This window comes from Triticum dicoccoides, chromosome 2A (genome assembly GCF_002162155.2).
Source record: "Triticum dicoccoides isolate Atlit2015 ecotype Zavitan chromosome 2A, WEW_v2.0, whole genome shotgun sequence".
In the NCBI taxonomy this organism is placed as follows: Eukaryota; Viridiplantae; Streptophyta; class Magnoliopsida; order Poales; family Poaceae; genus Triticum; species Triticum dicoccoides.
In genome coordinates, this window is record NC_041382.1 from 679,190,914 (window position 1) to 679,263,002 (window position 72,089).

The 72,089-nt window shown below is 44.9% G+C and overlaps 2 protein-coding genes across 2 annotated transcripts; one reads left to right on the forward strand and one right to left on the reverse strand.

Moving 5' to 3' along the window:
- Window positions 1–33,329: 33,329 nt before the first annotated feature.
- On the reverse strand, window positions 33,330–38,325 carry LOC119356188. The gene is made up of 5 exons (XM_037623116.1): window positions 37,883–38,325; window positions 34,444–34,740; window positions 34,126–34,344; window positions 33,888–34,016; window positions 33,330–33,758 (listed from the first exon to the last, which is right to left on the reverse strand). The coding sequence occupies exons 1-5, from the start codon at window positions 38,129–38,131 to the stop codon at window positions 33,522–33,524; spliced, it is 1,131 nt and encodes a 376-aa protein (XP_037479013.1). The 5' UTR covers window positions 38,132–38,325; the 3' UTR covers window positions 33,330–33,521.
- Window positions 38,326–44,040: 5,715 nt separating this feature from the next.
- On the forward strand, window positions 44,041–46,295 carry LOC119356189. The gene is made up of 4 exons (XM_037623117.1): window positions 44,041–44,419; window positions 44,757–44,874; window positions 44,986–45,138; window positions 45,879–46,295. Exons 1-4 carry the CDS (start codon window positions 44,412–44,414, stop codon window positions 46,086–46,088), a joined length of 489 nt encoding a protein of 162 aa, XP_037479014.1. The 5' UTR covers window positions 44,041–44,411; the 3' UTR covers window positions 46,089–46,295.
- Window positions 46,296–72,089: the final 25,794 nt, after the last annotated feature.

Sequence of the window (72,089 nt, forward strand, 5' to 3'; positions counted from 1 at the left end):
TTCACGGAAGATGTTTTCCAAATATATAAAAATACTGAGAGCAAGAACCTCACCAGGGGGCCACACCCTGCCCACGAGGGTGGGGGCGCGCCCTACCCCCTGGGTGCGCCCCCTACCTCGTGGCCCCCCTGGTAGCCCTTCGGTGGCCATCTTCTACTATATGGAGTCTTTCGATGAAAAAAAATCATAAGCCATCTTCTTAGATGAAACTCCGCCGCCATGAGGCGGAACCTTGGCAGAACCAATCTAGGGCTCTGGCGAAGCTGTTCTGCCGGGGAAACTTCCCTCCCGGAGGGGGAAATCATCACCACCATCATCACCAACGCTCCTCTCATCGGGAGAGGGCAATCTCCATCAACATCTTCATCAGCACCATCTCATCTCAAAACCCTAGTTCATCTCTTGTATCCAATTCTTGTCTCCAAGTCTGGGATTGGTGCTAGTAGGTTTCTAGTAGTGTTAATTACTCCTTGTAGTTGATGCTAGTTGGTTTATTTGGTAGAAGATCATATGTTCAGATCCTATATGCATATTAATACCCCTCTGATTATGAACATGTTTATGCTTTGTGAGTAGTTACTTTTGTTCCCGAGGACATGGGAGAAGTCTTGCTATTAGTAGTCATGTGAATTTGGTATTCGTTCGATATTTTGATGAGATGTATGTTGTCTCTCCTCTAGTGGTGTTATGTGAATGTCGACTACATGACACTTCACCATTATTTGGGCCTAGAGGAAGGCATTGGGAAGTAATAAGTAGATGATGGGTTGCTAGAGTGACAGAAGCTTAAACCCTAGTTTATGCGTTGCTTCGTAAGGGGCTGATTTGGATCCATATGTTTCATGCTATAGTTAGGTTTACCTTAATACTTTTGTTGTATTTGTGGATGCTTGCAATAGAGGTTAATCATAAGTGGGATGCTTGTCCAAGTAAGGGCAGCACCGGTCCACCCACATACCAAATTATCAAAGTACCGAACGCGAATCATATGAACGTGATGAAAACTAGCTTGACAATATTTCCATGTGTTGTTGGGAGCGCTTTACATCATATAAGAGTTTGTCCAGGCTTGTCCTTTGCTACAAAAAGGATTGGGCCACCTTGCTGCACCTTATTTACTTTTGTTACTTGTTGCTCGTTACAAATTATCTTATCACAAAACTATCTGTTACCATTTATTTCAGTACTTGCAGAGAATACCTTGCTGGAAACCGCTTATCATTTCCTTCTGCTCCTGTTGGGTTTGACACTCTTACTTATCGAAAGGACTACGATAGATCCCCTATACTTGTGGGTCATCACAAGTTCACTCCGTCATCAAGCCTTCCTTGGCAAGATGGCATCAAAGATTAGGACATCCATCTTCGGTCATAGTTAAGAAAATAGTGAATAAAGGCAATCTTCCATTGTCATCTAGTCAAAGTATTGAGTCTGTTTGTGATGCTTGTCAATGTGCAAAGAGTCACCAACTCCCCTATCCTAGGTCCAATAGTGTGTCTCATGCTCCGTTGGAACTTATTTTTAGTGATGTATGGGGTCATGCAAGAGATTCTTTTGGAAGAAAAAAATATTATGTCAGTTTCATTGATGATTTTAGCAAGTTCACTTGGATATATTTGCTTAAATTCAAATATGAAGTTCTTTCCATCTTTCAATAATTTCAGAAACTTGTTGAACGTCAGTTTGACGGAAAAACTATTGATACGGGCATGGCACTGTTGATTGTTGATGCTAATAAAACTGAACCGGTTAAGGAGTTGAGCAATGAGTTATTTAATGGAATGGTTGATTATGTTCAGTGTTGTTCTAGAGAGGCTTGAAAAGAAAAAGAGTCTGCGATCCCACGTAAAGTGCATCAAGGCAAAGATGGAAAAAATACGCGAGGTTTGTGGACCTGGGATTGCTAAAGTTTTATGCGACACATTTTATCTGTTGTGCAGCTGAGACAGAAAGATAATTCACGTAATGCATGCGACAAACAAAAAACATTGTGTCGAGGCAAAAATACAGTGCAAGAGGTGCACCAAATATGCGACGGAAGACCATGCGGCAACAACCATGAGGAACCGGAGCCTGCAGTGGTTAAACCGACGTTTCGCACACCTCCTGATTTTATAAGAATCGGCCTCGTTGATCTCAGTTTGCATGGCAAGATCATGTTGCATGCAAATTAAGATGGTGTCTTGAAGTCCACGTCCAAATAGAAGATGAGAGATAGATTTCCTTTTGAGTTTGTGCTAGCTAGCCAAGTAGGAGTACGTTAGGCTGGTCATAGTGGGGGTAACTTAGCTAGTAACTTAACACATCCCAAGGCAATTTTGCTTATATGGCAAGTATTTAATGAGGAAAGAGGTGTTTGAAATAACATAATATGTTACTGTAACATAACGCTTCCCGAGGTAAAATGAGTATATATGCTAATAAATGAAGTGATCTATGACACCACTACTATGATACTTTGCACTATGAAGGTAGTAACTTAGACTAGTGTCATATGCATGACACTAGTATAAGTTACTCCCCACTATGACCATCCTTAGTTGGCTTCTGTTAGGATTTAGTCATTAAAATAATATGATTCCTTTTAGAGTCCAGATCTTTATTACTTTTTGTTTAAGCGTACGAGAGCCGAGCCATATAAGAGGCTGGCTTCGGCCAATGTAAAGGGGCAGGTCAGTTTTGAGTTTTATTTCGAGTATGACATATACAGAAAAACGTCCGAGTTATGGGCGGCCATATTTTGTGTACTATCTGTGATTTTCCTGTCGTGGAAATTTACTAGCGACGGAGGGTTGATCATCACATCGACGCCTACGTGTTGATCCAAGGGGGTCATTATTTTCAATCGTGTATTTTCGTACGCGGGTGAAAATTATCTTGAAGGTTGCGAGGAGGAACAGGGGGCGAACTGTTGATCAAGCATCGCCGTGAAAGATCGGGCCGTCTACAAGCGCTAATTAACATCTCACTAGTCCGTGTCTCATCAAGTGGTATTCAGAGCAAAGGTTAGTCACGGCGACTCAGTTTGCAACATTGTCTACGGACTTGAGCATCAACATGTTAAGCAGGAACATATTGATGGAGGAGGAAGGCATTGGCGAGGTCACTCTTTTTCACACTCGTTGTGTCGTGAACGAACGACGTGTCAATCTCACGATCGATGAGAGTACTGCAGTCAACATGGTGAGCATCGAGGTGGTCGAAAAATTGGGGTTGAAGATGTCACCTCTTGAAAGACCGTACATGCTGAAGTGGTTCAAAGGTGAAATCAAAATTACACATCAGATTTTGCTAATTTTTGATCTGGGAAAAAAATTGTTGTGCGGAATTTTTTCATGTTTGTCCTGTGTCCATGGTGTCATGCCATCTGCTACTTGGGGACCCATGGTGCAAGCGCGTCGGGGCTGTTCGGGATGTGAAGAAAAGTAGTTATTCTCTATCATGGAAGGACCAACAAATCTGTTTTGTTCCCATGCCAACGGATGTTTTTAGGGCAGATTGGAAAAATCGTTTGCTAAAAAGAGAAGAACAACAAGAAGAAAAAAAGGAAGAAGTTGATGCACCGATAGAGGGGCTGAATCTTTTGGTGGAGAAGGTAACAATTGACAGTGGTGCAAAGGGACGGCGGTGGAGTGTTCTTAAAACACAATGTAAAATCAAGAATCATGCTTGCAAGTTGATAATTGACGGTGGCAGCTTTACAAATGCCATTAGCAAAGATCTCGTGCAGGCATTAGGTTTGTCCATGTGACGACACTCGCAACTGCAACACGTGGAGTGGCTCTACAACTCTGGAAAATTAAAGATTACACATAAGGTACGTGTGTCATTTGCTATTGGAGATTATATGGACAAGGTGGATTTTGATGTCTTGCCAATGGACGCTTGTCAGTTACTATTAGGAAGACCGTGGCAGTTCGATCATGACGCAATGCATGCAGGAAAATCGAACACATACACATTCATGCATGATGGAAGGCGACACGTACTTAAACCAATGGCAGATTCTGTGATCAAAATAGAACTGCACACTCCGGAAAAATTAACTATATCGAAAATAGACTCGAAACCGAGGACGGTTTCGTTTGAAGGGAGAGAGGATGATACGGGCATGGCACCGTTGATTGTTGATGCTAATAAAACTGAAGCGGTTAAGGAGTTGAGCAATGAGTTATTTAATGGAATGGTTGATTATGTTCAGTGTTGTTCTAGAGAGGCTCAAAAAGAAAAAGAGTCTGCGATCCCACATAAAGTGCATCAAGGCAAAGATGGAAAAATATGTGAGGTTTGTGGACCTGGGATTGCTAAAGTTTTATCGCGACACATTTTATCTATTGTGCAGCTGAGACAGAAAGATAATTCACGTAATGCATGCAACAAACAAAAAACATTGTGTCGGGGCAAAAATACAGTGCAAGAGGTGCACCAAATATGCGACGGAAGATCATGCGGCAACAACCATGAGGAACTGGAGCCTGCAGAGGTAAAACCGACGTTTCGCACGCCTCCTGATTTTATAAGAATCGGCCTCGTTGATCTCAGTTTGCATGACAAGATCACGTTGCATGCAAATTAAGATGGTCTCTTGAAGTCCACGTCCAAATAGAAGACAAGAGATAGATTTCCTTTTGAGTTTGTGCTAGCTAGCCAAGTAGGAGTATGTTAGTTGGCTTCTGCTAGGATTTAGTCATTAAAATAATATGATTCCTTTTAGAGTCCAGATCTTTATTACTTTCTGTTTAAGCGTACGAGAGCCGAGCCATATAAGAGGCTGGCTTCGGCCAATGTAAAGGGGCAGATTAGTTTTGAGTTTATTGAGGAGTTATGAACAACACGGTAAAACGTTCAGGTTTTGGGCGGCCATATCTTGTGTATTTTCTGTGATTTTTCCATCGTGGAAATTTACTAGTGACGGAGGGTTGATCATCACATCGATGCCTACGTGCTGATTCAAAGGGGTCATTATTTTTAATTTGCGTATTTTTGTACGCGGGTGAAAATTATCTTGGAGGTTGCAAGGAGGAACAAAGGGACGAACTGTTGATCAAGCATCGCCGTGAAAGATCGGGCCATCTACAAGCGCGAATTAGCATCTTGCTAGTTTGTGCTTCATTAATTATCGCAGTCCAAAGTGACCGGGGAGGAGAGTATAAGAAACTCAACTCTTTCTTTGGTGATATTGGTATTGCTCATCATGTCTCTTGCCCTCATGCTCATCAGCATAATGGCTCTGCCGAGCGTAAACATCGCCACATCGTTGAAGTAGGTCTATCCCTTCTAGCTCATGCGTCCATGCCATTAAAATATTAGGATGAAGCCTTTATTGCTGCCACTTATCTTATCAATCGTCTTCCTAGCAAAGTTATTGGACACATTACTCCCTTGGAAAAATTGTTTCATCAAACACCAGATTACACTTCCCTAAGAACTTTCGGATGTGCTTGTTACCCTAATCTTCATCCATATAATCACCACAAACTTGAGTTTTGGTCTACTCAATGTGTGTTTCTTGGTTATAGTAACCTTCACAAAGGGTACACGTGTCTTGAGATCTCCACTGGACGTATCTATATTTCTCGTGATGTTATATTTGATGAAACAATATTCCCTTTTGCAAAGCTCCATCCAAATGCCGGAGCCCTACTTCATGCAGAAATTGCACTCCTTCCGGAGTATACGTCTAGTCCAGATCACGGGGGCGAGTTAAATAGTGCTGATGATGTGAATAATCCAAAGAATTTTTTTCGATGATAAGAGTGCATCTACAAGGTGTGATTTCATGCAAGGAGATGCTGCCAAAGTTGTCACGGGATCCCAGGATGGTCCAGGTAGCAGCAGAACAAGATCCAAGGAAAATCCCCTTGTCAGTGCGTCAGACACGCGATCCCAGGAGGATCTCTGCGCGTTGCATGTGCCAGGAGCCGACAGTCCCAGCAGCGTGGGCCCCTCCAGCCAAGCCACCACGGGCTGATGCGGCTCACCGAGCGCCACGCGCATGGTGGATGGGCTGGTGGCCGACCAGACGACAGGGGTGGGGCCCAGCCTAAACGCCTCTCCCCGTGCGACCGAGCGGGCGACCAACGAGGGAGACACGCGGCTCGCTTCTACTGGAGCGCTGGTCGCGGGGGATATCTCCTCGGATCTAGAGCGGTCTGGTGCAGCGAATCCGGCTGGATCTTTTGTGAATGGGGATTCTGCTGTCCCTGCGTTTCCACATCAACACACTAGATCTCAGTCTGGTATTGTTAAGAAAAAGGAGTAAACATATGGTACTATAAGGTATGGCAAAGTTAAACGTGCTTTTCTTACTAGTATGGGTGAACCAACTCATTTGCATGATGCACTTGCTAGTAAAGAATGGAAGAAAGCCATGGGTATAGAATATGAAGCACTTATGAAAAATAAATCATGGCGTCTAGTACCAGTAACAAGGGGCAGAAACGTTATAGATTGTAAGTGGGTATACAAAATCAAGAGGAAATCTGATGGGAGTATAGACAGATATAAGGCAAGATTACTTGCAAAAGGTTTCAAGCAGAGATTTTGTATTGACTATGATGATACTTCCAGTCCTGTTTTCAAGGTAGCTACTATTTTACTTGTGTTATCCATTGTGGTTTGCAAGGGTTGGAGTTTAAGGCAGCTAGATGTTCAGAACGCGTATCTTGATGGTGTTCTGGAAGAAGAGGTTTTTATGCGCCAACCACCAGGTTATGAGAACAAAAGCACACCTCATTTTTTTTGCAAGTTAGAAAAAGCTTTGTATGGTTTGAAACAGGCCCCAAGAACCTAGTACTCAAGGTTGAGCACATAGTTACAACAACTTGGGTTTACACCATCCAAGGCAAACACCTCACCATTTTTCTATCAAAAAGGCAATGTCACTATATATATTCTAGTATATGTTGATGATATTATTGTTGCTAGTTCAAGTTCAGATGCCACCACTTGTTTACTCAAGGATTTAAAGATGGAGTTTGCTCTTAAGGATTTGGGAGATATTCATTATTGTCTTGGTATAGAGGTCAAACAGATAAAAGATGGTATACTTCTGTCCCAGGAGAAATATGCTCGTGACATACTCAGGAGAGTAGGATTGGAAAACTGCAAATATGTAAGTACACCAATCTCAACTTCAGAAAAACTCACAGTTGAAAGTGGCGAAGCACTTGGACTAGAGGATGCAACAAACTACAGAAGTGTGGTAGGTGCATTACAATATTTAACTTTCACTCGTCCTGATATTTATTATTCTGTGAACAAAGTTTGTTAGTATTTGCATGCACCTACTACTGCACACTGGACAACAGTTAAAAGAATTGTGAGGTATCTACAGTTTTCCAAAGGACTTGGACTCAAGATTGTCAAGTCTTGATACGTCCATTTTGCATCATGCTTTTATATCGATATTTATTGCATTATGGGTTGTTATTACACAGTATGTCATAATACTTACGCCTATTCTCTCTTATTTTACAAGGTTTACATGAAGAGGGGGAATGCCGACAGCTGGAATTCTGGGCTGGAAAAGGAGCAAATATTAGCGACCTATTCCGCACAACTTCAAAAGTCCTGAAACTTCACCGGGGCACGTTTCATAATATATAAAAAATATTGGGCGAAGGAAGTACCAGAGGGGGGCCACCCACCATCCACGAGGGTGGGGGTGCGCCCTACCCCCTGGGTGCGCCCCCTGCCTCGTGGGCCCCCTAGCAGGCCTCCGGTGGCCATCTTCTGCTATATGAGGTCTTTTGCCCTGGAAAAAAATCATAAGCTAGCTCACGGGATGAAACTCCGCCGCCACGAGGCGGAACCTTGGCGGAACCAATCTAGGGCTCCGACGGAGTTGTTCTGCTAGGGAAACTTCCCTCCGGGAGGTGGAAATCATCACCATCGTCATCAACATCGATCCTCTCATCGGGAGGGGGTCAATCTCCATCAACATCTTCACCAGCACCATCTCCTCTCAAACCCTAGTTCATCTCTTGTATCCAATCTTTGACCCAAAACCTCAGATTGGAACCCATGGGTTGCTAGTAGTGTTGATTACTCTTTGTAGTTGATGCTAGTTGGTTTATTCGGTGGAACATCATATGTTCAGATCCTTTATGCATATTAATACCCCTCTGATTATGAACATGAATATGATTTGTGAGTAGTTATGTTTGTTCCTGGGGACATGGGAGAAGTCTTGCTATAAGTAGTCATGTGAATTTGGTATACGTTCGATATTTTGATGAGATGTATGTTGTCTTTCCTCTAGTGGTGTCATGTGAACATCGACTACATGACACTTCACCATTATTTGGGCCTAGGGGAAGGCATTGGGAAGTAATAAGTAGATGATGGGTTGCTAGAGTGACAGAAGCTTAAACCCTAGTTTATGAGTTGCTTCGTAAGGGGCTGCTTTGGATTCATATGTTTCATGCTATGGTTACGTTTACCTTAATACTTCATTTGTAGTTGCGGATGCTTGCAAGAGTGGTTAATCATAAGTGGGATGCTTGTCAAGTAAGGGCAGTACCCAAGCACCGGTCCACCCACATATCAAATTATCAAAGTACCGAACACGAATCATATGAACGTGATGAAAACTAGCGTGACGATAATTCCCATGTGTCCTTGGGAGCGCTTTCCTTTATATAAGAGTTTTTCCAGGCTTGTCCTTTGCTACAAAAAGGATTGGGCCATCTTGCTGCACCTTATTTACTTTCATTACTTGTTACCCGTTACAAATTAGCTTATCACAAAACTATCTGTTAGCGATAATTTCAGTGCTTGAAGAGAATACCTTCCTGAATACTGCTTATCATTTCCTTCTGCTCCTCGTTGGGTTCGACACTCTTACTTATCGAAAGGACTACAATAGATCCCCTATACTTGTGGGTCATCAACACTCTTTTCTGGCGCTGTTTCCGGGGAGTGAAGCGCCTTTGGTAGGTGAAATTTGGTAAGGAAAAATTTATATAGTGTGCTGAAATTTACTGTCACTTGTTGCTATGGAACATAATCCTTTGAGGGGCTTGTTCGGGGTATCTTCACCCCCGACCAGTAGAGCAAAGAGTTGCTCCTCAACCTACCGAACCTATTGAAAATGTTTATTTTGAAATTCCTTCGGGTATGATAGAGAAACTGCTAGCTAATCCTTTTACAGGAGATGGAACATTACATCCTGATTTGCACCTAATCTATGTGGATGAACTTTGTGGATTATTTAAGCTTGCAGGTATGCCCGAGGATGTTATCAATAAGAAGGTCTTCCCTTTATCTTTGAAGGGAAAGGCATTGACATGGTTTAGGCTATGTGATGATATGGGATCATGGAACTACAACCGTTTGAAATTGGAATTTCATCCGAAGTTTTATCCCATGCATCTTGTTCATCGTGATCGCAATTATATATAGAATTTTTGGCCTCGCGAAGGAGAAAGCATCGCTCAAGCTTGGGGGAGGCTTAAGTCAATGTTATATTCATGCCCCAATCATGGGCTCTCAAGAGAAATTATTATTCAAAATTTCTATGCTCGGCTTTCTCTCGGTAATTGCTCAATGCTCGATACTTCTTGTACTGGCTCTTTTATGATGAAGACTATTGAATTCAAATGGGATTTATTGGAAAGAAGTAAACGCAACTCTGAAGATCGGGATCTCGACGAAGGTAAGGAGTCAGGTATAACACCTATGTTTGATTGTGTTAAATCTTTTATGGAGACCAATGCTTTCCGTGAATTTAGCACTAAATATGGACTTGACTCTGAGATAGTAGCTTCTTTCTGTGAATCCTTTTCTACTCATGTTGATCTCCCTAAGGAGAAGTGGTTTAAATATAATCCTCCCATTGAAGTAAAAGTAGTTTCACCTATTAAAGTTGAAGAAAAGACTATCACTTATAATGATTCTGTTGTTCCCACTGCTTATATTGAGAAACCACCTTTCCCTGTTAGAATATAGGGTCATGCTAAAGCTTCAACTGTGGTTCGTAAAAGTAATACTAGAACACCTACACCCTCTGAGAAAATTAAATTTGAACCTAGTATTGCTATGGTTAAAGATCTGTTGGCCGATAATATTGATGTGCATGTTATTTACTTCTGTGATGAAGCTGCTAGAATTGCTAGACCCGATACTAAAAATAAACATAGACTTGTTGTAGGCAGGCCTATTATTTCTATTAAAATAGGAGTCATTGCTATCATGGCTTATGTGATATGGGTGCTAGTGCAAGTGCAATACCTCATTCCTTATATAAAGAAATTATGCATGATATTGCACCTGCTGAGATAGAGGAAATTGATGTTACAATTAAGCTGGCCAATAGAGACACTATTTCACCAGTTGGGATTGTTAGAGATGTTGAAGTCTTGTGTGGGAAAGTCAAATATCCTGCTGATTTTCTTGTTCTTGGTTCCCCACAAGATAACTTTTGTCCCATTATATTTGGTAGACCCTTCCTGAATATTGTTAATGCTAAGATAGACTGCAAAAAGGATGTTGTTACTATTGGCTTGGGGATATGTCTCATGAGCTTAATTTTGCTAAATTTTGTAGACAACCCCATGATAAAGAATTTCCTAGTAAATATGAAATTATTGGTCTTGCTTCTATTGTCGTGCCTCCTAATGATCCTTTAGAATAATATTTGCTAGACCATGAAAATGGTATGTTTATGAATGAAAGAAGGGAAATAGATGAAGTATTCTTTAAACAGGGACCTATTTTGAAACACAACTTGCCTGTTGAAATTCTAGGGGATCCTCCTCCACCCAAGGGTGATCCCGTGTTTGAGCTTAAACCATTACCTGATACTCTTAAATATGTTTATCTTGATGAGAAAGAGATATATCCTATTATTATTAGTGCTAACCTTTCAGAGCATGAAGAAATGAAATTATTGAAAACTCTGAAGAAGCACCGTGCTGCTATTGGATATACCCTTGATGATCTTAAGGGCATTAGTCCCACTCTATGCCAACACAAAATAAAATTGGAGAAAGACGCGAAACCGGTTGTTGATCACCAACGATGGGTTAAATCCTAAGACGAAAGAAGTGGTAAAAAAAGAAATACTAAAGCTTCTGGAGGCAGGTATAATTTATCCCGTTGCTGATAGTCAGTGGGTAAGTCATGTCCATTGTGTCCCTAATAAGGGAGGTATTACTGTTGTTCCTAATGATAAAGATGAATTGATCCCATAAAGAATTGTTACAGGTTATAGAATGGTAATTGATTTCCGCAAATTAAATAAAGCTACTAAAAAGGAACATTACCATTTACCTTTTATTGATCAAATGCTAGAAAGATTATCCAAACATACACATTTATGCTTTCTAGATGGTTATTCTGGTTTCTCTCAAATACCTATGTCAAAAGAGGATCAAGAAAAGACAACTTTCACTTGCCCTTTAGGTACCTTTTCTTATAGACGTATGCCTTTGCATATTGTTGATAGAAGAGGAGCTGAGAACCCCGTTGCAGACAACTTGTCTAGGTTAGAGAATGTTCTTGATGACCCACTACCTATTGATGATAGCTTTCCTGATGAACAACTGGCTGTCATAAATGCTTCTCATACTGCTCATTGGTATGCTGATTATGCTAATTACATTGTTGCTAAATTTATACCACCTAGTTTCACATACCAGCAAAAGAAAAGGTTTTTCTATGATTTAAGGCATTACTTCTGGGATGACCCACACCTTTATAAAGAAGGATTAGATGGTGTTATTAGACGTTGTGTACCTAAGCATGAAGAGAAACAGATCCTACGCAAGTGTCATTCCGAGGCATATGGAGGACACCATGCTAGAGATAGAACTGCACATAAGGTATTGCAATCCGGTTTTTATTGGCCTACTCTCTTCAAGGATGCTCGTAAGTTTGTCTTGTCTTGTGATGAATGTCAAAGAATTGGTAATATTAGTAGACGTCAAGAAATGCCTATGAATTATTCACTTGTTATTGAACCATTTGATGTTTGGGGCTTTGATTATATGGGACCGTTTCCTTCCTCTAATGGGTATACACATATTTTAGTTGTTGTTGATTACGTTACTAAGTGGGTAGAAGTTATTCCAACTAGTAGTGTTGATCACGACACCTCTATTAAGATGCTTAAAGAAGTTATTTTTCTGAGGTTTGGAGTCCCTAGATATTTAATGACTGATGGTGGTTCACATTTTATTTATGGTGCTTTTCGTAAGATGCTTCCTAAGTATGATGTTAATCATAGAATTGCATCTCCATATCATCCACAGTCCAGTGGTCAAGTAGAATTAAGTAATAGAGAGCTTAAATTAATTTTGCAAAAGACTGTTAATAGATCTAGAAAGAATTGGTCCAAGAAACTTTATGATGCATTATGGGCTTATAGAACTGCATATAAAAATTCTATGGGTATGTCTCCATATAAAATGGTTTATGGAAAAGCTTGTCACTTACCTCTCGAACTAGAACATAAGGCTTATTGGGCCATTAAAGAGCTCAATTATGATTTCAAACTTGCGGGTGAGAAGAGGCTTTTTACCATTAGCTCACTTGATGAATGGAGAACCCAGGCTTATGAGAATGCCAAACTGTTTAAAGAAAAAGTTAAAAGATGGCATGACAAAAGGATACAAAAATGTGAGTTTAATGTAGTTGATTATGTATTGTTATACAACTCTCGTTTAAGATATTTTGCAGGAAAACTCCTCTCTAAATGGGAAGGTCCTTACGTCATCGAGGAGGTCTATCGTTCCGGTGCCATAAAAATCAACAACTTCGAAGGCACAAATCCGAGGGTGGTGAACGGTCAAAGAATTAAACATTATATCTCAGGTAGTCCTATAAATGTTGAAACTAATGTTATTGAAATTGTAACCCCGGAGGAATACATAAGGGACACTTTCCAGAGTGTTTCAGACTCCGAAAAGGAATAGGTATGAGGTACGGTAAGTAAACCGACTCCAAAACAGTTCTAATAGCAATTTTTCTCTGTTTTGGAATATTTAAGAAAATAGGAAAATAAGAAGTAGTCCGGGAAGGACACGAGGCGTCCATGAGGGTGGAGGGCGCGCCCTACCCCCCTGGGCGCGCCCCCTGCCTCGTGGGCACCTCGTGTGCTCTCCGGACTCTGTTTTCTTGCACGATACTTCTTTCGGTCGGTAAAAATTCATTATATAATCTCCCGAAGGTTTTGATCACCATACCATGCAAATATCTCATGTTTTTGTTTCGAGCTGTTTTCTGCCAGGGCTGTCAAGGCCAGGCAACATGTCGTCTCCCTCCTCCTCCAACAATGAGGGCAATGATGCTTGGCTAATGAAGATAGAGCTGAACAAAGAAGAGCCCGGAGAGATCAACAAGGATGATGGGATCAAGAAGGCCATGGGGGATCAAGTTCCGGCAGTAGTAGACGAAGACATCCTTCAACCTCATCACAATCTCTTTACCCCAACGGAGATTGAAGCTTTCAAGATGATTGAGTTAGCTCGCATTCAGAACAAGTATCTCACAAGTGAAAATATTTTGTTGAAGGAGCATATCATCGCACTCAAGGGCATTATCCGCAAATTGGAGGATCTCCTACACTCGATGTGCGACTATCCATCATCACCAACACCTTCTTCACCAACAAAGAAGAACTGGGTATCGGGTATGGGCACTCCCCTTGGCAACTGCCAAGCTTAGGGGGGTGCCCCAGTATCGTATCATCATCACACTTTTATCTTTACCAGTTTTCTTAGTTCGATCCTTTTGGTAATATCTTGATCTAGTAGAATAAAGTTTTAGTATGATCTAGTTTTGAGTTTTTCTTTATGATCCTTCTATGTAATCGAGTCCGTGAGCTATATATATATATATATAATAAAGATTAGTGTTGAGTCAAGGGCTTGATTATCTTGCTATGATCTTGAGGGAATATAAAGAAAAGAGAAAGAACAAAAAGAAATAAAGAGATCATATGGATCTTATGGAGAGTAATGACTTCACATATAAAGAGTACGATGAATAAAAGTTATTGAGAGTTGACAAACATAGGAAGTAATAAAGAAGAGAGGTTTTCACATATAAATATACTATCTTGGACATCTTTTATGATTGTGAGCACTCATTAAAATATGACATGCCAAAGAGTTGATGTTGGACAAGGAAGACAACATAATGGGTTATGTTTTCTTACATCCGAAATAAATTATATTGTCATGGATCATCCAACATGTTGAGCTTGCCTTTCCCTCTCATGCTAGCCAAATTCTTTGCACCAAGTAGAGATACTACTTGTGCTTACAAGTATCCTTAAACCCAGTTTTTCCATAAGAGTCCACCATATCTACCTATGGATTGAGTAAGATCCTTCAAGTAAGTTGTCATTCTTGCAAGCAATAAAAATTGATCTCTAAATATGTACGATTTATTAGTGTGGAGAAAATAAGCTTTATACGATCTTGTGATGTGGAAGAAATAAAAGTGACAGACTACATAATAAAGGTCCATATCACAAGTGGCAATATAAAGTGGCGTTCTTTTGCATTAAGATTTCGTGCATCCAACCATAAAAGCACATGACAATCTCTGCTTCCCTCTGCGAAGGGCCTATCTTTTATTCTTGTCTTATACTTCATACAAGAGTCATGGTGATCTTCACCTTTCCTTTTTACATTTTATCTTTTGGCAAGCACAATGTGTTGGAAAGATCCTTATATATATGGCTAATTGGATGTGAGTTTTCATGAACTACTATTGTTGACATTACCCTTGAGGTAAAAGGTTGGGAGGCAAAACTATAAGTCCCTATCTTTCTCTATGTCCGATTAAAACTTCATACTCATAAGTATTGCGTGAGTGTTAGCAATTGTGAAAGACTAAATGATAGTTGAGTATGTGGACTTGCTGAAAAGCTCTTATATTGACTCTTTCCGATGATAAATTGCAATTGCTTCAGTTTCTGATATTATAGTTTGTTAGTTTTCAATGAAGTTTCTGATTCATACTTGAAACTGTGGATGAATTGTTACTTTAGCATAAGAGATCATATGACAATATATATATATATGTTGTTGTTCTAATAATGATCATGATGCTCTCATGTTCGTATTTTATTTTTATCAACACCTCTATCTCTAAACATGTGGTCATATTTTTCGATAATGGTTTCCGCTCGAGGAAAAGCGAGGTCTAAGCTTGGGGGAGTTGATACGTCCATTTTGCATCATGCTTTTATATTGATATTTATTGCATTATGGGTTGTTATTACACATTATGTCACAATATTTATGCCTATTCTCTCTTATTTTAGAAGGTTTACATGAAGAGGGGTAATGACGGCAGCTGGAATTTTGGGCTGGAAAAGGAGCAAATATTAGAGACCTATTCTGCACAACTCCAAAAGTCCTAAAACTTCACGGGAGCATGTTTCAGAATATATAAAAAACATTGGGCGAAGGAAGTACCAGAGGGGGGCCACCCACCATCCACGAGGGTGGGGGCGCGCCCTACCCCCCTGGGCACGCCCCCTGCCTCGTGGGCCCCCTGGCAGGCCTCCGGTGGCCATCTTCTGCTATATGAGGTCTTCTGCCCTGGAAAAAATCATAAGCTATCTCATGGGACGAAACTCCACCGCCACGAGGCGGAACCTTGGCGGAACCAATCTAGGGCTCCGGCGGAGCTGTTCTGCCGGGGAAACTTCCCTCCGGGAGGGGGAAATCATCACCATCATCATCACCATCGATCCTCTCATCGGGAGGGGGTCAATCTCCATCAACATCTTCACCAGCACCATCTCATCTCAAACCCTAGTTCATCTGTTGTATCCAATCTTTGTCCCAAAACCTTAGATTGGTACCCATGAGTTGCTAGTAGTGTTGATTACTCTTTGTAGTTGATGCTAGTTGGTTTATTCGGTGGAAGATCATATGTTCAAATCCTTTATGCATATTAATACCCCTCTGATTATGAACATGAATATGATTTGTGAGTAGTTACGTTTGTTCCTGAGGACATGGGAGAAGTCTTGCTATAAGTAGTCATGTGAATTTGGTATTCGTTCGATATTTTGATGAGATGTATGTTGTCTTTCCTCTAGTGGTGTCATGTGAACGTCGACTACATGACACTTCACCATTATTTGGGCCTAGGGGAAGGCATTGGGAAGTAATAAGTAGATGATGGGTTGCTAGAGTGACAGAAATTAAACCCTAGTTTATGAGTTGCTTCGTAAGGGGATGATTTGGATCCATACGTTTCATGCTATGGTTAGGTTTACCTTAATACTTCTTTTGTAGTTGCGGATGCTTGCAAGAGGGGTTAATCATAAGTGGGATGATTGTCCAAGGAAGGGCAGTACCCAAGCACCGGTCCTCCCACATATCAAATTATCAAAGTACCAAACGCGAATCATATGAACATGATGAAAACTAGCTTGACGATAATTCCCATGTGTCCTCGGGAGCGCTTTCCTCTATATAAGAGTTTTTCCAGGCTTGTCCTTTGCTACAAAAAGGATTGGGCCATCTTGCCGCACCTTATTTACTTTCATTACTTGTTACCCATTACAAATTACCTTATCACAAAACTAGCTGTTACCGATAATTTCAGTGCTTGCAGAGAATACCTTACTGAAAATTGCTTATCATTTCTTTCTGCTCCTCGTTGGGTTCAACACTCTTACTTATCAAAAGGACTACGATAGATCCCCTATACTTGTGGGTCATCAAGTCTCCATCTATGCTTGTGACTGCCTACTCAGATGCTGATTGGGCTGGGTGTGCAGATGATAGAAGATCCACTGGTGGGTTTGTTGTGTTCTTGGGAACAAATCTTATATCATGGAGTGTAAGAAAACAGGCCATAGTCTCAAGGTCAAGTACTGAAGCTGAATATAAGGCTCTAGCAAATGCCATAGCAGAAGTCATGTGGATACAGACTCTACTTTATGAGCTTGGAGTCAAAACTCCAAAGGCTGCAAGGTTATGGTGTGATAATATTGGTGCAACCTATCTTCAGCTAATCCTGTTTTTCATGCACGTACTAAACATATTGAGGTTGATTTCCACTTCGTCAGAGAAAGAGTAGCTTGTAAGCTACTTTACATACAGTTTATACCTACTGGTGATCAACTGGCTGATGGTTTTACAGAACCCCTCACTATGAGAAGGCTGGAGGAATTCAAGTACAATCTCAACCTTGGAGTATAGGTTTAGATTGAGGGGTGTTGGAATAGGTGTATAGAGATAGAACTCTGTGTTTAAACTTGTATTCTTCTTCTATCTCTTCTTCTGTCCAGGACTCGTACCGACCTTCTGTAAACGATCTGACGATCGTATCAACTTGTAAGCCACGACATTATCGATATATATACATGTGCGGCCCGAGCAAAGGGTTTAACGCTTCCCACAATATCTTACACCTCCAGGGGAAGCTAACTTGTGCTTCTTGCGGAAGCTAATTTTCTCACGGAAGCGAATCCGTACCTTCATGAGAAGCAAATCGGTTCTTTTGGTGAAATCACATTCTTTTCTGAGAAGCACATGACATGCTTCTTGTGGCAACACCAACTTTTTCCTTTCCCGTGCTTCTTGCAGAAGCAAATCTATGCCTACACAGGAGGCAATCATATGTTTCTCATGGGAGCATAGATTTTTCCCTTTCCAAGAAGCGCAGTCACGAAAGCAAATATGTGCTTCCATGAGAAACAATTATGTGCTTCTCATGGAAGCAAAAAAAATCACTAAAAAAATCATGATTTTTTCTCTTCAAAACCTAAGAAAAACCGGGTAAAAATCAATAAGCCAAAAATAGGAGGGAAGAACTCATCTAAAACATAGAAACACATACAAAAAAATCAAAAGAAGCGTTAAGCACACGATGTGTGATGATGGCTGGACGCATCACTTGGCGTGATCTAAGAGCATGAAAAATGACCTTCAAGATCTCGCGCAAGGGATTACCTCTAGTTAGTTAATTTGCTCACATGGAGTGCTCCTAATCGGCACTTTTGGCGCCAGATCATCAACCAACACTCACATGCAGCTTAGTTAGGTCGTGGCCCAATAAACATTGCCCCGCTTCAGTTTTGGTTGGGCCGAGTGTGTCTGGGTCCTATGTGGCTGGTGTTTAGACTCCCGCAATGGTCCCTAGGTTAATTCCGGTTTACAAAAAACGAAAGTCAAGACTGATCCACAAACGGATGCGAGATTTCGTTTAGTAACTTGGGGGGTCCTTAGTCTGAATGGATGCCGAAGGTTTGAGAGTCCCCGCTAAGATGCCTTAGGAAACATGTGTGAGGAGGGCAAACTCAGTGAAATACAACATCGTAAAGCTTCACAATACTACTCCCTCGTCTCAAAAACCCGTTTAATGACACATCCATATATAAATGGGAAACTCTTGTATACGGCACGCCGGCTGAGATTCGGCCGGTCAAGCGCGACTCGTGCGATTCCTTTTCATTGTATGGCTAGCAGTGCATAGGGTCTCTCTCGTGCGGTGGGGTGCATGACTGACAGGGCCCAATCCAACCGCTCAGTATCTTGCCTTATCCTTTCACGGACATTTGCATCCATTCATTTTTCTCGCTGACGATAGAAAGGATTCCCCTCCCGTGTTCTCTCACTTCCCCGACCGCACATGCAACCATCGATGCCAGCGAGGTCGTCGGCCCCAATCTTCATCCGCAACTAATGCCTGCGAGCTCCCATGTAGCTCCCAAGATGCGATTCTATCCCAATCACGTGATGAATTCATGATTGGGGCACAACCGCATTTTGAGCGCATAGCAAGGTGGATATAATTACAACATACAATGTACTGAATAGATGAGAATACAAGATAAAGGCTTACACTCGCCACAAGCAACATCATTCACACAACAATACATCAATACATGGCAAGCATCATACAGAAGAGCAGGATCTGGCTACGGATGAACACAAACGAAAAAGAAGAACGACATCCACCCTGCTAGCCTAGGCTCCCCGACCCGGAACCTATCCCTTGAACGTAGAAGAAGAAGCAGAAGAACTCCAAACAAGCAAGCATCGCACTCACGTCAGACCATCACATTACCTGTACCTGCAACTGTTGTTGTAGTAATCTGTGAGCCACAAGGACTCAGCAATCCCATTACCATGGGTATCAATACTAGAAAAGCTTAATGGGTATGAAACGGATAAGTGGTGAGGTTGCAGCAAGCGGCTAAGCATGGTATGGTGGCTAACTTACGAGTACAAGAGTAAGACGAGAAACTACACAAACGGTCGCAAACTAGTAATGATCAAGAAGTGATCCGGAACTACTTACATTCAAACATAACCCAACTGTGTTCTCTTCTCAAACGCACCCGAAAAGAGACAGTCATGGTGACACACGCAGTTGGTGTATTTTTAATTGAGTTTAGTTCAAGTCCACTACAAACGGATATTAACAAATTCCCATCTGCCACATAACCGCGGGCACGGATCTCGAAAGTTTAAACCCTGCAGGGGTGTCCCAACTTAGCCCATGACAAGCTCATGATCCACGGAGACAATCCTCCATCTCGGGACCCTCCGATCAGACTCGAAATCCCGGTGCACAAGACATTTCGACAATGGTAAAACAAGTCCAACAAGACCTCCCGATGCATCGACCTAGCCTGATAGGAGTAGCATGATCTCATTCTTAGGGTACACCGGATGAGCGAAGCATACAGGTATATACCAAATACCCCAAGTTTCCTAGGGGCGGCCCCACACGGTGCTCTAGTTTGGACCAACACTCATGTGGAGCACTGGCCCGGGGGTTGATTAAGTCCGCGGGGTCCGAAAAGTCCCTATGCAAGTTTTAAGTTGTAATTAGGAAAATGGAAAACCAAGGTTGAGCCTTGCTAGAGGAGTTTTATTCAAAGCTAACTATCAAGAGGGGCCCATAAACCCTCACCGTGTTAGGGACGCAAAATCAAGGAACATAACACCGGTATGACGGAAACTAGGGCGGCAAGAGTGGGACAAAACACCAAGCAAAAGGCTAAGCCTTCCACCCTTTACCAAGTATATAGATGCGTTAATTAAATAAGAGATGTTGTGATATCCCAACATGGAACAATCTGCGAGGCACCTGCAACTAGCAACGCTATAAGAGGGGCTGAGCAAAAGCAGTAACATAGCCAAACAATGGTTTGCTAGGAAGGTAGGTTAGAGGCTGGACATGGCAATAAGGGAGGCATGATATATAAACAAGTGGTAGGTAGCGCGACATAGCGATAGAGCGAACAACTAGCAAGCAAAGATAGAAGTGACATCGGGGGTAATGATCATCTTGCCTGCAAAGTTCTCAGGGTTGTCGAAAGCTTGCTCCTCGTAAGCGTACTCAATAGGATCCTCGCTCATGAACTCGTCTCCTGGCTCTACCCAAAGCAAGAACACAAGCAACGGAACAACAATCAATCAAGGTGCAATGCACAAGCAACATGATGCAAGACATGGCATGGGATGCAAGATATGATGTGCAATGCATATGGGTACTCTAGAAGGAAAAAGATGATCATGACATCAACTTGGCAAACCAAGCATCCCACTAGAAAGATGGATCGATTTCGGTCGAAATCGATATAAGGATCACCGGAAATGGATGCACAGTTTGCAAATGACGAGCAAAACAAGGACGATGCAAAACAGCGCTTAACAACATCATGGCACTTAAGATGCATCATGAAACTATGCTACAACACTCCAACATAGCAACAAAGCACATGGTAGTGAAGTACAGATGAAGCTCTACAAATTATGAACACTGAGCTCCTGCTAGAACTCGCTAGAACAAGCCTAAAACAGCATGGCAAGAAAGCAAATGACAATCAGGTTACAGACTTAGCAGTTTCATTGATCTTGGCAAAAACAACATTAGGTGGCAATGTTTAGAGCTAGCAAACAACATGCTACAGGATCATATCATGGCAAAGAAGGGCATGGCATGCTAGTACTAAAGGCAAATAACAAAACTCCCTTACTGAACTTTAGCCAAAGATGCACATAAAAGATTGGTAGCATCAATGCAAACATGGCAAGTGATATGGACAATTTCAGACTTAGAAGAAAAACATAGCATGGTCGAAACAGATTCATGATAGCAACTTTGTAAGCTCATGCCACTCACCACAAAGCATTCATGGCATCACAAGGTAACCAACAGTAAGAATACACATTTATGAAGCTAAACATGGCAAGAGAAAGTTCATAGGGTGCATGGATCACTAGCAAAACACATGGCAAAAATGAACTTCATGTTAACAATCTGCCAGCAACAATATTTAGCAAAAGTAGAGCATGGTAATGACAAGCTACACTACCCCATAATTACAACAAGAGGCATGAATGGATAGAGCATCACCATATCTTCAAAACACTCTTACTAAACTTCATCAAAATATGCACGGATCTACTTGTGGCAACAAGTCAACATAGCAACATAATGTAACAGGAAAAGACTTAACAGAAATACCAAGTGTTTGAAAATAGCAACATCATGTGGCCTACTTTGCATGTTGTGCTAGTTACCACAGAGCTCACACAAATACAAGGCTTGCACCACTATAAAGATGGAATGAAGATGCTCCAGAAACATGTAGACATTATGCTCAAAGGATGCACACACATAATGCTATGAAAATGACAAATCAACAAGTTATGATGGATTCCAGGTGACAACATCATATAGCACTTTTGCAACGAAGATTAAGGCATCAATATGGACAGTAACATGCATGCAAATGACACTACCATGAATAGCATCATGAGACGAACATTTCGATATATCATGCATGCAAATCGGAGCTACGGGTATGGAGATATGACATGTCAAAGAGAGTCTCACATGAATTAGGGTATTTCAGGACTTAGAGAGAATTCGACCTCGAGGGGGAAAAGTCAACGGTGGCGGAGTTGGATCGGGCCGAGCTCCGGCGAGATGGGCGGCGGGGGAGGCGGATCCGGCGAGGGAGGCGGCGGGATCTGGGCCGGCGACAAGCTTGCGACCGGATCTGGGGCCGGCGGCGTCGGGCGAAGCTCGGCGTGGTGCAACGCCGGAGCGCGGCGGCGGGGCAGCTCCGGTAGGCGAAAGGGCCGAGGCGGCAGAGGTCGGCGCGGCGGCGAGGGATGACGCCGGCGACCGAGGCGGCGGGGCGCGGTCGCGGGCGGCGGCAGGCGAGGCACGGGCCGGGAGGGCCGGCCTCGGGCTCACGGGCCGGACAGTGGTGGGCGGCGGCGTGGTGATGTGGTGGTGTCTGATTTGCCGAGGGGACGGCGGCAGACATGTTCGGCGTTGGGCGGACGTGTCCGGCGCGCAGAGGAAGGGGAAGACTAAGGTTTTGCCTGAATTTTCGGGGGGGGAGGCATTTTTATAGGTAGGGGGCCTAGGAGTGTCCAAATGAGGTGCGGTTTTCACCCACACGATCGTGATCCAACGACCGAGAGAGTGGAGGGGGTTTAGATGGACTAGTGGGCTGTTGTGGAGGGGTGTTGGGATGCAATGAGAGAGGGGTTTTGCGGTTACCCGGTTAACCGTTGGGGCATCAAATGACCTCCAAATGGAACGAAATTTGACTGGCGGCCTACTGGTGATGTACCAAGGCCACTCGACAAATCTCGGCCCATTCCGAGAATGTTTTCTCCTGCTCATGAAACGAGATGTGAGAGGTGCAACGGGTGCATGTGTGAGTGTCGGATTCCGAAACGGACAATGGGGAAAATGACCGGATGCATGAGACGAACACGAATGCAAATGAGATGCACATGATGACATGAGATGCAATGCATGACACGAACAAAATGCAAAAACAAGGACAAAAACCCAACCACGGAGGATATAACATATCACATAGCCGGAAATGGCAAGAGTTGGAGTTACAATTATGGAATGTTACATCCGGGGCATTACAACTCTCCACCACTACAAGAGGATCTCGACACGAGATCTAGGACTGAAAGAACCCCAGATATTTGGAACGGAGGCGATCCTCGCGCTCCCAGGTGGCTTCTCGGTCGGAATGGTGAGACCACTTAACTTTCAGGAATTTGATTGACTTGTTGCGAGTTTTGCGCTCGGTTTCCTCAAGAATGGCAACAGGATGCTCATGATAAGACAAGTCTTCATGGATCTCAATCTCTTCGAAGTTGATAGTGCGCTTGGGCGTCTTGAAGCACTTGCGAAGCTGTGACACGTGAAACACATCGTGCACATTTGCAAAGTTGGGCGGGAGCTCAAGTTGATGGGTGAGGTCACCTCTTTTGCCAATGATCTTGAAAGGACCCACGTATCTCGGGGCAAGCTTCCCTTTGATACCGAAGATTTGAGTGCCTTTCATTCGAGAGACGCGGAGGTAGACATGGTCTTCGATCTCGAAAGCCAAGTCACGGTGCTTGCTATCATAGTAACTCTTCTGCCGCGATTGCGCGGCTTTGAGATTTTCACGGATGACTTTACACATTTCTTCAGCTTCTATGATCAAGTCGTTGCCAAGGAGTTGGCATTCACCAATATCGTACCAATTGAGAGGAGTATGGCACTTTCTGCCATAAAGAATTTCAAATGGGGCCTTGCCTGAACTTGCTTGGAAGCTGTTGTTGTAGGAGAACTCGTCATATGGGAGACAATCTTCCCACTTCATACCGGAAGAGATGACACAAGCTCTGAGCATGTCTACGAGGATTTGATTGACTCGCTCGACTTGGCCACTTGTTTGAGGATGGAAAGCCGTGCTGAAGCGAATGTTGGTGCCCATGGCCTTCTGCAAGGAGTCCCAGAACTTAGATGTGAAAATTCTTCCGCGGTCTGAAGAGATCAATTGCAGAATTCTGTGCAACGAGACAATTCTGGAGGTGTATAGCTCTGCCAACTGAGCTGTCGTGATAGATTCTTTGATTGGAAGGAAATGAGCCACTTTTGTAAGCTTGTCGATGACAACGAAGATAGCATCATTCCCACGCTTGGACTTTGGGAATCCAGTGGCAAAGTCCATTTCGATATGATCAAACTTCCATTCTAGATTAGCAAGAGGTTGGAGGAGACTAGCTGGTCATTGGTGTTCTGCTCTCACCCTTCGCCAGACATCACATTCATTCACGAATTGAGGAATCTCTCGATTCATTCGAGTCCACCAATACGACTGCTTGAGGTCATGGTACATCTTCGAACTGCCTAGATGAATGGAAAGAAGAGAATTGTGCGCTTCATTCATTATGACCTTCCTTAGATCACCTTTAGGAACCACAATCCAGTCCTCGAAGGATAAGGTGTCCTTGTCATCAATGCGATAGAACTTGTATTTGGATAAGCCCTTGGCAATACCGTGTTTCACCTTCTTCACCATGGTATCAAGGAGTTGTGCCTCCCGAATTTGGTCTTCCAAAGTTGGAGTGACTTGAAGGTTGGAAAGAAAACCTTGAGGAACAACTTGGAGATTGAGCTTGCAAAAAGCTTCACAAAAATCCGGTTGGAATGGCTTGAGAATTAAGCTGTTGCAATAAGCCTTTCTTCTCAAAGCATCTGCAATCACATTCACGTTGCTTGGAGTGGATTCAATACTTGGATTGTACTCTTGAATCCCCAACGAATTTGCCGGAGGTTGAGGTTGGGTTGAGTGAAGATATATTTGAGGCTCTTGTGATCGGTGAAAATGTCCACTTGCCTTCCCAACAAGAGATGTCTCCATGTTATTAATGCATGGACAACTGCCGCCAACTCAAGATCGTGAGTGGGGTAGTTCCTTTCGTTTGGCTTCAACTGACGAGAAGTATAGGCCACAACTTTCTTCTCTTGCATTAACACGACACCGAGACCTTGCAACGAGGCATCGCAGAAAACTTCGAATGGCTTGGACTCATCAGGAGGAGTTAGGACAGGAGCTGTGATGAGTTTCTCTTTGAGAGTGTTGAAAGAAATGTCACACTCAGGAGTCCAGGAATACTTGACATGCTTCTGGAGGAGGTTGGAAAGAGGCTTTGCAATCTTTGAGAAATTCTCAACAAATCTTCGGCAATAGCTTGCAAGCCCAAGGAAACTGCGGAGCTGCTTGACATTCTGAGGAGGTTCCCAGTTGACAATTGCAGAAACCTTCTCCGGATTAACAGCAATGCCTTTGGCAGAGATGATGTGGCTAAGGTAAAGAACTTCATCAAGCCAAAACTCACTGATACGTCTCCAACGTATCTATAATTTTTGGTTGTTCCATGCTATTATATTATCTGTTTTGGATGTTTATGGGCTTTATTATGCACTTTTATATTATTTTTGGGACTAACCTATTAACCCAGAGCCCAGTGCCAGTTTCTGTTTTTTCCTTGTTTTAGAGTATCACAGAAAAGGAAAATCAAATGAAGTCCAATTGACCTAAAACATCACGGAACTTATTTTTGGACCAGTAGAAGCCCACGGAGTATCGAAGATGGACCAGGAGAGTCCCGGGCTGCCCATGAGGGCGGGGGCGCGCCCACCCCCCCTGGGCGTGCCCCCTTGCCTCGTGGACAGCCCGAAGATCCATCGATGTACTTCTTCCTCCTATATATACCCATATACCCTAAAAACTTAGGAGAGCACAATAGATCGGGAGTTCCGCCGCCGCAAGCCTCTGTAGCCACCAAAAACCAATCGGGACCCTATTCTGGCACCCTGCCGGAGGGGGGGAACCCTCACCGGTGGTCATCTTCATCATCCTGGCGCTCTCCATGACGAGGAGGGAGTAATTCACCCTTGGGGCTGAGGGTATGTACCAGTAGCTATGTGTTTGATCTCTCTCTCTCTCGTGTTCTTGAGGTGATACGATCTTGATGTATCGCAATCTTTGCTATTATAGTTGGATCTTATGATGTTTCTCCCCCTCTACTCTCTTGTAATGGGTTGAGTTTTCCCTTTGAAGTTATCTTATCGGATTGAGTCTTTAAGGATTTGAGAACACTTGATGTATGTTTTGGTGATCAACTTGTGGGTTCCGCCCATGAACCTATGCATAGGGGTTGGCACACGTTTTCGTCTTGACTCTCCGGTAGAAACTTTGGGGCACTCTTTGAAGTACTTTGTGTTGGTTTGAATAGATGAATCTAAGATTGTGTGATGCATATCGTATAATCATACCCACAGATACTTGAGGTGACATTGGAGTATCTAGGTGACATTAGGGTTTTGGTTGATTTGTGTCTTAAGGTGTTATTCTAGTACGAACTCTATGATAGATTGAGCGGAAAGAATAGCTTTGTGTTATTTTACTACGGACTCTTGAATAGATAGATCAGAAAGGATAACTTTGAGGTGGTTTCTTACACTACCATAATCTCTTCGTTTGCTCTCCGCTATTAGTGACTTTGGAGTGACTCTTTGTTGCATATTGAGGGATAGTTATATGATCCAATTATGTTATTATTGTTGAGAGAACTTGCACTAGTGAAAGTATGAACCCTAGGCCTTGTTTCAATGCATTGCAATACCGTTTACGCTCACTTTTATCATTAGTTACCTTGCTGTTTTTATATTTTCAGATTACAAAAACCTATATCTACCATCCATATACCACTTGTATCACCATCTCTTCGCCGAACTAGTGCACCTATACAATTTACCATTGTATTGGGTGTGTTGGGGACACAAGAGACTCTTTGTTATTTGGTTGCAGGGTTGTTTGAGAGAGACCATCTTCATCCTACGCCTCCCACGGATTGATAAACCTTAGGTCATCCACTTGAGGGAAATTTGCTACTGTCCTACAAACCTCTGCACTTGGAGGCCCAACAACGTCTACAAGAATAAGGTTGTGTAGTAGACATCACTCACATTTGGAGAACTTCACGTAGAATTGATACTCTCTGAGCTTGTCGAGCACGAATCGCAAATGTTTGGCATGATCCTTCTTATTCTTGGAGAACACCAAGATATCATCGAGATACACCAGGATGAATTCATTTGTGTAGGGGTTGAAGATGAAATTCATCATTCGAGAGAATGTTGGAGGGGCATTGACAAGGCCGAAAGACATGAAAGTATATTCATAAGAACCAAAGCTTGTTCTGAATGTTGTCTTAGGGATATCTTCTTCACGAATGCGAATCTGATGATAACGCATACAGAGGTCAAGCTTGGAGAACACCTTTGCACCTTTAGGTTGCTCGATTAGCTCATTGATGTTGGGAAGAAGTGGGTACTTGTTCTTGATTGTCTTCTTGTTCAATGGATGGTAATCGACGCAAAGTCGGTCCGTGCCATCCTTCTTCTGGACAAAAAGAACACCACAACCCCACGGAGATGAACTATGTCTGATCAGACCCAGACGCTCTTGTTCATCGAGTTGTTTCTTCAATTCCTTCAGCTCCTTTGGTCCAAGCTTGTATGGACGCTTGCAAATGGGTTCAGTACTAGGCTCAAGATCGATAACAAACTCAACTGGCCAGTGAGGAGGCATACCCGGAAGCTCTTCTGGAAAGACATCTTGGTACTCACAAACAACTGGAATCTGAGAAATAGCGTCTAACTCGCCCTTCTCATTGAGAGAGAACAACTGAATGGTTTCATCACGAGCGGCATAGATGATTCACATCCTCAGAAGGGTGCGTCAATTTAATCTCCCTGGCGGCACAATCAAGAGAAGCCTTGTGCTGAGAAAGCCAATCCATGCCCAGAATAAGATCAATATGAGAGTCACCAAGAACCATTGGAGAAGCCAGAAATTTATAATTGCCCATCCTGATGGTAACATCAGGAATTATCGAGTTGGATCTCATTGACATACCTGGAGAAACAACACCCAAAGGTTTATCCAGGTAAGACCAAGTGAAATCATGCTTTACAAAGAACGGTCTTGACATGAAACAATGCGATGCACCAGTATCAAATAAAACTTTAGCAGGAATAGAGTTAACAGAGAGGTTACCCATGATCACATCTGAAGAATCCTCCGCTTGAGTTGCGTTCAACATGTTCACCTTTGCATGCTTTGGATTGTGCTTGACGACTGCATTGCTTGAAGACCTCATAGGAGGAGGAGGCGGAAGGCGCCTCTGAGTGCACTTGTTTGCATAGTGACCTTTCAGACCACACTTGTTGCAAGTAACCTCTGAGAGCGGACGATGATAAGGAGGAGGAGGACCACCTATCCTTCGAGCTTGAGTCTGAGACTTGTTCTGATAGCCTGGGTTGGGTGGGAAGATCCACGACCACCTAAGTTCTTCTGCTGGTAGGGCTGACGAAACGAAAGAGGTGGAGGAAGCCAGAACTTCTGTTGCTTAGCTGCCACTTGAGAGGAAGAAGACAAGTGAACTGCATCCCTGATTCTCTTCTTTGAAGCTTCACACTTGAGCTGAGCAGCTTCTTGCTTGAGAGCCATGTTATAGAACTGATCGAACTGAGTAGGCTCAACAAGAACGAGAGTTAACTGAAGATCCTCTCTGAGGCCACCCCTGAAGTGATAGATCATGCTCTTTTCATCAGGAATGTCTTGCCTTGCGAAGCGAGCAAGTTTCCGAAACTAGATGTTGTATTGATACACAGACATACTTCCTTGCTTGAGATTGCGGATTTCCTCACGCTTGCTCTCGACAACACTTGTTGTAATATGATGAGCTTTAAAGTCCCGGCAGAAGTCAGTCCAGGTAATCACTCGACCCGCTCTAGAATCTTTGTACTGCTAATACCAATCGGCTACTTGGTCCTTGAGCTAAAAAGAAGCGAACTTGACGTAGTCCTCAGGCCTGACATTGCTACATTCAAAATGCTTGTTGATGTCCACGAGCCAATCATCGGCATCCGTGGCCTCGGCACAATTGCTGAAAGACTTTGGCTGATTTGCAAGAAACTGGTTGAGGGTAGCAACCTGAGGCTGATTGTTGAATTGCCCTTGACCTTGATTTCCTTGGTTGCCTTGGCCTTTTTTGCGCTCTTGCAAGAGTTGCAAAAGCATCTGGGTATTGTCGTTGGTGGCTGCCATGAAAGCTTGCCATGACTCCGGAGGCGGAGGAGGTGGCGGAGGTGGAGGGTTTGCCTGATTCCCATCATTGCGGTCCGGATTCAGACGCGTTGGAGGAGCCATCCTGAAGAGGGTGCCATCTGTTAGTACCATGATAGACAGATATACAAGCTGAATCAACAGAAAGACATTGCAACATATATTATTCACAATAAACATTCGAATAGAGATTGAACGAATGAATTCCAAAGTTAACATTACACAACCATTAAGGTGAGAAGCCACTTTGAAAGATATTTATGAATGCAACAACAAGGTACGACTGGAACAAATAAGTGGTAAGGATTACCCAATCACATACCAAATATCTGCGGGAAGAATAACTAAGAGCTACTTGAATTCCCACCTATAAACTCCTGAAACTTTGTGGTTATGCAATCTGGTGTTGGGGATATAGGGAGGCACAATATATATCACACAACTAACAAGCCCTATGCTCCAACTGTATCCATCTGTCAACACATAACCAAGAAAACTCCGGAAATCATGTACCTCAACCTTCGAAAAGCATCCATTATACGAGTTGTGACAATGCTCCTGAACTCCCTCCCCAGTACTGGGTGGCGTTGAGGTTATCTCACCACTAACTGCATAAAAGAGATTTTCAATGTCAGCGAACTCAAGTATTCTAGAACTGCAAAGATAAAATTGTGACGACAACACCTCGGAGCTCAACTCACCAGGACACTGCCACAACCCCTAAATGTCAGGTGGCACCAAGAACAATGTTCTCGTCACAAGAATATCGGAACGATCCCAAGATACCCGCGTGATCCTAATTGTTTTAGTGAAATTGAGGAGAGGAAAGTCAAAACATCTACGTCAGGAGACCTCACCAGAGCGTCGAAGGGGGATGAGGGGTAAAAACAATCCTACTCTCCGATATATATAATCCTAAGACTCAAAACAGTTTTGTTCTAGACTCAACAACGTCAATGATTCGATCGAGCAGGGGGCTCCTAAGTCGTGGATGGCTCTAATACCAACTTGTAACTCCCAAGATGCGATTCTATCCCAATCACGTGATGAATTCATGATTGGGGCACAACCACATTTTGAGCACATATCAAGGTGGATATCATTACAACATACCATGTACTGAATAGATGAGAACACAAGATAAAGGCTTACACTCGCCACAAGCTACACCATTCACACAACAATACATCAATACATGGCAACCATCATACAGAAGAGCAGGATCCGGCTACGGATGAACACAAACGAAAAATAAGAACGGCATCCACCCTGCTAGCTAAGGCTCCCCGACCCGGAACCTATCCCTCGAATGAAGAAGAAGAAGAAGCAGAAGAACTCCAAACAAGCAAGCATCGCACTCGCGTCGGACCATCACATTACTTGTACCTGCAACTGTTGTTGTAATAATATGTGAGCCACGAGGACTCAGCAATCCCTTTACCATGGGTATCAATACTAGCAAAGCTTAATGGGTATGAAAAGGATAAGTGGTAAGGTTGCAGCAAGCGGCTAAGCATGGTATGGAGGCTAACTTACGAGTACAAGAGTAAGATGAGAAACTACGCAAACGGTCGCAAACTAGTAATGATCAAGAAGTGATCCTAAACTATGTCGCACTACCTACCACTTGTTTATCATGCCTCCCTTATTGCCATGTCCAGGCTCTAACCCACCTTCCTAGCAAACCGTTGTTTGGCTATGTTACTGCTTTTGCTCAGCCCCTCTTATAGCGTTGCTAGTTGCAGGTGCCTCGCAGATTGTTCCATGTTGGAACATGGATATGTTGGGATATCACAACATCTCTTATTTAATTAATGCATCTATATACTTGGTAAAGGGTGGAAGGCTTAGCCTTTTGCTTGGTGTTTTGTCCCACTCTTGCCGCCCTAGTTTCCGTCACACCGGTGTTATGTTCCTTGATTTTGCGTCCCTAACACGGTGAGGGTTTATGGGCCCCTCTTGATAGTTCGCTTTGAATAAAACTCCTCTAGCAAGGCTCAACCTTGGTTTTACCATTTGCCTAATTACAACTTAAAACTTGCATAGGGACTTTTCGGACCCCGCGGACTTAATCAACCCCCGGGCCAGTGCTCCACATGAGTGTTGGTCCAAACTAGAGCACCGTGCGGGGCCGCCCCTAGGCAACTTGGGGTATTTGGTATATACCTATACGCTTCGCTCATCCGGTGTACCCTAAGAATGAGATCGTGCTACTCCTATTAGGCTAGGTCGGTGCATCGGGAGGTCTTGTTGGACTTGTTTTACCATTATCGAAATGTCTTGTGCACCGGGATTTCGAGTCTGATCGGAGGATCCCGAGATGGAGGATTGTCTCCGCGGATCATGAGCTTGTCATGGGCTAAGTTGGGACACCCCTGCAGGGTTTAAACTTTCGAGATCCGTGCCCGCGGTTATGTGGCAGATGGGAATTTGTTAATATCTGTTTGTAGTGGACTTGAACTAAACTCAATTAAAAATACACCAACCGCGTGTGTAACTATGACTGTCTCTTTTCGGGTGCGTTTGAGAAGAGAACACAGTTGGGTTATGTTTGAACATAAGTAGTTCAGGATCACTTCTTGATCATTACTAGGTTGCGACCGTTTGCGTAGTTTCTCATCTTACTTTTGTACTCGTAAGTTAGCCACCATACAATGCTTAGCCGCTTGCTGCAACCTCATCACTTATCCTTTTCATACGCATTAAGCTTTGCTAGTATTGATACCCATGGTAATGGGATTGCTGAGTCCTCATGGCTCACAGATTACTACAACAACAGGTACATGTATAGGTAATGCGATGGTCTGGCGCGAGCGCGGTGCTTGCTTGTTTGGAGTTCTTCTACTTCTTCTTCTTTGTTCAAGGGATAGGTTCCAGGTCGGGGAGCCTGTGCTAGCAGGGTGGATGCCATTCTTCTTTTTCGTTTGTGTTCATCCGTAGCCGGATCCTGCTCTTCTGTATGATGCTTGCCATGTATTGATGTATTGTTGTGTGAATGATGTAGCTTGTGGCGAGTGTAAGCCTTTATCTTGTATTCTCATCTATTCAGTACATGGTATGTTATAATGATATCCACCTTGCTATGCGTTTGAAATGCGGTTGTACCCCAATCATGAATTCATCACATGATTGGGATAGAATCGCATCTTGGAAGCTACATCCCACCATCAAGCGCATCCAGCAGGTCGTGTTGCAACCCACGGTCAAGTCCTTTGCATCTCTGGCGACCCCCGGCTTCAGTTAAATCTCCCATGTCGCCGGTGGAAGATCTTTAGCGTCTTGGACTGCCCACACGGTTGTAGCTTTTTGGATCCCGTTAGCACCTGTCTTCTTAAACGGTTGCATCTTTTTTATATCACTTTAGTTCCAGCTTTTGTCAAAATCGATATTTTTTTGCATCTTTTTTCTGAAACCACCGGTTCCAGCTTCTCAAATCACCGGTTGTATCCTTTTATTCTGTCAGTTGCAACTTTATTGGAATTTTCAGTACCAGTTCAAAATCAATGGTTGCAGCTTTTTGCCAAGCCGGTTGCATCTTTTCTAATCATCGATTCCAGCATTTTTAGTCACCGGTTCCAGCTTCTGTTCAGCTCGTCACATTCGTTGATAGTAGCTTTCCCAATCGCCGATTGCAGCTTTTTGACAAGCCGATTGCATCTTTTCCAAACACTAGTTCCAGCATTTTTCAATAGCTGGTTCCAGCTTCTATGTCAGCTGGTTGCATCTTTTTAATCGCTGGTAGTAGCTTTCCGAATCGCTGGTTGCAACTTTTGTTTCAGCTGGTTGCGTCGTTCTAAATCATCGTTTCCATCTTTTGAAAATATCGCCGGTTGCAACTCGCCGATCATCGTTTGTCTTGCTACACCGGTGACCCGGCGGTGCTAGAAGAGCATTCCACGCGGGCACCTTTTTTTGCTGCAACTGCTCAGCCAAAGCTACAACTAGCACACGCGACATTGGAGCTGGTGCCTACTGCCGGGGCTCCGGCGTTGCCTGTCGCTGTTGGTGAAGTGAGCCGTGAGCAACATCACGAGAGGAGGGGGGGCGAGCTCGCCGGGGGCGCACGCACAGCGGCAGGAGGAGGAAGTTTGACTGCATGCGAGGTGGATAGCGTTTTTTTCTGAAAGTTTTGACCAGAAGAAGAATGAGTCGGGGTTGAGATGCCAGATTAGACAGTCCCGGCTCGCCGCATCGGGCGGCTGGCGTTCGACTGGTCCAACAGTTGGGCCGGCGTGCCAGCGCAGATCACCGCCCTAAATATTTTTTTCCTTATTAGCGTTCCGTTAAAAAAGAACTTTTTGAGATTTGGACTTGTGTAGCACGTGCACGATTGCTAGTTCTTCACAAACCTACAGTTGTGAGAGACATATCTCAGCCCTACACTTCTCCCTTCTGGCAAGCAAAGCCTTATTTCATCACAAATCACCGAGCAGGTTACAGACACCAACAGTATGCATATAAGCACCTCGTCTCAGGTTGACGTTACAGGCAAAAACGTCACGTTATTGCAGTGTAATCAGGTGGATTCCGGCGTCGATCGCAGTTAAAGCGTCAGCGGAAACTGTTACTCCCAAGCATGTGCCTACTCGCTCGGCGACGACACCGTGGGCGGCGACGGCGACGGCGACAACAAGGTCGACGAGGTGGACATGGGCTCGTGGAGGACGGTGTTGGTGGAGACCGCGATGGCGTTACCGTCTAGCTGCAGCATCACCGCCCCGAGGATCTCGGTGAGCAGCTTCTTGAACTCCGCCTCGTCCACCGCCTTCCCGTCGTCGGCGTTCGCCATCTTGAACGCCTCGTTCACCACAGCATCCACCTGTGCATTTTTATGAAAGATCGTGGATCGTTTAGAATTTTAGCCAACACTCAGAACATTCTATTTCACATTTATCAGCTTCGGAATAAATGATTTAGTATTACATGGAAATGATCTCTTCTAAATTACCTGGTCAACAGCTCCATATGGTGGTAGATTTACTGAGGCGGCCAACTTGTCAAGCGCGACGCGAAGGTACTTCTTCGATGTCCCATCTTTGTGTTCCTTTGGTACATCTACCCAGACGGAATCCAGCAGCTGGGAGAGAAAAATTGCATCGACGTGTATCGATCAATATCGTTTAACTGGATACAGTTTCCATAGATAAAATCAAACTTGTGGAACATGTATCTTAGTATGAGTATACCTTGTCGAACTCGAACTTCTTAGACAGTATCTTCCTAATGCCAGCCCCATCAAAGGTGTTTTCAGTGTGCGCCACAATTACCGGGCACTCCTGGAGTCGCTGGGCGATCACTGCCAAGTACTTCTTGAATTCCTGGAAGAAGACCTCTTGCGACGCCGGGCGATCGAGCTGATCTGCCGGCAGTTCCTGCAATGCAGGTTCTATGACCTTCTCCATAACCTATCAAACACTCAATTGTCAGCAAACGCTCCACGAGCTTTGCCAAAGACATGAATTATTATGGTTCCAATTTCTGTTGTTTAAGCTGCACAAGTGTACCAGAGAATCCGAAGCCGGTGGCATGCCGTGATCGACCGTCAGCTGTCGAAGAGCGGCGGGCAAACATTGTCGCAACAACGCACTTCCGGACTCGATTTGAGAGAATATGGCGACCGCCTCTGCTTCGTACGCCGTGCTCTCGACAAACTCGTTCAGGTCTTCCCCGTCCATCCTGAGGATCATGATCGGGTCCCTCTTGAGCCCGGCCGCCATGCCGAGGAGTATGTCGGACAGCACGTGCTGGAACTCCGGCTTGCTCACCGAATCTTGCTTCCCATGGGTGAACTCATTTAGAACCTGCATCGCATATTACACATCATTATAATTATATCAGTAAACTTAGCGCGATGGGCTGCCAGTCATTGATCCAACTAGCTGAGTCATGCGCGCCATGTGGTGATGATGTCGTGCAATGTGGCAAAGGTACACACACGTCACTGTATGGGTGTTGTGCCGTAACGATGTCCCCTGTTACTTTGAGAAGATAATGTTCCATATCTATACCCCTATATAGTATGTGAATAATTTTAAAAGATGGTCGTTGTATGAAGCCAATTCGACGATGCACAGATGACAAATCTGAGCACTACTGACCATTGAATATCATCTACATTCCACCAGATTCTGCCACATGTACAATCTATAAAACTTTATGATTGAACTTAAGCATAATGCACAAACCTCAAAACACAAGCAATTCTCCTTTGTTCTAGAATCTTCCGTATCATAATTGGCCAAACTTTTCTTTTCTAGAGGATTTGCCATAATTTGTTTTTACCTTATGCTTTACAACGCACAATTCCATGAATCTTAGAATAGATTGATTTTTTTTATAAAAGCTAATTGATTTTGAATGAGATGAACTATAAAAATTAAACGAACATCTATATCATGCATATATGACTCAAAGCTTACATGCTATAGCGTAGTATTTAGAGTGAATTCCGGTTTTTACCCCCTATTTTGACTTTTTTGACACTAATTACCCCATTTAGCGGGATTTCATCCGTTTTACCCCATTTAGCACAAGTGTTGCCACAATTTACCCTCTTTTAAATTTTGCGTGCGTTCTGACCTACGGGTCACAATTTGTCAGGTCTAGCTGGCATGCCACGTCAACGGGTTTTTTCTGTCTATTTTTCTCCCTACTAAACTCATTTCCGGTTTGAAGTATTCTGATGGGACGATTGTACTTGATCAGCACGTCATATTACCATTGAATAAATTATAGGAGAAATTGTTACCAATATAATCTAAAATCATGTATGTTTTTCTTCAGTTATCATATATGGCCTTAAGTATGGATGGTTCTGTAGATTAGATTAAAGTGGTGTAAATATACTACTTTACTAACTCTGATGCACCTACATATCTAAATATCTAGGTAGCAAATATGTTGATTGAAGAGTATGTGTTGTTACTTGCTAGCTGTAAAGGAAGTTTGGATCTTTGTATCTTATGATGCATGCTGAAACGTGTTCGTTCACCGTATTAGAGTATATTATGATTGCAGCCACTAATTCATTTTTCTTTTTCTTGCACAAAGCGGATGGTAACGGAGATGTAGAGTGTTAGGCATATTTTACATGTCCGTGGATACAAGAATCCAGAGCCAGAGATGATTGAGAGGTATTTCATTATTTATTTTGATATAAAGGAGAAGATGAAGGAATTGGGTTCCAACCCTTGGGACAGCGCTAATTATCAGAAGAAGGGGGCCAACGGGAACTCCATGATTGAGTTAACAGATGATGCAGGCATGGTGAACATGCTAGAGGAACTTGATGCTTATAAGAAAATTAGTTTGAATGTTAATTGGGGGAGAGCAACACAAACGAGAAGCCATGGGAGGCGAGCGTGGCGCGCGGCCGACTTGGACGTTGGACGTGCCGCGAGCGACCTCCATCGGCTGAGCCGGTCAGAAGAAGCGGCGCTGCCCAGTTCAGCAGTGAGAAAAATAGCCAGGAAAAACCACTGACGTGGCATGCCAGCTGGACCCGACAATTGTGACCCACCAGTCAGAATGCTCAAAAAAATTAAACGGGGTAAATTGTGGCAACATTTTTGCTAAATGGGGTAAAATGGATGAAATCTTGCTAAATGGGGTAATTAGTGTCAAAAATGTCAAAATAGGAGGTAAAAACCGGAATTCACTCTAATATTTATTGATAATTTGGTTGCCAAATCTCATGTGTGCAATACACGTGTACCTTACTAGTAGTAGCTTAGTTTTCTTAATTACTGGGTGCTAACTTTGAGCATAGTTAAAAATTGGGGGGCCAACAAAAATCAAAATACAAAGATGTTGTTACTGTAACTGTTAAAATATTACTCCCCCCATCCCGAATTACTTGTTGCAGAAATGAATAATTCTGGATAGAGTGAGCAGTAAATTGTAGGCATTTAAATATATAGTAACGTGGAAAAAATACGTTCCAATACTTATGAGTTTTGCTTCGGTACATCCCCTTCAAAGTTTGCACGGATCTTGAAGTTATAGATCAAGCGTATTGAATTGATTGATTTGAATACAAAACACTATATTATCCTTTTTGAATCAAGGGGTACCTTCTAATCGTGTGTACCAAAGCAAAGTTTGATAATTATTTAATTTCCTAAAATCATATTGAACAAGATCCAACTTGGTTTTTACCCCTCCAAAATCTAAATGGTTCTCAATCCCCTTTTATAATTAGAGAATCTGATAAGTAGATGGAAAGATGCTTCAGAATACATGAGGTGATAGAGTTGGGGTTCAGTTAGAATGCCACATGATCCAATACTCACTACGTCGTGAATTACATGTCACGCAAATGATAAAATTGACTTTATCTAAAACTAAAATACATGTAGATACATCCATTTCCATGTCAAGTAATTCCAGACAGAGGGAGCAGATGATAACGTTTGGTTGGATGGAGCATATCAAACGGCTAATATTTAAAGTTATTGGCACGCTGTTTGGTTGGATGGAGCATATCAAACGGCTAATATTTAAAGTTATTGGCACGCTATATGGCGGTATAGACATAGTAGATGTGTCGAATATATGCATACGTGTAGAGCTGACCAGATTCTCTTTACAGCCATTTGGAATCCCAGTTGAGTATATGAAACCACGTGCCCTTCTGCATCATTCTAGAGGCATGAAGCGTGTCCACAAAGCAGAGTACTACTTGTACATTATACTACTTATGCTTTTATGTGCTAGTATAATAGCACGTCACTACACATCCAGAACTTCCTAGACATACTGAATGAAACTGGACGACGGATAACAGTGTTGGCTACACATCGAGTGGACACTTTCACCAAGGAAAGTTATGTCTAGCTACAGGTCTTATATATATTGCAAAACAAAACCATTAGGAAACTCAAAGTCTTGAACGGTGAGGATGATACACGTTAACATACGGAGGGGAGTTCTACTTTTACATACCTCGGAGTAGATGTGGTCCGCCTGCGCCGACGACCCCCTGGCCGGCAGCCCGATGGCGGCGCCGATGTCCGCGACGGCGGGCTGGAGCTCCCTCAGCGACAGCCTCCCGTCGCCGTCGGCGTCAAGGTGCCGGAACTTGTTCTCCACGAACTTGGCGAACGCCCCCTCGTTCTCCACCAGCTCGCGGATGTCCGACCCGTCCAGCACCTGCGCGTTCTTCCTCCTCGCTTGCTGCTGGCCGCTCTGCATCGTGTCAACCTCCTCCTTTTATATCACGATGAGAAGATGAAGAAGCTCCAAGTTGCAGCAATGGCGGCAGGTCCCTCGTGAGCACGACGCTGATGGGTGTGTCTCAGGATTAAGGTGGTCACAGGCTAAAGTAAAACTACTAGTACTTGTTTCTAGCCTTTTGCGTGTGAGACTGTGAGTGACGATGGCGGCGGATCGGCTTGCCCTGTAGTTGGTTGGTCTTGTATTTTATAGGCCCGTGATGCCTGACTAGCTCGGGTTGTTGGACGGATAAGAGGGTTGTGCAACGTCGCCCGATGGGAATGAAAGGCGGGGGGCACGTGTGAGGACGCGCGGCGACACATGGCGGCGTGTACCCTTTTTTTATGCTTTTGCCGTCGCTTCTGGCTGGTCGGTGCTTGTCCTCTACGACTTGCGTACCTTTAAAAAAGAGAAATGATTGCGAGTGAAGTGTATCATATGTTCTTGAACTATTTCATAAACGTCACGTATGTTCTTGCACCACGAAATTTATTATTCAGGTTTTCAAAATGCAATATGCATGTTATTCGGTCTCCCAACTATTCTAAAGATGCCACATAGGTCCTTAAACTATTTTGAAGGTGTCACATATACACACACTTGATACACTTCAATGATTTTGGAAGACCTAGATGACACTTTGCACAGTTTGAAGACCTGCATGACATCTTTAAAATAATTCGAGGACTTAGGATGCACTTCGAAATAGTTTTTTTTTCTTTTTTCTTAGAGAAATAGGGAGTTTATGAGAGTGGCGTTTTGGCACATTGGAGCGCGCGCTCTTGGTTTTTCAAATATGTTTTAAACATATTTTAAAATATTAAAATATTCAAACAAAAACTTGGCGCGTATGATATTGTACATGCTCACAAGTCGTTTTGTGAGAAACCGACAACTTATGTACCGCGTGTGAAAAGGACAAAATCCAGTGTTAAAAAATGTTTTCACGAGACATTCTTTTGTCTTTTTTACACAAGGCATAAAAAATGTCGGCTTCTTCGAAACTTGACGTGCACACATATAATGTCGAGTTGTACGTGCCAAATTTTTATTTGAAATATTTTTTCCGCGTGCAGGAGCGCGCGCTCTTGGGAGCACCAACGAATTCCCGGGAATTTATTCTTTAGGTAATAGGGTTAGAGAGTTCCTTGATATAAGGTGGACCTATTTGAAGCCAAGCAGCAGTACGTGATTTAATATAACTATAATTAGCCAGGCAATCTGCTATCCTATTTTAATATCCAGTGAGCTTTTAAGGAATAAACTTCGGTCCTTCTTCAAAGAATCCGACTGAACAAGTACTGGTTGCTTTGTATGCTGATAGACCTAAGGCCATACCTTGCATCATACTTCCTCACGTTCCTAAATACTTGTTTTTCTATGCATTTCAATAAGTGACTACATACGAAGCAAAATGAGTGAATTTACACTCTAAAATATGTCTACATACATAGTATGTAGTAGTCTTGCCTAGAAAAACAAATATTTAGGAACGGAGGGAGTACTATGTATTTTTGCTTTCAGTGCATTGTTACAATTGAATGTAACTCGATATGCCGCAGAGATCGCAGTCACATTTTCTCTTCCTAATATCATACCTGCTGCCGCCATCACTTGATGAAAAACGACTCATTGGTGAAGAGCATTAGATCTACTAGCAAAAGAGCCCATACGTTGTAACGAGAGAGAAAATAACACATGCTTTTAACCCAATAACCATGACTCAAGACCCTAATTGGTCCACGTCCTTTACGGTGGCCTCGGCACTCACACAACGAAAACACATTTGAATATGGTCAGTCCTAAGACGTCCTCTCTCTCTCTCAAAAAGATGAGAAATATGTTGTTTTCCCCCGCGAGATTTCTCAGAGGTGTGCATGTATGGTTATTGATGTTTCATTTCCTCTCAATATGGTTTTAATAGGTGTTTATTTGTAATTTGGATCGCCGCCAGTACGAACGAAAAACGGACTGTGCACTATATATTAAGTTTGCACCAAAAATAATATTTTAGAAATATTTAACAGCTAACAATAATATCATATTTAGATTGTATATATTTTTTTAATCAAATTTCATATATAACATGTTAAAACCGGAGTTACGATTTAAAATATATGAATAATTTTGTTGCTGCTGATTGATTAACCAAAAAGTCAGAGATTTTCTGATAAAATGTAAAAAAAGAGTTCGACTATGATTTAAACATGTACTGCGGATTAATTTACAGAAAAGAATGGGGATTTTTTTAAAATGGCACGACGGTGAACCGACAAAAGCACTCCGTGCTTTAGAGGATGTACTGTCGACAACTCAATTTAGATAAACTGATTTCATATACTTGGATCACAACCCTGAATGTTTCCCCTCGAAACTATAAGCATAAAACCTGATCCAAGTGCACCACAAAATTTGCTCATTTTCTCAACATCAAGCTAAAATTTCAGAATCAAATTGCCAAAAAATATTTCAGAATTGAAAACACCCGGAGTACAATCGGATATAGATATATGTCCACGGTCCAACACTAATGATCCAACTCAATTTAAGGTGTATTTGAATTAGTGAGCGCTGCTTGTGGATGCAACTCAGACTAAGGCACAATATATATTTGGAACTTACACCAAGCTGAGCTTGACCTTGTACAATGAACTGTCCTGAAACCTACGCGCGCGCACACTGCGCCAGGAAGTTCTCCATTGTCCCCGCTCGCATACTGCGTTAGGAAGTTCTCCATTGTCCATGGCCCCTGGGCGGTTGTAGAACAACTCCGCCATCACATCACGCAACTGGCTGCAATCAGAAGAACGGCGAGGGTCTCCTCATCGTTGATCTCTTTGTATCCACCAGCCGCACCAACAGGTGAGCGGGCACATGATACCCTGCTCCCAGATTAGCTTAAGCCAGAGAAACCAAAGTTGGGTTAGTAAGTTCGGAGTAAAAATAGAAGAACAAGTAAGTGATGCAGTGGACAGCTAATTTTCTGATATAGTAACATCACAGCAAAAACTGTGGATATTACCTAGCACAAATTGCAATACCAGAAGGAAACATCTCAGATAGACCAATAAAATTTGTATAACAATGTGCACTCAGTTGCACATTAAGTTGCTCATGACATAAATGTCTGGAAAACAAACTTCTCGCCTCAGAGAGAAAAGCAAATATGTAGAAATACTTCGGATTTCATCATTTCATAAAAAGAAGATTATTGAATCATAGGTACTGGGGTATGGTTATCATAGAAATGTATTAGCTTTGACATCAGGAAGGACTCTGCTACTAACAGTTCATTAATCCCTAAAACAGTGTTGTATATAGTTTCAGTTTCAAAATGTGACTCGTTCCCTGCAAAGAACTCATGCACGCATCCATCCAGTTCAATGAAAGAGCTACCAGGCTGCTTGGTCTTTCTGCTACTGTATATTCCTGTCCTCACTTTATTTGCATCAACACACCTTGATGTGGTAGCATAGATAGTTGTTTGGCTCCAATACTTGGATCCTTTCTGCTACATATACTCTGCAAGTCCCACCTCTCCGCAAGCTCTGCAGGCAAACAACAACGACCGCCACATTACCACATCAGGAGCGATGGGCATAGGCCGACAGGCTCGGCGTCGTCACCCAAATAGCAGGAAGACGCAACCTTGTATCGCAGGATGGCCTTCATGGAGAACTGACCCAAAGATGATGTTGTAGATCTTGTGAATGGGCGCCCACCACAAGTCCAGTACTCCACCATCTGCAGCCGCCGCGAGCCCACCAGCATAGGCCACACGCCCTACCGTAAAACGCTGCACACTACTGCCTGCAACGCTGCTAGACCCATAGCCTGCAGGCCACCATCATAGTCGCCACTAACCCGGGTCTTGACTTTGACCCTGCCCTTTTAATCAAGTTCATAGTTCCCAGATCTTTGGGTTTGAATGTGATGGCAATCTGCATCATGGTGAACATAATGACTTTGACCCTGCCCTGCTTGTTGCTTTTAGTGAACTCGGTGTGCTTGGCATTGGCGATGTAAATACCGTCGAGCCACGTCTCATACTGGAAACATAATGAGCCCCACATTCATTTTTATCTCGAAATAGATATATAGATGCGAAACAAAATTCGACACTTGGTTGCTCTACTTTTAAAAGAATCAATACCATTGCAAAGCTTGTGACAAAGACTGCAATATCCAAGTTGGGGACATGAATAAATTATTAACCAATTAGTCCCAGATCTCAATGTAATCTGCTGCCTTTATTTCCAAAATACCAACTGCATCTATTGTGTGCTGCCTTTATTTCCAAAATACCAACTGCATCTATTGTGTGCGATTTCTTCCAATCAACACATCGAACTATCATCTTAGGTATAATCTAGATGTTACCTTTGACACGTAGCTGGTCAATTTGACTTCAACTTGAGAACTCCAATGAGTATTTTTCTCAGTGGATGCCTGCTTCTTTGTTTGGCTATGCACCCACACATCAGCCTGAACCAGCACCGCTAGGAGCCAGCTCCAGCTCAACCCGCACCGCACTAATGCAATCCCAGCAAAGGCCTCCCTCCTCCCCCAACATCAGCTCCCATAGCTGGCCCTATAACTCACCCTTGCGCTAGCCGAGTTGTGGTCGAGCTCTCCATGGGCTCCGGGGTTGTGGGACTCCGGAGGCGGCTGGCGTGTTGTGGGACTCCGTGATGCCGTCCATGGCCACAACAGCGGCTACCTCCAGTATCGCGAGATCCACGACGACCCAGGAAGGAGAGGGGCGGCATGTGCCAGCACAACGTCGAGTTTAATGGCAGGGTGGTCCGCCCACGGACACGGACCTGTTGCTCCCCACCATCGCGCCGCAGTCCCTCCACCCGCTACTAGAGCACACGTCGGTCTCCAACTGCGACGCGCCACCCCCGTCCTGCTGCCCGTCCCTGGCATCCTCCTATAAGGACTGCCTCATCTTCAGGCCCCACCACCCACCGCCGCGGCCCTCGCCTCCTCCCCAGCCGCCACCGCACCACTACTGCCGCGATTTCGATCCAAATCAGAGACACGGGAGCAAAGGGAGGCGCGCGCGGACGGTGGTGGTGGCGGTGGCAAAGGGCGGCGGCGCGGGCGGCGGCCGAGCGGAGGGCTGAGTTTGGTGGGCTGAGGCCCAGACGGATCAGGGAGAAGTCCAACTGACTTAAAACAACATCGACCTACAGAAATTTTGACGATGAAACTATAGACGGTTCCCCGAATTAGTACCACCTCGCATATATGTTTTAAATTCAAATTGAAAGCGTAAATTTACAGAAAGAAAGCGTATTGTGACGGTGAACCCACGGAGTCAATCCGTGCTTTATTATTAAAAAAAATTAGGATTAGGGATTAGGGATTAGGGATTAGGGATAGATAGATTATAAAAATTCACCGAGGGAACGGAACGCGTGCCTCGCTCCATGTGGCCCAGGCACGCCCCGTATAACATGGGCCGCCACGGCGGCAGGCACGTTCGTCGTGTAGAATTTTTCCTATTAGACTGTTTTGGGTCTATAATTCAGTCTATTGGGCAGTGTATAATAATAAAAATAAATAAAATAACTAAACTGGCCGTTATCTTTGGCTTCTGGGTACTTCGGACATTATTTGTATTCCGAACATTATCTTGGTCGATTTTTTTGAGGCAAATTATCTTGGTCGAATAAAGTTCCGTTACCCCTCCAAAAAAATGGCCTTGTCATGCCGGCACGCGTGCCCAGCTTCGGGGCCCAGGCACGGCCTTAGACGGGCCACGTGCCGGCACAGCCCAATTGTATGTGTGCCGGGCCCCAGGCCAGCTCACTACGGGCCGGGCACGCTGGCTATGAGGCTGGTACGCCTTGACCAGCCCATTTGGCCACGTTTGGCCCTTCTTCCTCGTGTCGTCTCCTTCCAAGCGAATTTTGCTAACCTAGCCCAGCCCTCTTTCGGTCGCACACCTCCGCCGCCAACCTCCAGCTCCGGCTCGCGAGACACCGCCACCACCCTCCCGCTAACCAGCCACAGCCTCCCCAACGCCCCTGAGCGCGCCGCCACCCTGCGTCCCCTGACCATCGCGCCGTTGTTCTCCGACCTCCCTGCCAGTCGCCGCCGTCGCCGCCCTGACCAAGACCACGACGCCGCCGCCCCTTAGCACGCGGAGCGAGACATTCGTCGGTCGAATTTGCGCCGCCCCAGTCCAGTCCAGCTCCAATACTGCATCGGTCTATCTATTGTGCTCCCGTCCCCCCTGGCAGTGGCGACGATGAAGATGTCAGTACGCATTTGCTGTTTAATTTTCCAGTGACATGGCAATCTCGTAGCTGTAAACTGCTCTCTCTATTGTGCAATCCCTTGCAAAACTAAGTTTAGTACATAATGGGTCCCTGAGCGATGATCCTATCGGAGAGGAATTAGCTGGTTTGATTGGGAATTTATGCAGATAAATTGTTGAGGCTGATCCTAATTTTGTTTCGCGTTAGTGTTTAGTCCCAGTTCTCAAACTTCGTAGCTAGATACTGAATAATTTAAAAGCTGAATCTTCATTACCTATCAGCTGTCTTTTCTAATCTGAAGTTCTGAACATCCAAAGCTCTTTATTGTTCTGCAGTGAGAAAGCAAATGCAGGGCATCTCACCAACTTCGAAGTTCTCGACTTCTTACGGAAAAGAGGTGCAAAAACTGATCCCATGGGATGTTTGGGGGCCGTTGCTGCATCAGAGTGTAAGGTATATGTTGTTTCTCTGATGCTTGACCCAATGTGTATGCTCAATAACCTGTTGATGCGTGTCCCCTTTTTATGCTTAAACTGGTCTCATGTTTATTGTTGTGACAAACAGGTATACGAGTACCTCCTGAAAACTCCTGCTTGCAATCAGACAAGGGAATCAGTTACTGAATTTGCAAGCAGATGTGAGGGTTTCAAGCTTACCAATGCTGACAAGCAAAACATTATCAATTGGAGGCCAACCTCAGCAGCTGATGTTTATGCGGTATTGCCATGTTTATTTTGCTGATCTTAAGATGCCCGTTAGTATGCTATCTATGTTTGCTGATACAAACCAAGAATGTGGATATAATATGCTGATACTTTGGACCATTTGTGACATCTTGAAATAGAAGTGTCTTTTGTTATGGTATTTAGTTTGCTTATACCTCATCACGATGAAAGATTGAACTCAACACTCAACATTGCCCAGCTTTGACAGATTTCTGAAAATAGTGATGCAAATATATTTGGGTAGCAATGATGCATTTTTCAGAAATATGTGCTTACATATGTGTCTGATTTATCGCTAAGAAATCTAAGTTATCCCAACGTTGGATGTTTATTATAATGTATGGATTCTGGCATCTGTAGGTCATCTGTTTATCTTTAATTGTTGAATTAAACCAGTATAGAATATAGATGAGCTCTGTTCTTTGGGCATGGGTGTGTTACTGTACTTTCGCATGTATAGATGTGCATGCAAAATCTTATTGGCAAATGTTTTGGGGACCAAACTACTGTAACTACCGACCTTATGCCACTCGTTGATCCCTGTTATAAAACATTACGCTATCACAGAATGAAATTGATTTTCTTGTCCAGAGATTTTGAGAGAATCGTTGGGTGTTGTAGTCATCTGTTCGCAGACAAGTACCACAGTCTGTTTTGTTGTCTCACCTCCCATCTTCTTGATGTTTTAGGTTAATACCTCATTCATCTAATTTGGTCCGTTCTCCGCTGCAGATGGTAGAGGAGTGTGGGAAGAGATTTTGCAAGGACGAGCGAGGATTGCCGCAGGATGAAGAGGACCGTGCCAAGGAACTTGTGGCTCTTGTAAACGAGATTTTTCCAGCACCGCCTGCAAAGCCAGAGGATGAAGTGGATGCGAAGCCAGAGGATGAAGTGGATGTGAAGCCAGAGGATGTAGTGGATGTGGATATGAAGGACAGCTGAAAGGGTTTAGTTCTGCTATATATATAAACGGTTTGATTCTTGACGAGGGATACAGACTTTTCGGATCGACCTGTAGCTTATCTATGCATCTGCATACATGTTCTGGGTAACTGCTCGCGGTGGCAGAAGGCCAATATTGTTTGAGGCATCAATGTCAGAAACAACAAATTGACCTATGAGCTTCAATCGCAGTTTTGAGGTTCTCTTCGTCCTTGCTGGTAACGAAAATGAACTCAAGAACTCGACATTTGCTTTACCTGTAAACTCGAATTTCCACATTTATTGGAACACATATATCTGGCTGGGTGCTCCAAGAAGCTGCCCAAACGGCAAAGCTTGGAAGCAGGAGTAGGAGGCACCTGTAACTCATTGTTTTAAACTGGGGGTCCTCCAACTCCAACTCTAACCTGAGTCCTAAACCAACTCATCCATTGTGGACGAAGCAGCATATGAAGACCGGTATCACCTGAAACTTTACAAACACAAAGCAGCAGCATCCCTACTTACCTACTCGCTCTTATATTATGAGAGGAGGGTACCTTCCTGCATTAAGCCGTGAGCTTGGCCCGATGGATGTGCGCACAAACAAAAGGCGGCTCAATCGTCGACCAACGGGCCGCACCATATATTCTCTCTCCCCCCTTCCTTCTTCAAGACTTGTACTGGAGCGAATCGGAGGCTGGGCGCCACCACTGTATCCTCTCATTCTATCAGCAGAAACAGTAGCGGGATCGTGGAACAGAACATAGCAGCGGCACGGACCCGTACGCTTCCTTGTTTCGACGTGCAGGACCAGGAGGGAAACTTGATTTTGATCCGCGTGCGTCAGTGCGTGCCTGCGTTCTTGCGTCTTGGCGATCGGCCATGCTGGGCGGCCGGAAGTTGCTGCTTTTTTCCATTCTTTCCCAAGGAAGAGTTGTGGAGGCAAGCATCAGGATTGACCGCGAGAGCCTTGAGCATGTTCCTGCATTGTCATGTTTACATGTTGGGCCTCAGTCGGCCTTGTGCTCAACAATGGCAAGGTTGATTGGTCTTTTTTCTTTCTTTCTATTTTGTTTTTTTGGCTGTGTGCATTCTGGATATCCATATTCCATTTTTGGCGCTAATTGAGGCTGAGCTTGTCGAAGAAGAGACAACAGCGACGCATGCAGTTCGTGTGAGCGCGACGCGTCTGATTCGTCACTGCGTAGGCATGGGCCAGGGCCTTGCGAAGCCGATAGGGTTGGTGAGTTGTCTAGGGTTGTGTCGCTAGAGCTGGATACGAGTAGCACCACCCTACCGAATGTTGTCTGTGCACCTTGTACACACCGGTCACTGGGCGTGCCAGTGTCCTTGCGATGCCCCAGCTTTTTTTTTGAACATCAGTACAGACACAAGCGCTCATATACACACGCATACACTCATCCATATAAACGCACACACGTACACCCTACCCCTATGAGCACCTCCGAGAGACTGAGCCGGCATATCATCTTGAGATTTACAAAGTCACCGTAGGCGCCTCGTCATCGACGGGAACGTCTCCTCCCACTGAAAGCGTATCGTCGAAAATCCTGAAATAAATCCAGGAATAATGCGCCAGGATTTGAACCCTGGTGGGTTGGGGATACCACTGTCTACCTAACCAACTCAACCACAAATTGATTCGCGCGATGCCCCAGCTTGTTTGTACGGACTAGCTATATATAGGCCCGCCGGTAGACCAGGGAAACCTTTCCAAACCATTTCTCTCCGTTAGGTGAGTTGTCTACGTTTTGTATGCTAGAGCAGCACCACCCTACTGGATGCCGTCCATGCATCGTCGGTACACATATCTTCTTCGAACCAACCTTGTACACGCTTCCAAAATGCTTTTAAAGTTCTTCTCAACAACAACAAAAAAGTATAAAGCAAAAAAAGGTAAGAGCATCTACAACCGAATTTGGCAAATCCTGCACCTATACACCTGCGGGCGCACAGGGCCGGCCCTGAGGGGGGGCAGTAGGGGCGGCCGCCCCGGGCCCCTGAAATCCAGGGGCCCCCAGCTAGCCCAGCCCAGGCCCCAAGGAGAGGACCATGACTAAAAAATGTAGCGATAACGCACCATGTTTTCTTTCCAAGCGAGTAAATTGAGTAGTTCGCGATGATTGCGCGGCTGATTTCTTTGTTGCCAAGATCGTGAGTCACGACGACTCCAGCCACACATCCAAGTCGTCCTCACCATCTACCCCAAGTGCCGCCTCCGATGGACTGTTAAACTCCATGATCGATTTGTCGACGTTGTCGTGCTCGGACAGCTTGAAGGCTAGACAGTGCCGAGATCGACCCATTTTTGAAGGCCAAATGGTGATAATTTGTTGAGTTTTCTGTTTCCTGGTAATTTTGCTTCATGGCAGCGACGGGAGTCAAGGGTGAAGGCTGAAGGGCTTCACGATTTACCATCTGAAGGGTCATCTTCAGGTGAGTATGCATGGGTAGAATTAGGTTTCCGTTTGAGTTTCTCCCTTCCTCTCATGTGTGTGATCTGATCTATGATTATATTTAATTATCTCATAAATTCGTGCAGGGGAGTAGCATCAGAAGTTTGGTTATCACTCCAACAGCTGGGTCTGGCATGGTAAAACTATAATATCTAGTTCGTACTTATTAAAATTGATGTGCATATTCTTGCTTATGTTCTTATATCATCTTAGTAAATTGTTTTTTTAGCAGTTCTTTTAGAACATCGTGATTAGTTCTTTGAGAACCATATCTATTTTAGTTAAGTAGACTTTGTGATACAAAGGCCATTAAGCGAAGCGCGAAGCTGTTTGCCATAGAGGGCGATTAACCTCATCTCATAGCGAAGAGATCGTTAGCATGTGTGCCTCTTTATATGAAGATATTCACCCGTAAAGAAAAGGAGATGTCTTCAAATGCTTTGCTTCTCGCCGTAATCTCCTTTGTGGTCTGCCATTATGGCGCACTGAACCATCTTGGGGGTATTGATGACCCGGAGCCAAGAGAGGGTATTAGCAATTCCCGCTTTATGAACGAGCAAATACGTCGCCATCAAAATCACTTCCTGGCATGGTAGCGCTTCCGCTGTCCGAGGGTTCCGAATGTCAACAAAGATGACACTTTGATGCTCCCATGAAATCAAAGCTCATGGATCCTTGTGATGGATGCCTTCATAGGCTTGCAACCTTGCTGGCCCAACATGGCGTTTACGTTCACCTTAATAGTACAACTAACAGGAGGACGGATTGAGGATGAGACCATTATAAATGACTTTGCATCAACGATCGCTCGTAGAAAATTTTAAGGGGCCCCCAATTATAATTTCACCCCGGGCCCCAAAATGTCAGGACCAGCCCTGCGGGCGCGTTCGTGAACAACATCCGCCGGTCCCTCATATGTTGCGCCGCATATTTACATATCTCAAATTTTGATCCTTAAATCCATACAATCCATGCACGTAGATCGTACGATACAAATTATCGGAATTCAAAAGTTTAAAACAAAGCAAAGCAAATCATAGTTCAACAAATCGGACATGTCAAAATGAAATTAATGTCTGAGCATGCTGGATGGCATCGGATCACTGGCCGGGCGCCTGGTCCGAACGGAATGCGTCGTGCTACAGACGGAATGCGCCCTGCTCGTCCTGCTCCGCCTGCATCCGGGTTGCCTGCTCCGCCTGCATCCAGGCTGTCTCCTCCGCCTGCATCCGTGTCGCAACCGCCTTCACCGCCTCGTACTCTCTACATTCGTTGATCTCTTTCTTCTTATCCGCAAGCCACTTATTCGCATGCTCATCCAAAAGGGTTCCGTTCGCCAATATGATCCTCGCATCCTCCGCGTCCCGTGCGAGTTGTAACCTCTTCTTTTCAAGCTCTATGTCGCCAAATGTCTTGGCCTTCTCGAGTTCTCATTTGATCACCGCTTGTTGCGTCACGGGACGCACATGCCTTCTTCCATTTGTTTTTCATGACCTGGCGATTATCCTTTGACACGGTGACTTTTTCATTCGTCACCCTGGAAACTATAGGCCGCTAGACCCAGGAAACCTTTACAAACCATTTCTCTCCGTTAGGTGAGTTGTCTACGTTTTGTATGCTAGAGCGGGATACGGGCAGCGCAGCACCATCCTACTGGATGCCGTCCATGCATCCTCCGTACACATGTCTCCTTCGAACCAGCTTTCTACACGCTTCCAAAATGCGTATAAAGCAAAGGAGGGTACATGAGCTCTGTTTGGCATTCCCGCCACACAGAAAGCATAGGGCATTCAGCCCCATTTTGACCATATAACGATGTTGGTGCATCCAGTCACCGGCTAAGCAACACCTTGAATTTTCCTAGCTCCAATACGTTTCACGTTTCATCGCCGCGGTTGGAATAGATTGGGGAGCGCGTGGCCAACAACAACAATAGAATGAGCGACAATAGAAAATAGGCTTGCTGTGCAAAAATAGGAAAAATTGTTCTGGACCGTTGGATCCAACATGGATGGCCCATATTCTCGCGGAGACATCCCAGGCCACTTAATGGACATTTTATGGAAACCCCCCTATAATGTGTACATATGAAACATGACTTTTAAGTAATGACCTTAACTTTCTCATATTCATTGGTTTGTTCTCAGTAAATAAGACTAGTTTTCAGATCCTCTCAACGTTGCCCCATCTTTGCACATATCTATTTCATGTATACTTAAGTACATAATGGCTTCTACTAGATCACTGATTACCAAAGAAAAATGAAATTGTCGACCCATAAAAAATTTGTCAATATATATTACAATATTTGTATACACTTGAAATTTGAGATATCTCATTCAAGTATATGTCAAACTGGACCATCCCAAGCAAAATCGTTAACCAAATGAACAAAAGTGACTCAAGTAGAAACATGCATCATTTTTTTTAAATATCCATCATCCGAACAGCTCTTATATGCAGGAACACAATAATTCTTTCCAATAGCAAAAGCATGGCAGGAAGCGAAGCAACAAAGACCCGGGAATAATCTACGCTTATTACAGGCAGAATTAATAAGTAGAAACATGCATACAACAGGTTAACAACTACCATATGCAGAATTACATAACTCTGATTTCAATTCTCAGCAAGGATTGGTCCATGATCTACAACTCTGATACAAACTCAGTGCAAAGCAGAGTGGAAAGATCACTCAGTTACAGGGGTTTTGGCATCAAGCAAGACTTGCTCTCTCCTGGTAATCTGGTCACTTGGACATGAGCATCTTCGGTGCTGGCTTCTTGCTCACCGAGGTTTATGTGCTGGTAAGATGACACCAAACAAAGTCTGAATCAGAGCACAAGACCGTGTAAGTCCCACACATCCATACTTAAATTATTTGCTCCTGAGCTGATCTAATGAGTAAAAATATCATTTCACTAGCAGGAAGAGAACTGTAATTTGTACACTTTACTTAATATCATTACTAAACTTGCAATAACAATTTGATCAGGTATAATTTCTGCCATAGTGGGGAGATGAAATTCCTACAACGTTCTCTCGAATATGTGAGTGGAAAGATAATTCGAATGCCAGCTAATTCATTTGGGTATTGTTACTATCTAGAACGAACATTATATCTATTTATGGGTTTGATGAGGTCCCATTTCACTCTTGCTCCAATGTACTCCCTCCATTCCTAAATAAAAGACCTTGTAGAGATTTCAATATGGACTACATACGGAGCAAAAGGAGTGAATCTACACTCTAAAATATGTCTATATACATCCGTATGTAGTGCATATTTAAATCTCTAAAAGGGCTTATATTTAGAAACGGAGGGAGTACACAACAACATAAAAGTTTCCTACATCTACATAACAAAGCATACATAGTAAGGAGAAATAAATGGTTTCGAATTTTTTAAATGGACTTTATGACTATTCTATAATGTGGATTAATAGTGTAAACAAATAAATTTTTAAATGGAGTTTGTCACGGCCTCTACTACTACCGCGACAGGCAACAAGGAGGCCCGGCCCAAGAGAGCTAAGAAGCCCAACAGGCTGTTCGACCCGGCCACCTGGGAGCTGGGTGGGTGATCGATAAGTAGGTGTGAGCCCGAGGGGTTGGGGCACGGCATTGTAATCAGTCAATCGATCTCACCTACTCTCCCCTTTCCTCCCAACTCCTGTAACCTCTCCCCTCCGATCCCCTTTCTCTCTCAAGAACCCTAGCTACCGAATCTCCCTGTATCTCCATGAATTGAGTAGATCGAGCAAGAGGGACGTAACATATGGTATCAGAGCTACCGGATTACTTGAAGAAGCCGATGTTCACCACGCCCCAGCAGCGACAAGCCGACGAGATGGAGCAGAGAGTGGAGGAGATGGCGGCGGCGCTCAAGGCCATCCATGAGCAGAACGCGGCCATCCAAAAGGCGGTGGCGGCGACAACCACAATCATCACCGAGATCCAGCCCGTGGTGGCCGATCTGGCCGCCTGGAAGCCTACGTTGGAGAAATCGCTCTCCGACGTGCAGCAGGAGTTGGGCGGGGTGCACAAGGAGCTGGACGTCATCGCGCGGAACCCCGTGCTCTGTCTCAAACCGGGGGATTTGCCTCCCATCTTCCATCGACCGGGAGGCGCGCCGCAAAATCAAGCCGGCAGCAGCCTCCAAGGGCCTGAAGGCCACCGCATCGACCAAGCTCACCGGGGGGTCGGCTCTAGAGTGGTCACCACTCTAGTCCCACCTCCGCTCATGGGTATGGCACCGTCCCCAAATTTCCTTTCCTCTACGGGGCAATTTTCGGTCGATCATCGCTCGCGAGCACCAGGGCGGTCTCCTTTGAGGGGCATGTCCAGATCTGGCAGTCCTTTGCCTCCATGATCTCGTAGCCCTTACCGCCACCACAATTCTGTCATTCCGAGGCCTAAGATGGATTTCCCTCAATTCTGAGGGGAACGCCCTCGCAGTTGGAAACGAAACTGCGAGTCGTACTTCCGCGTCTTCCGATTAGATCCGGTGCTTTGGGTGGACACAGTTGCGATGCATTTCACTGGGGCCGCAATGGTGTGGCTCGAAAACAGTGATTTTGATCTGCGATACATGGAGTGGGAACACTTTTGCACCATAGTCTGTGAGCAGTTTGAGCGGAATGAGTTCACGGTGTTGTTGGGTCAGTTGTTTCATCTGAGGCAAACTGACTCTGTGACTGATTACACCACTAAGTTCACGAAAATAATGCATTCTTTGTTAGCCCACAGTACTACTTGGGATCCTGCTCTGTTTCCTTCGCGGTTTGTCGATGGGTTGCATGATGATATCCGCGTTGTTGGTTTGGTTCATAATCCAAAAGACCTCGATACTGTTATTTCGTTGGCTTATTTACAGGAAGAGGCACTGGAGATTTCCAAGCGACGGGAGCCCAGGCGCTTGAAGAGCATCACAGGCAATGGCATGAGCAGCCGGGCCCATCTCAAAGGGGCCATGCCGTTGCCAGCACCTCCTGGACGGCCACCACCTGCGATCGCTGCGCCGGCAGATGAACGTCGTGGAGCAGCTGCCGATGGCCTAAAGGGAAACAGCTCGATGGAAGATCGACTGACAACGTTGCGAGCCTATCGTCGAGCCAAAGGCCTCTGCTATATGTGTGCAGAGAAATGGAGTTGAGAGCACAAGTGTGCAGCAGCAGTGCAACTTCATGTGGTGCAAGAGATGTTTGATGTGTTGGGTCTGTCCAGTGGCTTAATGGGCGAGGAACAGTCAGATACTGCAAGTGAATGTCACACCATCTCTAGGGCAGCAGTGCAAGGCTCAGTTGCACCCCAGACTCTGCGGTTGCAAGGGAAGATTCAGAAGTAGCAGGTGTTGATGCTTGTTGACTCAGGTAGTTCGCACAGTTTTGTCAGTTCATATCTGGCCGGCCGATTGCAGGGAGTGCATAAAATCTCAAATGTTCTGAAGGTGAAGATAGCGGATGGGGGACAGCTTCTCAGTGACCAAGCCATAACAAAATGTGGTTGGTCAGTGCAAGGGCAAAAGTTTACTTCAGACCTCAAGGTTTTGCCTTTGGGATGTTATGACATGATCATTGGAATGGACTGGCTGGAGCAACACAACCCTATGGACGTGCACTGGGGTGACAAGAAGATGGCCTTCATGCACCACGGGAAAAAGGTCACGTTGCGAGGCATACAACCACACACCAAGGAGTGCTATCCGGTGACTATGGATCAACTGAACTTCATGGTGAGCTATAACGATGTACACCAATTGGTTCATCTCCAGGCGGTGGATAACAAGAAGAAACAGCAGCCTGAGATGGAGGTCCCACCACCAATAGCCAAACTCATCGATGAATTCCAGTCTTTGTTCGAGGCTCCGAAGGGCCTGCCACTTGCAAGGCCCTTTGATCACAAAATACCGCTCAAACCGGGCGCTCAACCAGTGAACATCAAACCCTATCGGTACAGCCCATTTCAGAAAGACGAGATAGAGAAGCAAGTACAGGAGATGCTAGATCAAGGCATCATTCAGCCCAGCTACAGTCCGTTTGCTTCACCAGTTCTGCTTGTTCAAAAGAAAGATCTGTCTTGGCGATTCTGCATGGATTATCGGCAGCTCAATGCTACTACCGTCAAGGATCGATTTCCCATGCCAGTTATTGAGGAGCTTCTTGATGAATTGGCAGGATCCAAATGGTTCACCCGCCTGGACTTGAAGGCTGGGTATCACCAGATTCAGATGGCGCCAGAGGATGTCTACAAAACTGCATTCAAAACTCATCTGGGGCACTATGAGTTCAAGGTGATGGCATATGGCCTGTGTTGTGCTCCGGGAACTTTTCAAGGGGGCATGCATTTTGTGTTGGGACCTTTGTTGCGGCATGGAGTCCTTGTGTTCATTGACGATATCTTGATCCATAATGAGACTTTGGAAGAGCACATCAAACTCCTTCGACAAGTTTTTGAACTGTTGGAAAAGCATCAACTCAAGGTGAAGTCGTCTAAGTGCAAGTTTTCCCAGCAACAACTCACCTACCTGGGACACGTCATCAGTGAGAAGGGTGTCGCTACCGATGAGAAGAATATCGCAGCGGTCAGAGATTGGCCAACACCCACTGGAGTTAAGCAAGTTCAGGGGTTCCTTGGTCTGGCAGGTTACTATAGGCGTTTTGTACGCGATTTTGGGCTGTTCAGTCGCCCGCTGACGAATCTGCTGAAGAAACACTCCGTTTTCGTGTGGTCGGCCGAGGTCGACGAGGCGTTCAACCATCTCAAACAGTCATTGATCTCAGCACCGGTGTTGGCTCTTCCTCGTTTTGACAGGCCATTCGAAATTGAAACTGATGCATCCAAGTTTGGCGTGGGGGCTGTGTTAATCCAAGATGGGCACCCGCTAGCTTTTCTCAGCAAGGCATTGGGACCAAGGAACCGTGGTTTGTCCACCTACGAGAAAGAATACATGGCAATCTTGATGGCCGTTGATCGCTGGCGTTCCTATTTGCAAGGGAGCGAGTTCATCATCCGCACGGATCAAAGTGCTCTATCGCATTTGAACGATCAATGGTTGCTGACTCCCTGGCAGAGACGTGCTTACACAAAACTCATGGGGATGCAATACAAAGTGATGTACAGGAAGGGTGCTGAGAACAAGGCGGCCGACGCCTTATCGTGACGAGATGCAGAAGTTTCGGCTATGTCAGTGGCCCTGCCAGTTTGGCTCGATGAAGTAATGCAGGCTATCGGTCTGATGCAAACGCAAAAGAGATTTTGCTTCGCTGTAACGAGATGGGAGACACAGCCTCAGATTATTCTGTTCTTGATGGAGTGATTCTTTACAAGGGCAGAGTGTGGATAGGAGTGAACCCAGCCATGCAACAAAAACTTCTGCATGCCATTCATGCTAGTGCCATAGGGGGCCACTTTGGCATCCATGCCACCTATGACAGACTGCGACGTCTGTTCGCCTGGGCTGGAATGAAGCAAGACGTGGAGAACTTTGTGTCAGACTACAACATTTGCAAGCAAGCGAAAAGTGAACGGATTCGCCCTCCTGGATTGCTCGAACCACTACCCATTCCTTCCCATGCTTGACATACAGTGACTCTGGATTTCGTGGAAGGACTGCCAATGTCCCGGGGTTATTCGTGCATTATGGTAGTGGTGGACAAGCTGACTAGGTATGCCCACTTCATTCCGCTTGCTCATTCTTTCTCAGCCCTGCAAGTCGCAACCGCATTCATGACTCAAGTCTACAAGCTTCATGGGCTGCCTCATGCTTTGGTCTCGAACCGTGATAAGGTTTTCACCAATCTGTTGTGGAAGGAAATGTTTAAACAAGCTGGGACCAAGCTCCGGATGTCTTCTGCATATCATCCCCAGACTGATGGGACCACCAAAAGAGTGAATCAGTGCATGGAGACCTACCTTCGCTGTTTTGTTCATTCCTGCCCGCACAGATGGTTCCAGTGGCTGCACCTCGCCGAGTTCTAGTACAATACGTCCTCGCACTCTGTGTTGCAGGCTTCGCCGTTCGAGGTTCTATATGGGCACCCTCCTCGCCATTTCGGGATCGTGGACGTGTCCGCCACCGCTCCAGTGGATTTGGTCACCTGGCATGAGGAAAGGGCAGTGGTTTTAGCCCTATTAAAGCAGCAGTTGGAACGGTCCAGGTAGCGGATGAAAGATCAGGCGGATAAGCGTCGATCGGAGCGGGTTTTTGCTGTGGGGGACTGGGTATACGTGAAGCTGCAGCCGTATGTGCAGGTCTTAGTCGCGGCTCGGGCTAACCACAAGTTATCATTCAAGTACTTTGGTCCTTTTCAGGTGACGGCGCGCATTGGAGCAGTGGCGTATCGCGTCCAACTTCCAGAAGGCAGTCACATTCACCCGGTGTTCCATGTTTCCCTGCTGCGGGCAGCTCTGCCACCAGGCACCGACGTAGTGACCGTCCTGCTGGAACCGCCGTTGGCTCACGCGGCGCCGGATTTCCCTGAGCGTGTGCTCGCTCGCCGGGTCGTCACCAGAGGACAGGCGCAACTTCCCCAAGTGCTGGTCAAGTGGTCTTCGCAACCGGAGGCGCTAGCGACCTGGGAGGATTTCTTCGAGCTCCGGAGCCGTTTTCCTGGAGCTGAGGCTTGGGGACAAGCCGTGTTTGAAGACCGGGGGGATGTCACGGCCTCTACTACTACCGCGACAGGCAACAAGGAGGCCCGGCCCAAGAGAGCTAAGAAGCCCAACAGGCTGTTCGACCCGGCCACCTGGGAGCTGGGTGGGTGATCGATAAGTAGGTGTGAGCCCGAGGGGTTGGGGCACGGCATTGTAATCAGTCAATCGATCTCACCTACTATCCCCTTTCCTCCCAACTCCTGTAACCTCTCCCCTCCGATCCCCTTTCTCTCTCAAGAACCCTAGCTACCGAATCTCCCTGTATCGCCATGAATTGAGTAGATCGAGCAAGAGGGACGTAACAGAGTTCTATGACTAGCATTTGAGCATCAATTTTTTTAAATGGAATTTTATGACTAGCATTGGCCTTTTTGGACCGTGTGTTCTCACCTGATAGTGTTGGTACACCGTTTGTGATTTTTGGAACTATGGGCTCTCCTAAAGGTGACATCGCACTACTTCCCTCCATTTCAGATTGAGATGCACCAACAAAACGGCGGGGGTGAGCTTAGTAGTTGACGAGCCGCGATCTATCCAGCATACCCAAACCAGACATTGTGTTCTGCACCAAAATCCAAATAGCTGATTGTTTAATCACCTTGATATAACAAAATGAGACATCAGCCCAATTACAAGACTGCCAAGTTAAGGTTGCAAATTAAAGAGATGCACACAAGCAGACTTATTTTTACATACAAAAGGTAACAAAGGTGCAGTATTTTTTACAACCAGCGTGTTATTACAACTGAATGAGGAAGAGCAAAGAGCTAACACAATAGTTTCACTACAGCAAATCTAGAATGATTTTTGGTTTCAGTGCCATTACTGGATAAATAGATTGTAAACTCTCAAAAACTAGTGAAGTGGTACATATTGTTAGTGTGTAATAAATTTCAGCCTTGTACTGACAAGCACTTAACTTTCAAGTACTTTAATAGGTAGATGAGATTAGTTTGTTCTCATGTACAGTTCCAGCAAGTTAATGAAGTTCACAATATCAAATTGGTCGAAATCTAGTCCAAGCAAAATATAGCAATCTGACTGGGAATAAGAAAAAACACCTATATATCCAATTGGAAGATAGTTACCCATTGAATGATCTTTTATTCCCAAAAATGATACTCCAGTCTATTAGTTTTGATGCTCTTTTCATCTACATTCCATCACATGTGCGAGGGGTCTCCAAAAAATACTCTTGCGATTTCTTACTATGACAACTATAATGGGTCAGTAATAATGTTTTCTACAATTTCATACTCCCTCCGTTCCAAAAAAGATGACTCAACTTTGTACTAACTTTAGTACAAAGTTAGTATAAAATTGGGTCATCTATTTTGGAACAGAGGGAGTATAATGGAACATGCTTAATAAGGGGGCCACCAGAGTTCAAGATTCTTATCTTCTACTACTATGGAGTCTATAGTACAGAAATACTTGAATTTTGATTAGCTATCCACCAAGACTAGTGAGCAATTATACGCCATTGGTTTGTTCCAGAAGATGAATATCCATCGTCCGCCAGTACGCAACCCAAGTGACCCAACAACTGACATTTATGTAATTCGCTCTGTACGGACATGTGCCAAAGCGACTGCGCGACCTTTCTGGAATCCTCGCGGATCCAAATGCACCCACTCACAATATCAATGGGTTTGTTCTTGTGCAAAAGTCTGCTATTTAAAATCTGTTGTGGCTACTCTGAACTCCACTGCTATCAATGATTGGAGGATCGGACTATAATTAACCCTCACAAATGAACGGGTAAACAACTAGTACTTTCACAAATCAATGACATCTGCACCACCAAAAAAAGAATCGTATCTACACTGAACTTCCAACGGATTGGACAATAAAGTTTTGTACATCTTCAACAGAAATTTAACACTAAAAAGAACTGTAGTATGCAACACACTACTAGGAAAAGGGCTATAGATGGAATGGACACTAATGGCGCACCTGTCATGTGGTACGCCACTACTACATAGCAGTGGCGCACCATGTGCTGGTGCGCCATTAGTGTGAAAGACACTAATGGCGCACCTGGCACATGGTGCGCCACTAGTAACATAATTTTTTTATTTATTTTTCCAAACATACTAATGGTGCATCACTGCACAGTGCGCCATTACTAGTGCTAACTAGTAATGGCGCACCGGCCACACAGTGCGACACTATTGTTGTTTTTTTATTCCTTTTTTTTGCAAAACTACTAATGGCGCATCGTAGCATAGTGCGCCATTACTAGTTTAAACTAGTAATGGCGCACCGTAGCATAGTGCGCCATTACTAGTTTAAACTAGTAATGGCGCACTATGCCACGGTGCGCCATTAGAATTTTTTTTTGCAAAACTTCTAATGGCGCATCATCAGCAGGTGCGCCATTAGTATGTTGGGTTACTAATGGCGCATGACTGTGTGGTGCGCCATTAGTAACCTGGGACCAGTTAGATATTTTGGACAGCCACACCTACACACTCACTTTCCCCACTTCATTCCCTCCACCTCCTTCTCCAAGCTTGTCGGCTGCCTCCTCCTCCTCACCTCATTTGCACCATAGATTCATCAAAATTAAGTGGTGAAACTACCTTTTTTGATAGGTAAGTAAGGGGCAAGCTATCTTCATGTTGTAGATCTACTTTTTTTTCTTCCTAGCTCGCTCCAACAACGTGCACATGCACTTTTTGTGGCCTAGCTAGATCTATGTATGGTCGTGGTGTTGCATATGTTTATGGTGTTGCATATATGTTTGTGTTTGCAGGTACCGGTATTTGAAATGCGATAGTTGCCAATATTTTGCCGGAATGTTGATTCATTTCTGTTTCGGCGAGAATTTTGGCACTATGCATTCTTTTTGGTCCTATTTTTAGGGAAAGTCATGCCAAATTTTTTCTTGGTTCTAAAATATCGTTTTGCTCTACCCCGCAGGCGACCATGGTCCACACGATGACCGAAGGCATCATGAATAGGTTTTTGAGCTCCGCGAAGGCCGAGATGCTTCAAAAGAACGAGACGGAGATAAGATGTCCGTGTCGAAGATGCAAGCTGAAGAGCCTTATTGCAGACCCGGATTCCGGGTAGGTGCGGGACCACCTGCTCTTGCGTGGTTTCATGGATGGCTATCGGTGGCAAGGTGATGAAGATGACTATGAAGTCGTCCATGGGGGCCGGGCAAGAAATGAGGAAGGGCAGAAAGACAACCACCGCGGCTCGGGCGGGCAAGAAGACGAAGAATCTCCAGGACATGATCACGACAGTGATGCTGTACACAGTCATCATGTAGAAGATGCCGGACATGATGATGAGGAAGATGCCGGAGCAGACGAAGGGCATGATCATGAAGATGAAGATGCCGGTGGAGCAGACGACGATGGACCATCGATGGGCTGGGTGCAGGACCCTCATATTCAAGAGCTGCTTCTCAAGCAGACGGATAACGCAAGAGCTGCCGCCCGAGAGAAAGCCAAGCTGGATCAACTGGAGATAGACGCGGTTACTCCATTGTATGAAGCATGCAGGCCCGAGGATACCCGCCTGAAAGTAACGCTCATGGCTCTGGTGATGAAGGTAAAACACAAAATGACCGACGCATGCTTCGACGAGAACATGTCATTCTGGCACGAACGTCTTCCCAAGGGAAACAAGTGTCCGACCAGTTTCGAGGAGGCGAAGAAAATCGTGTGTCCTCTGGATTTACCGCACGTGAAATACCATGTGTGCATGAACAATTGCATCATTTATCGTGACGAGCACGCGGAGTCTACCATATGTCCGGTGTGCGGCATCACTCGATACAAGAAGAGGAAGAAAGCTTCTCGAAAAGTGGTGTGGTACTTTCCGATCACTCTCGTCTGCAGCGGTATTTCGCGGACCCTAAGGTAGCAAAGCTCCTGCGTTGGCACGCGGATAGGGAGGAGAAGAAGCGAGAAGATGACGCAAATGATTCGGAGATAAACAAAAAATACAAGATGCTGAGTCACCCAAAGGATGCGTGCTAGTGGCAAGCGTTGAATTTCGAACACCCAGAATTTGGGAAGGATCCAAGGAACATCATGTTGGGCACGAGCACCGATGGAGTCAATCCGTTTGGCAGCCAGAGAAGCACACATAGCACCTGGCCTGTGTTTGTGTGGATGTACAACCTTCCCCCTGGTTGTGCATGAAGAGGAAGTACATTCACATAAGTATGCTAATTGAAGGGCCGAAACAACCAGGGAACGACATCAATCTGTATCTGGGGCTGCTGAAAGAGGAGCTAGACACGCTGTGGAAAACGCCAGCCAATACATGGGATGCCGCAGAGAAAGAATATTTCCCTATGAGAGCCGCACTGCTCATGACGGTGCACGACTATCTCGGTTACGGATATCTCGCGGGGCAGGTGGTCCACGGATTTTCTGGATGCGTCAGGTGCATGGATGACACAATGTATCGCCAGCTAGATAGAGATCCCGGGTCTTCGAAAACCGTGTTCATGGGACATCGAAGGTGGCTTCGCGACGATGACCCGTGGAGGAAACGCAAGGATCTGTTCGATGGTGAAACCGAACCCCAAAGATGCCCGCGTACGAGGAGCGGCGAGGAAATAGACCAGCTGTTGAAAAATTGGAAAGATTGCCCACTGCCGCCAGAGCCGAGAAAGAAGTGAAAGGCGCCAGAGCCGCTGCTGAAGGTATGGAAAACGAGGTCTGTTTTCTGGGACTTGCCATACTAGAAGATCCACCGTGTGCCTCACAGCCTTGATGTCATGCATATCACGAAGAACGTGCGAGAGTCTGCTTGGTACCTTGCTCAACATGCCAGAGAGGACCAAAGATGGGCCGAAAGCAAGGGCAAACTTGAAATCAATGGGCATCAGGGAGGAGCTTCACGCTAATGATGATGATGATGATGAGGCGAAGCAGGACACGGAAAGTCGTCGCAAAGGTAAAAAGGCCAAGAAGACCGGAAATGACTACCATCCCGCATGGTTCACTCTAAGTCAGGAGGAGATCGAGCAGTTTTTCACCTACCTCATAGGAGTAAAACTTCCTTACGGTTACGCGGGGAAGATAAGCAGATGCCTAGACCCACGAAGTAGCAGCGGGATGAAGTCTCATGACTATCACGTGCTGATGACGCAGATACTTCCAGTTGCAATCCGTGGGATCATGGACGCGCACGTCCGTGAAACGCTATTTGGCCTATGCAACTTTTTCTACGTCATCTCTCGGAAGTTGGTTGGCGTGAGGCAACTCAGAAGGCTACAGGAAGAGATCGTGGTGATACTATGCGAGCTTGAGATGTACTTCCCGCCCGCATTCTTCGATGTTATGGTTGTTGGGGAACGTTGCAGAAAACAAAAATTTTCCTACGGTTTCACCATGATCCATCTATGAGTTCATCTAGCAACGAGTGATCGGATTGCATCTACATACCTTTGTAGATCACGCGCGGAAGCGTTCAAAGAACGGGGATGAGGAAGTCGTACTCGACGTGATCCAAATCACCGGAGATCCTAGCGCCCAACGGACGGCACCTCCGCGTTCAGCACACGTACGGTCAGCGTGACGTCTCCTCCTTCTTGATCCAGCAAGGGGGAAGGAGAGGTTGATGAAGATCCAGCAGCACGACGGCGTGGTGGTGGATGCAGCAGTCACCGCAGCAGGGTTTCGCCGAGCTTCTACGAGAGGGAGAGGTGTAGCAGGGGAGAGGGAGGCGCCAAGGCTTAAGGGTGCGGCTGCCCCTCCCTCCCCCCTCCTTTTATATAGGCCCCCTTGGGGGGGGGGGCGGCCCTTGGAGATCAGATCTCCCAAGGGGGGCGGCGGCCAGGGGGGTTGGAGTACCCCCCAAGGCAAGTGGGGCGCCCCCCCACCCTAGGGTTTCCAACCCTAGGCGCAGGGGGTGGGCCAAGGGGGGTGCACCAGCCCACTATGGGCTGGTTACCCTCCCCACTTCAGCCCATGGGGCCCTCCGGGATGGGTGGCCCCACCCGTTGGACCCCCTCGGGACCCATCCGATGGTCCCGGTACAATACTGGGTGACCCCGAAACTCTCCCGATGGCCGAAAATGCACTTCCTATATATAATTCTTCACCTCCGGACCATTCCGGAACTCCTCGTGACGTCCAGGATCTCATCTGGGACTCCGAACAACTTCCGGGTTACTGCATATTCATATCTCTACAACCCTAGCGTCACCGAACCTTAAGTGTGTAGACCCTACGGGTTCGGGAGACATGTAGACATGACCGAGACGGTTCTCCGGTCAATAACCAACAGCGGGAACTGGATACCCATGTTGGCTCCCACATGCTCCTCGATGATCTCATCAGATGAACCATGATGTCGAGGATTCAGGCAATCCCGTATATAATTCCCTTTGTTAATCGGTACGTTACTTGCCCAAGATTCGATCGTAGGTATCCCAATACCTCGTTCAATCTCGTTACCGGCAAGTCACTTTACTCGTACCGTAATGCATGATCCCGTGACCAGACACTTGGTCACTTTGAGCTCATTATGATGATGCATTACCGAGTGGGCCCAGAGATACCTCTCCGTCATACAGAGTGACAAATCCCAGTCTTGATCCGTGTCAACCCAACAGACACTTTCGGAGATACCCGTAGTATACCTTTATAGTCACCCAGTTATGTTGTGACGTTTGGTACACCCAAAGCACTCCTACGGTATCCGGGAGTTACACGATCTCATGGTCTAAGGAAAAGATACTTGACATTGGAAAAACTCTAGCAAACGAACTATACGATCTTGTGCTATGTTTAGGATTGGGTCTTGTCCATCACATCATTCTCCTAATGATGTGATCTCGTTATCAATGACATCCAATGTCCATAGCCAGGAAACCATGACTATCTGTTGATTAACGAGCTAATCAACTAGAGGCTTACTAGGGACATGTTGGTGTCTATGTATTCACACATGTATTACGATTTCCGGATAACACAATAATAGCATGAATAAAAGACAATTATCATGAACAAGGAAATATAATAATAATCCTTTTATTATTGCCTCTAGGGCATATTTCCAACAGTCTCCCACTTGCACTAGAGTCAATAATCTAGTTACATTGTGATGAATCGAACACCCATAGAGTTCTGGTGTTGATCATGTTTTGCCCTAGGGAGAGGTTTAGTCAATGGATCTGCGACATTCAGATCCGTATGTACTTTACAAATATCTATGTCTCCATCTTGAACATTTTCACGAATGGAGTTGAAGCGACGCTTGATGTGCCTGGTCTTCTTGTGAAACCTGGGCTCCTTGGCAAGTGCAATAGCTCCAGTGTTGTCACAGAAGAGTTTGATCGGCCCAGACGCATTGGGTATGACTCCTAGGTCGGTGATGAACTCCTTCACCCAAATTGCTTCATGCGCTGCCTCCGAGGCTGCCATGTACTCCGCTTCACATGTAGATCCCTCCACGACGCTCTGCTTGCAACTGCACCAGCTTACTGCCCCACCATTCAAAATATACACGTATTCGGTTTGTGACTTAGAGTCATCCAGATCTGTGTCGAAGCTAGCGTCGACGTAACCCTTTACGACGAGCTCTTCGTCACCTCCATAAACGAGAAACATTTCCTTAGTCCTTTTCAGGTACTTCAGGATATTCTTGACCGCTGTCCAGTGTTCCTTGCCGGGATTACTTTGGTACCTACCTACCAAACTTACGGCAAGGTTTACATCAGGTCTGGTACACAGCATGGCATACATAATAGAATCTATGGCTGAGGTATAAGGGATGACACTCATCTCTTCTATATCTTCTACCATGGTTGGACATTGAGCTGAGCTCAATTTCACACCTTGCAACACAGGCAAGAACCCCTTCTTAGACTGATCCATATTGAACTTCTTCAATATCTTATCAAGGTATGTGCTTTGTGAAAGACCTATGAGGCATCTTGATCTATCTCTATAGATCTTGATGCCTAATATATAAGCAGCTTCTCCAAGGTCCTTAATTGAAAAACTCTTATTCAAGTAGGCCTTAATGCTGTCCAAAAGCTCTATATCATTTCCCATCAAAAGTATGTCATCTACATATAATATGAGAAATGCTACAGAGCTCCCACTCACTTTCTTGTAAATGCAGGCTTCTCCATAAGTCTGCATAAACCCAAACGCTTTGATCATCTCATCAAAGCGAATGTTCCAACTCCGAGATGCTTGCACCAGCCCATAAATCGAGCGTTGGAGCTTGCACACCTTGTCAGCATTCTTAGGATCGACAAAACCTTCCGGCTGCATCATATACAATTCTTCCTTAAGGAAACTATTAAGGAATGCCGTTTTGACGTCCATTTGCCATATCTCATAATCATAGTATGCTGCAATTGCTAACATAATTCGGACGGACTTCAGCTTCGCTACGGGAGAGAAAGTCTCATCGTAGTCAACCCCTTGAACTTGCCGATAACCCTTAGCGACAAGTCGAGCTTTATAGATGGTAACATTACCATCCGCGTCCGTCTTCTTCTTAAAGATCCATTTGTTTTCTATCGCTCGCCGGTCATCGGGCAAGTATGTCAAAGTCCATACTTTGTTTTCATACATGGATCCTATCTCAGATTGCCTGGCTTCAAGCCATTTGTTGGAATCTGGGCCCGCCATCGCTTCTTCATAGTTCGAAGGTTCACCGTTGTCTAACAACATGATTTCCAAGACAGGGTTGCCGTACCACTCTGGTGCGGAACGTGTCCTTGTGGACCTACGAAGTTCAGTAGAAACTTGATCTGAAGTTTCATGATCATCATCATTAACTTCCTCTCTAGTCGGTACAGGCACCTCAGGAACATTTTCTTGAGTTGCGCCATTTTTCGGTTCAAGAGGTAATACTTCATCAAGTTCTACTTTCCTCCCACTTACTTCTTTCGAGAGAAACTCCTTCTCTAGAAAGGATCCATTCTTGTCAACAAAGATCTTGCCTTCGGATCTGAGGTAGAAGGTATACCCAATAGTTTCTTTAGGGTATCCTATAAAGACACATTTTTCCGACTTGGGTTCGAGCTTTTCAGGTTGAAGTTTCTTGACATAAGCATCGCATCCCCAAACTTTTAGAAACGACAGCTTAGGCTTCTTACCAAACCATAATTCATACGGTGTCATCTCAACGGATTTCGACGGAGCCCTATTTAAAGTGAATGCGACAGTCTCTAAAGCATAGCCCCAAAAGGATAGCGGTAAATCGGTAAGAGACATCATAGATCGCACCATATCTAATAGAGTGCGATTACGACGTTCGGACACACCATTACGCTGAGGTGTTCCAGGCGGTGTGAGTTGTGAAACTATTCCACATTTTTTTAAGTGTGTGCCAAATTCGTGACTCAAGTATTCTCCCCCACGATCTGATCGCAAGAACTTGATTTTACTGTCACGTTGATTCTCAACCTCACTCTAAAATTCCTTGAACCTTTCAAAGGTCTCATACTTGTGTTTCATTAAGTAGACATACCCATATCTACTCAAGTCATCAGTGAGGGTGAGAACATAACGATAACCACCGCGAGCCTCAACACTCATTGGACCGCACACATCAGTATGTATGATTTCCAATAAGTTGGTTGCTCGCTCCATTGTTCCTGAGAACGGAGTCTTGGTCATTTTTCCCATGAGGCATGGTTCGCACGTGCCAAATGATTCGTAATCAAGAGACTCTAAAAGTCCATCTGCATGGAGCTTCTTCATGCGTTTGACACCTATGTGACCAAGGCGGCAGTGCCACAAGTATGTGAGACTATCATTATCAACCTTACATCTTTTGGTATTAACACTATGAATATGTGTAGCATTACGCTCGAGATTCATTAAGAATAAACCATTCACCACAGGAGCATGACCATAAAACATATCTCTCATATAAATAGAACAACCATTATTCTCGGATTTAAATGAGTAGCCATCTCGAATTAAACGAGATCCTGACACAATGTTCATGCTCAAAGCTGGTACTAAATAACAATTATTGAGGTTTAAAACTAATCCCATAGGTAAGTGTAGAGGTAGCGTGCCGACGGCGATCACGTCAACCTTGGAACCATTCCCGACGCGCATCGTCACCTCGTCATTCGCCAGTCTCCGCTTATTCCGCAGCTCCTGCTTTGAGTTACAAATGTGAGCAACTGCACCGGTATCAAATACCCAGGAGCTACTACGAGTACTAGTAAGGTACGCATCAATTACATGTATATCACATATACCTTTCGTTTTGCCGGCCTTCTTGTCCGCTAAGTATTTGGGGCAGTTCCGCTTCCAGTGACCACTCTCCTTGCAATAAAAGCACTTAGTCTCGGGCTTGGGTCCATTCTTTGGCTTCTTCCTGGCAGCTTGCTTGCCGGGCGCGGCAACTCCCTTGCCGTCCTTCTTGAAGTTCTTCTTACCCTTGCCTTTCTTGAACTTAGTGGTTTTATTCACCATCAACACTTGATGTTCCTTTTTGACTTCTACCTCTGCTGATTTCAGCATTGCAAATACTTCAGAATGGTCTTTTCCATCCCCTGCATATTGAAGTTCATCATAAAGCTCTTGTAGCTCGGTGGAAGCGACTGAAGGATTCTGTCAATGACCGCGTCATCCGGGAGATTAACTCCCAGCTGAGTCAAGCGGTTATGCAACCCAAACATTTTGAGTATGTGCTTGCTGACAGAACTATTTTCCTCCATCTTACAGCTGAAGAACTTGTCGGAGACTTCATATCTCTCGACCCGGGCATGAGCTTGAAAAACCATTTTCAGCTCTTTGAACATCTCATATGCTCCGTGTCTCTCAAAACGCTTTTGGAGCCCCGGTTCTAAGTTGTAAAGTATGCCGCACTGAACGAGGGAGTAATCATCAGCACGTGTCTGCCAAGCGTTCGTAACGTCTTGGTTCTGTGAGACGGGTGCATCACCTAGCGGTGCTTCTAGGACATAATCTTTCTTGGCAGCTATGAGGATGATCCTCAGGTTCCGGACCCAGTCCGTATAGTTGCTGCCATCGTCTTTCAGCTTGGTTTTCTCTAGGAACGCGTTGAAGTTGAGGACAACGTGGGCCATTTGATCTACAAGACATATTGTAAAGATTTTAGACTAAGTTCATAATAATTAAGTTCATCTATTTAATGAACTCCCACTTAGATAGACATCCCTCCAGTCATCTAAGTATAACATGATCCGAGTTAACTAGGCCGTTTCCGATCATCACGTGAGACGGACTAGTCAACATCGGTGAACATCTTCATGTTGATCGTATCTTCTATACGACTCATGCTCGACCTTTCGGTCTTCTATGTTACGAGGCCATGTCTGTACATGCTAGGCTCGTCAAGTCAATCTAAGTGTTTGCATGTGTAAATCTGTCTTACACCCGTTGTATGTGAACGTTGGAATCTATCACACCCGATCATCACGTGGTGCTTCGAAACAACGAACTGTCGCAATGACGCACAGTTAGGGGGAACACTTTCTTGAAATTATTATGAGGGATCATCTTATTTACTACCGTCGTTCTAAGTAAACAAGATGCAAAAACATGATAAACATCACATGCAATCAAATAATAATAGTGACATGATATGGCCAATATCACATAGCTCCTTTGATCTCCATCTTGGGGCTCCATGATCATCTTGTCACCGGCATGACACCATGATCTCCATCATCATGATCTCCATCATCGTGTCTCCATGAATTTGCTCGCCAACTATTACTTCTACTACTATGGCTAACACGTTTAGCAATAAAGTAAAGTAATTTACATGGCATTTCTCAATGACACGCAGGTCATACAAAAAATAAAGACAACTCCTATGGCTCCTACCGGTTGTCATACTCATCGACATGCAAGTCGTGATTCCTATTACAATAGCATGAACATCTCATACATCACATATATATCATTCATCATTCATCACAACTTTGGCCATATCACATCACAAAACACTTGCTGCAAAAACAAGTTAGACATCCTCTAATTGTTGTTGCAAGTTTTACATGGCTGCAATAGGGTTCTAGCAAGAACGTTTTCTTACCTACTTGAAAGCCACAACGTGATTTGTCAACTTCTATTTACCCTTCATAAGGACCCTTTTCATCGAATCCGCTCCAAATAAAGTGGGAGAGACAGACACCCGCCAGCCACCTTATGCAACTAGTGCATGTCAGTCGGTGGAACCGGTCTCACGTAAGTGTACGTGTAAGGTTGGTCCGGGACGCTTCATCCCACAATACTGCTGAAGCAAAATAAGACTAGTAGCGGCAGGAAAGTTGACAACATCCACGCCCACAACAAGTTGTGTTCTACTCATGCAAAAAGAACTACGCATAGACCTAGCTCATGATGCCACTATTGGGGAACGTTGCAGAAAACAAAAAAATTCCTACGGTTTCACCAAGATCCATCTATGAGTTCATCTAGCAACGAGTGATCGGATTGCATCTACATACCTTTGTAGATCACGTGCGGAAGCGTTCAAAGAACGGGGATGAGGAAGTCGTACTCGACGTGATCCAAATCACCGGAGATCCTAGCGCCGAACGGACGGCACCTCCGTGTTCAACACACGTACAGTCAGCGTGACGTCTCCTCCTTCTTGTTCCAGCAAGGGGGAAGGAGAGGTTGATGAAGATCCAGCAGCACGACGGCGTGGTGGTGGATGCAGCAGTCACCGCAGCAGGGCTTCGCCGAGCTTCTACGAGAGGGAGAGGTGTAGCAGGGGAGAGGGAGGCGCCAAGGCTTAAGGGTGCGGCTGCACCTCCCTCCCCCCCTTTTATATAGCCCCCCTTGGGGGGGGGCGCCGGCCCTTGGAGATCAGATCTCCCAAGGGGGGCGGCGGCCAGGGGGGTTGGAGTACCCCCCCAAGGCAAGTGGGGCGCCCCCCTCCCTAGGGTTTCCAACCCTAGGCGTAGGGGGTGGGCCAAGGGGGGCGCACCAGCCCACTATGGGCTGGTTCCCCTCCCCACTTCAGCCCATGGGGCCCTCCGGGATGGGTGGCCCCACCCGTTGGACCCCCCGGGACCCATCCGGTGGTCCCGGTACAATATCGGTGACCCCGAAACTCTCCCGATGGCCGAAACTGCACTTCCTATATATAATTCTTCACCTCCGGACCATTCCGGAACTCCTCGTGACGTCCGGGATCTCATCCGGGACTCCGAACAACTTTCGGGTTACTACATATTCATATCTCTACAACCCTAGCGTCACCGAACCTTAAGTGTGTAGACCCTACGGGTTCGGGAGACATGTAGACATGACCGAGACGGTTCTCCGGTCAATAACCAACAGCGGGATCTGGATACCCATGTTGGCTCCCACATGCTCCTCGATGATCTCATCAGATGAACCATGATGTCGAGGATTCAGGCAATCCCGTATATAATTCCCTTTGTTAATCGGTACGTTACTTGCCCGAGATTCGATCGTAGGTATCCCAATACCTCGTTCGATCTCGTTACCGGCAAGTCACTTTACTCGTACCGTAACGCATGATCCCGTGACCAGACACTTGGTCACTTTGAGCTCATTATGATGATGCATTACCGAGTGGGCCCAGAGATACCTCTCCGTCATACAGAGTGACAAATCCCAGTCTTGATCCGTGTCAACCCAACAGACACTTTCGGAGATACCCGTAGTATACCTTTATAGTCACCCAGTTACGTTGTGATGTTTGGTACACCCAAAGCACTCCTACGGTATCCGGGAGTTACACGATCTCATGGTCTAAGGAAATGATACTTGACATTGGAAAAACTCTAGCAAACGAACTATACGATCTTGTGCTATGTTTAGGATTGGGTCTTGTCCATCACATCATTCTCCTAATGATGTGATCTCGTTATCAATGACATCCAATGTCCATAGCAAGGAAACCATGACTATCTATTGATTAACGAGCTAGTCAACTAGAGGCTTACTAGGGACATGTTGGTGTCTATGTATTCACACATGTATTACGATTTCCGGATAACACAATTATAGCATGAATAAAAGACAATTATCATGAACAAGGAAATATAATAATAATCCTTTTATTATTGCCTCTAGGGCATATTTCCAACAATGGTGCATCTGCTGGTCCATATCGTGGAGGATATCATCCAACTCGGGCCGACGTTCCTGCACAGCATGATGCCGTTCGAAAGGATGAATGGTGTCATCAAAGGATACGTTTGCAACATGTCACGTCCAGAGGGAAGCATAGCCAGGGGCTTTCTGACCAAAGAGTGCATCTCCTATTGCACGAATTATCTAGGCATCGAGGACCCCATTGGTCTTCCCGTCAACAGGCACCTCGGCAGGCTCGGTGGATGGGGTCACCGTGAGGGTCGCCGCGAAATGCATGTCAACTTGGAGGGTCGACTCGCCGACTTTGAAAGAGCAAACCTAGTCGCGCTACAACACATAGACATGGTCGATCATTAGGTGGTAGAGCACAAAACCTTTATTGAGAAGACGTACAATGACCAAGGCCAACAGAGGACGGACGGAGATATAATCAAAGAGCACAACTCATGTTTCACGCGTTGGTTCAAGCAGAAGCTTATGTCGTACCCTTTACATGAGGATTCTTCCGCGGAAGAACAACTCATATTCGCCTTGTCACAGGGCGCCGAGCACAACCTGATGACCTATGAGGCGTACGATATCAACGGTTACACATTCTACACCAAGGACAAGGACATGAAGAGCGATGGTTATCAGAACTCCGGGGTAACGATGGAATCCTACACCGGTAACGACAAGGACAGATACCACGGAAGGATAGAGGAGATCTGGGAGCTGAGCTACGCTGGAGAGAAGGTCCCGATGTTCCGTGTCAGATGGGCCAAGAGCATCCTAAAAGAAGACCGGTATTTCACCACCATGGTTATACCCGAAGCCAAATCCAAGACCGCGGG

Bases quoted from the DNA above. Each gene is read 5' to 3' on its own strand.
- LOC119356189 (XM_037623117.1), top strand. The intron at 44,875-44,985 runs GTATATGTTGTT...TGTGACAAACAG, and splicing joins TTGCTGCATCAGAGTGTAAG to GTATACGAGTACCTCCTGAA. The intron at 45,139-45,878 runs GTATTGCCATGT...TCTCCGCTGCAG, and splicing joins CAGCAGCTGATGTTTATGCG to ATGGTAGAGGAGTGTGGGAA.
- LOC119356188 (XM_037623116.1), bottom strand. From the start codon at position 38,131: ATGCAGAGCGGCCAGCAGCAAGCGAGGAGGAAGAACGCGCAGGTGCTG. The intron at 34,345-34,443 runs GTACACTTGTGC...AGTGTTTGATAG, and splicing joins CACCGGCTTCGGATTCTCTG to GTTATGGAGAAGGTCATAGA. The intron at 34,017-34,125 runs GTATACTCATAC...TTTCTCTCCCAG, and splicing joins AGAAGTTCGAGTTCGACAAG to CTGCTGGATTCCGTCTGGGT.